The 72,089-nt window shown below is 43.3% G+C and overlaps 1 protein-coding gene across 1 annotated transcript; it reads left to right on the top strand.

The window, feature by feature from the left end:
- Window positions 1-60,400: 60,400 nt before the first annotated feature.
- LSM6 (LSM6 homolog, U6 small nuclear RNA and mRNA degradation associated) lies at window positions 60,401-66,208 on the top strand (the record flags this gene model as incomplete). The annotated part of the gene is made up of 3 exons (XM_084245234.1): window positions 60,401-60,494; window positions 63,630-63,743; window positions 66,114-66,208. 3 exons carry the CDS (start codon window positions 60,401-60,403, stop codon window positions 66,146-66,148), a joined length of 243 nt encoding a protein of 80 aa, XP_084101360.1. The 3' UTR covers window positions 66,149-66,208.
- Between the last annotated feature and the right edge of the window lie 5,881 nt (window positions 66,209-72,089).

Below are 72,089 nucleotides of genomic sequence, written 5' to 3'. Positions count from 1 at the left end.
CTTTGATGTAAGCAGTGCAGGGCAGTTGTTTAAAAATGTGATTTGGAGATCAATATGACCTAATACGGTCAATGTCTATTTTGAACTCTTTCATTTGAAAGTAGCAATAACAGATTAAGTAAAATTTATGCTGAAAGTAGAAATGTCTATTTGATCTAATTTAATTTCTTGATGTTTAAGATTCAAATCTGACAAGTATTTGGAGGTTGAGTGTTAAGATCGTATCAATATATCTACCTTGTGCAAAAAAATCACTTGTCTACATAATGGAATGATAAGCATTCGGGAAGGTCTACCACTTGTTTTCATGGTACATTGATGGCTACTGACTTATGACCCATTAGTAGGTCAAGTTCATTGTCAGTAACCATCATATTATCCTAACCTCTCCTGCTGACTACAGAGCAAATGAACCAGAAGATAAGGTTCTTTCCTGGATCATTAAATTTTTCCATTTGGGTAAATGTATATCTTTCCTGATGTAGCAAAGTAGCAATGAGCATTGTAATTTTGAGAGCTGAAGCAGAGGTGTATGGAATGAAGCCAGATAGCTGCCAACACAGTGCTGGTTATGGTGAAGCCCTTACTGTCCCAAGTCGGTACTCAGATTTTCAGGTTCTGTTTGCACATCCAGATCTGATGGGACCCAGGGGTAAAAGCGGATAACCAAACTCTCAAAGGACTGATGTAAAAACCAATCAACTTTTTTCTTAATTATAGTGGTAAATATTACTATATCATCAACAGATAGTATCTATTGTATATTCAGATCACTTTTATAAAAACATCTCAGTTTCTGGGAAGTTCAATTTCATGAAGACTCTTGCTCTATCAGCCAAAGTCCAATCATGAGAGAGAAAAAACACAGTAGTTCAAAAAGTTATGTTTAGTACAAATAATTGGAGATATAAGAGAAGTTAGCTGGTGAGAAATACAAATAACTCTTAAGACATATAGGAATAGCAACACAGGAATCATCCACCAACCCCAGGGTACCCAGGGAGGAAAGAGACCTTGCTGGGGTAGTGTAGTCATGACTCGCTGGATGTCCAACAAGTACTGAGATGCATTGCCAGTGGAACCTGCTCAAAACCCAGCCTTCAGGATATCAGGGAAGTCACCCATGGACATGTACCACATCTTGGAATTTACTGTGATGTTACTGGGGGAGGTGTTGAAGGAAGTTGTTAGCTCCTGGGTGCAGATGGTTGCTGCGTGCTGCAGGAGCCTGGCAGAGGAGAAGCCACACACAGCAAAGGAATGTGGACAAGACAGCCAACCAGAACCAGGAGACCAGCCCCTTTCTCCTCTGGTGTCCCTCTAGTACCCTCTAGTGACATGCATAATAACATCAAACATCATGCCAGATGGAAAAGGAAAATTATTTACAGGGCCCTGCTCCATTCTCATTGGGTAGGTAATGAAGGGTTGACTTGGAACCAAAAGGCAATAAAAATGATAACTGGTTCACTTGTTGAGTGAGTCAGCATGAAATTAATCCAAACAAAAGTAGACACTTTTTTAAAAACATGTCATTAGGCCAAAGAAAATCCAACAAACTCTCCTAGTCCCAAAACAGAAAAGGGAAATGTCTAGTCAAGGACGTGGTCTATGGCTCCAGATGGTAACTTGTAGGTAGTTCTGGATAAACAGAATCCAATTCTCATCCTGTTTCCTAAGTTTTATGATGGCCATTTGCTTGCTGTTTGAGCAGGATATCATAAATCAAATTGTCTTAAATTTTCTTAGATTTTTATCACTTTCAAGACCCATCTCATATTATAATTTTATCACTACTTATCACTTTTATTTCTCTTGGGTGTTTCCCCATGTCTTCAGTCATACAGTATAAACTTTGAGTGACAGTTACAGATGGTCAACTCTTCCCCCTGAGCCCCCCAGAGCTGATCTCTGTTCCAAATGACAAAGTATGTCTTCCCTGTAACCTCCTCAATGCCTGTGGGCGTAGCTCTGATTCTCTCCAATCTGACCTGAAAGAAGTAACATCTTTTGTCTTTTGAACCAACGGTACATGGAGTATAAGAAAATTTAGTACACTTTCTGATAATCTTTCTCATTCCCTAGAAATAAGGTTTGTGAGGGGAACTCAGAAACTGGCTAACACTTACTGTGTAACTTTAGGTACTTTTTTTTTTTTACAAAGCAAAATAATGCATACTAATTACAATCACTTTGTTAGGTTGTCATGTAAATCAGTTGAATTCATACATACCAAAGCACTTAGGTCAACATCTGATACATAGCAAATTTTCAAAATCATATATATGATCTGTTGTGAAAATTAAAAAATGACTGAGCGTAACTAGCTCTGTATGGAAAAAAAAGATCAGTAAAGATAAAGAATGACAATTTTTTTCAAAAAAAGAAGGTATTGCACCTGTTAGTACTAGACTAAGCCAAGTTTGACTGAGTACAGTAAGACATGCTGTATTCACTAAGCAAGTGGGAACTTAGGAAAATTTAGAAGATCTGCCATTCAGGACCTAAAACAGACAAAACCACCTTGAAGCCTCGTCCTCCAAAGTGTGTGCTGGATGGGGCTGCTTGGTGCCACACCCAGGTCACTAGATGGCGCTCTGGAGCAATTGAGTCTTGTGTTTGTTCGTCGTGATTTTAAACATTATTTCAAAATTAGATTATTTTTACAAAAACATTTTGCACAGGCGCGAGTAGTTATGTAAACAGAAAATAGTGTCAATGTGTCCACCAGGACTTACTTGCAAATAGCTGTTGTGGAAGTGCTGGGGTTTGCGAACACCGGATTCAGAGGAATAGTAGACATTTAGGAAGATAATCCCAACGCAAAAGAAGTTTGAAATTTAGGAGTTAGCTGGGATCCCTTGATGACAGAGCAACTATGGTTTCAGGTCTAATGGTCAGAGCTGCAGGTGTAGCCAAAATGAAAATAAGAACTAAATAAACACTTAAAAAACAGACCATGGAAAGAGTATGTTTTGAAATCATTTTTGATGGTATACCTGAGCTTTGACTAACTACTTCACCTCAACATTGCTAAATGACGCCACGTTTTTTCCTAATCTTACTTTGGATTAGTATTTGCTCTTTATAAGGGCGTGTTTTAGAGGACATGAGAATGATATAAAAAATGTGGGGCCTCCTTGGTGGCTCAAGGGGTTAAGACGCAGCACTAAGAAGGTAACCAACCACAGCCCCTGCGGCCGAAGTTCGATCCCTGCCCAAGGAGTTGACCTGGCGTAGCAGACCTCTCCTGTCTACCCGCTGCTCCCCTCAGCAGTGTACCTCAGTCAGTCTGCCTGTTCTGTTCCCCACCCTATCTCAGGTGAATCCTCTCAACCCCACACCTCTGGCCTGTACCCCAGCTCTTGTATGCATAAATAAATAAATCTTTAAAAAAAATTGTATGTGCAGGAGGCAGTTGGACCATTTTTAAGGTAGCAGTGAGTGAAGCAGTGAGGCATGAAGTCTGCAAAAGAAGAGCTCGTCTACACAGATACCGGGCAGGTTAGAAAGAAAGAAGAGTAGCCAGGACCTGTTTAGACACTGGAGTCACTCTATCCGGCTGTAGAGCCAGTCGATTCAGCCTATTGCCTTAAATCTCTTCAATCAGCACAGCCTTGCCAATTTTTAAAACAGCCAGCAGAGAGGGAGAATGATGGGATGGTCTGCTGCAATTCCTTTATTGCACCACCCAGAGCTAAGCCAGATTCCTACGCTGTCATAACAGCATGGAGGAAAAGATTGCACTTAACCTATAGATTAATGGCTTTTGATGGGGACTTGGAAGATAAGAGAAATCAGCTGCTCTGACTCAAACATAAGGTATGGTGGGAAAAGGAAACAATCTAACAGCCTTGGAATACAGAAGACATGGAGATAAGCGATTTACAAGGTCAAGAAATGAAGAGGAAATATAAAAGGACTTAAAAGGAAATTATTCCCTGGCTTCAGGAAATTAACTGCTGATTCTTTCCTTGTAGGTTGGAGCCTTAAATAGTTGGAGATGCCTGTGGTGTGTGGAGACAAACATCTGTCTGATGCTGGTGTAACTCGGGCACTGGTTGGTGCCCCAAGTTGTGACACCTCAAGAATCTGGACCTTAGAACCCCAAGTGGTTTTATGTGATGTAAGTCTTTTTGTTTTTTTCAGTCTTTACAAGGTTGAACACCACTGAGAATTGATACTTCATTATCTTCAGGTTATTAGACTTTCAGTTTCAATGATAGAGTTTTCACTGTAGGTATTTTCTTAAAATCAATCAAAAGCAAATGAGTAACCCATGGGTATTGCTTTGACAGTCAAGGGTAGGTGATGACCTGTGTATGGACTTTGCTTAGCCTCTTCTCTACCATAATTTTTGAATCCCCGTCTGGAAATACCAATTTTGGTGAAAACCTTAATACTCTAACATGGGAAAAGACCCGGAAGTCTTAATGCTATAGAATCCACTTTCTAGTTGTGGGCACTGTGGCCAAATGCCAAGCATTAAAATATTCCAAAAAAGATGAAGTCTGGAGGCAAAGCAGAAAGAAATCAGAAGGGGGAAATAACCATTTTAATGATACCCAGTTACAGTTAAATAATACAGAACTAAAACTGAGATTTTTTGTTAACACTCTGTATGAGTAATGTTTGTACTTTGAAATGTTTAAAATATTTAAGGCAAGAAGAAATGAAACTCATGGCAACCAGTTAAGGTCCTACATTTAGGACAAAAATGATAAAATATTAAAATGAAAGAAATAAATGTTCTAACTGAAATTCCGAGAGTCTGTGGAGATGAATTATTCAGAGTAAGAAACACATCTGACCTGCAATCTATTATATAACAGGAGGGGATAGTAAAGATCAAGTATAGAGCAAAGCCAAGAAATGAGGAAATGACAGTGGGTACTGCTTAATCATATTCTAACTTTACACTCAGATTCAAATGAAGGAACTTCAAAGAAACAAGAGGTATATTTGGGTAGTGTGAAATGGAGTCGGGAGTATAGATACTGGGGCTTTGAAAGTGGTATTTTTAGCCAAGACATTTAAATGGTCAGGATAAAGCAAGTTATGTTGCAGTAACAAATGGCCCTAAGCCTCAAGGTCTATAACAACAGTTTCAAGCTTTACTTATTACTCAGAGTGGGTATCTATCATGAAGTGGTGAGATTTTCCATGGAACAGCCACCATTTTGAACTTTGTCCATCACTATTCAAGAGAGATATGAGAGCCTAGGATTTCAGGTCACATAAAATGCTAAGGTCCAGAAGGGACACATATCATACTTCAAAAGAATCAGAAAGGACAATCTTATCCTGTTCCCTAAAGTAAGGAAGGAACAAAGAGATTGCAAGAACAACCTAGTGATTCTTATGCAATTGCACATGGTACTCCTCGGAAGGAAAACGTTTTTGTTTGACTGGGGAGCTTCCTACTCTTCTTTGTTCCTAGAAAAATGGCTTCTGACCACCCCCACCCCCCACTTAACACAAGCAGAAAACATCACTGACCAAGATATACACTTAGAGTGACTTTACATAAAGGATGTTAGTTTTAATTTTAGCACCAAGTGCTATAATGTAATGGAAATCCAATAGACTGTGGGAACAGGCAAGGCCTTGTTGTCAAGCCTGATGGTCCTGAACTCAAATAGTTATGGGTCAAGGGAGGTGGCCTTCATGGGGGGGGACTGAGTCACACAAGAAGGAGTGGTGGGTACAAGGTGCCAGAGGGGACGCACTTGCCTAAAGGGAACAGCTGCTTCTCAGTAGCAGCAAATTGTCATGAGGATGGTAAAGTAAACGTTGCCAGATTTTCTGATGTTCAAACAGGAGTCAGAGACTTATTTAAAAAAAAAATTGAATGTAAAATTTTCTGATTTTTAACCATTGTTTTTAGACTGTCCTCCCAGCCATCAATGGGCCCTGAAGAGGTTTTCGTGGGGGACACACTCCATCCAGCTGTGAGGACCCGGGTGTGGGGCTGCCTTCTCCCTGGAGCCACCTTGGGAGGTGAGAGTTTCTGAGGGACAGCTCAGTGATGCTCCCCAGTGCTTGTGTCCCTAAGAGATTGCCTTGATCTAGTAGAGGGTGAGATGGGGGTAACATGAGTGTTGGGAGCTTAATGGAGGGGGAATTGTGAGGGTGCGAATGATGACTGATTTAATAATCCTCATGTGGGCCTCCCTGGTGGTGCAGGGGTTGTCTCAGCGCTATGAAGCTATTGCCAGCCACTGCAACATAAGTTTGATCCCCTGCCAGGGACATGGTACAACAGACCTCTCCTGTCTCGCCCACTGCTCCCCTCAGCAGTGTATTTTGGTCAGTCTGCCTGTTCAGTGCCCCACTCTGTCTCTGGTGAATCCTCTCACCCCCCACACCTCTGGCCTGTACCCCAGTTCTTGTATGCATAAATAAAAATAAATCTTAAAAAAATAATAATAATCCTCATGACTTTGCAAAGTACCTGCACTCTTCGGGGCTGCAGATGTCACACACACACACACACACACACACGCACACACATTATATATGTACACCTATGCATATCTGTATATATGCATAAATATACATGCATACTTACACATATATACTTATTTACACATATATACTCTTTACAATGAGTTTTACTTTAAAAGGTGAACACATTTCTTAAAATTAAAATTTTCTTAAAATTTCTTAAAATTCAGGTATGAATATGTGCATAGAAAAAAATCCCCTCATGTAATCTAGATGTCAGGAAGTAAAGGTCTATGTACCAAATTCTATCCACCTGCGTTTTGTTTCTTTGTTTTTGTGTTTTTAATTTGCACCAGAGTTTAGAATTTTCCATTGTTCCAGAGTTACTGAAGTCAAAATCATAAAACACTCTGCTTTCTTTTACACCCCCTCGAGTCAAAGCAAAAACAAAAAAATAGTCCAACCTGTTTGTAGGAAAACATGGCTTTGTATTTGGAAATAAACAATATAAATTCAAAACTTACAGGTAAGAGTTTGCTCCATCACTTATTTCTTTAAAAACATTTCATATCCCCTGAAATGTTAGGGACGCAGATTTCTGGGTAGACCACAGCACTGGATATTCTTGGAATGTCCTCAGCTAGTACAGGAAAGACTTGGGTGCTGGCTGATGTTTCCTTAGGAAATATTGGTCAACACTGTTCATAAACTAGAGAAATCGTAGTGGTTTCTTCAACTGGTAGAAACTACGTGGCATTTGCAAAAATGAGATTACATAATCTGTATGACGACCCTGTGGTGGCCACAGGGAACCTTCTGCTGCTCCGATCAAGGGTCAGCAGCTGAACAAGTGGTGTCGCTACTTGACCAACTTTCCAGCAGTTGCTGCAAACATCAGGCAAGTTTTGGAAATGGAGAGGAGCCGGCCATGGCGATCACATGAAAAGCAATCGCTAAGCAGTCGGTATTATAACATCCGGTTTAATTACTAACAGGAGAAAACTGACTGTTCCTTGTGGAGTCCAGAAAGTGAGTAAAAAGGTTACGTTTTCATGAAGATGTGTGCGGGTAAGGCGGGGAAACCAGTTCTTGCTTGCTTAAGGGGAGATAGAAATCCTGGGTGTGGATTCACTTTCAAGTTCAAGCATGGAGGCCAGAGATGACCTGGCCAATACTCAGCCACTCGACAAAGCTCAGAGGTGCTGGCCATCAGCCTTCGGGAAGATTCTTTTGCTGTCTTTACTTACTATACCCCCCCCCCATTTCCCTAATATACTTCCCAGTGAAACAATTCGTTTATGCATTCACACATGAAACTAATTATCATGGAATTAAAACTTTGTCCGCTCCTTTCTGCAAATTGAATTACTGAGACTCGGATTGAATGATAAAACATCTCTTCTTGAGTCATTCCAGGGAGGAAAATGAATCACACGTGTCGTGGACCTTGAGTGTCAAGGTCTCCTGTTGCCACCAGAGCAGGGAGCTAGATGCTCAGGAAGAGAGAGTGAACCTGCGTGATGGAGATCAGAAAATGGGAGCGAGACCCCCGAGCCAGGCCTTTTGAACAGCCCCCGGCTGCACAGAACTCCAGATATCGGCACCGTTGTTTTCTTAGCCCTGAGTCTCAGCACGGGCTGACCGCTCACAAGGGCTGTAGTTAGAACTCTGTTGAGAAATTGTGCTTTTGGGCATGTCTCAGACATCCTGCAGTTTCCAAACCATGATATAAGATGTCCAGAATATTTTAGATGGCTGCATTTTCATCATCTATTTTAACTGGCATGTCAACATTCACGTTGTTGGAGAAGTAGCTTGGCGAACTCTTGCTCTGGATACAAAACAAGCAGAGGAATGCACAGACCCAATAGCATGGTGTGGTGCAAAACTCAAACCTTGTTTTCAAAGGCTCCAGGAGCCCTCTGTGCATGTGCTGCTGTGTCAGTAAGCATTCGTAAACTGGTATTGGGTAACACAATTAAAAATCACTTCCTCGGGAGAACACACAACATGAGGATTTCTCAACCAGTGGGGTTTGAGGGCAGGATGCTTTTTATCCAAAATACATGGACATGGGCAACAGTGAAGTTCTACATCCCTGACACGCCTTCCTCATGCCTAGTAGTTTAGAAACTCGGCGGTAGACACAAACTAATGAAGCCCAGATCCCACCTTAGAGTATTTATAGCCTGTTAAGATAAACTATTTTTTCCCTGTAACAGTGACCGTTAAAATATAGCCAGTTCCCCCATTGTTGTCAGAAATAGAAAGAAAACCATATTCCTCTGGAACACCATGTTATTAGCTTACCAAATATATAAACAGATGTCAGCAAAATAAACTCAACATACCATGTAATTGGAAGCCTCTTGTTTATAGCAACCAATAAACTTGACTCAAAGAAAGTTGGAGTGACCTGCCCAGGGTCCCACAATATTCCACCGTCCAGATGGCACAAGAAACCAACTTTGTGAATCAAATGGAGACGCGCCTCGTCACTGAAAGTACCAGCCTGGGTTCTGGTGGGTCCTTTCTGGCGCTAAAGATCTGAGTGTGGCATGGCTCCGCGGCCACGCTGCCACACCTCTGTCGTCCTTTCTAGTTAATAAAATCACCCAGTTGAACAAAAAGTATTGTTTTATTAAAATGGAGAAGTGCCACGTTTCATCACCAAAAATGGCATAATGCTGCACGCACTTTAAGGGAATATTTATATTAAAAAATTTAATATAGAGAGGTGTTAGAGAACTGCCCCATGAGGAGAGGCAGGAGTCTGTTAAGGTGTCGTAGCTGGTTACTTAGTAACTCTGACCTGGCAGATGCTGGAGGCACTCTGGGCTGCTGTTTGCTTGCACCAAAGCAGGCATGGAAACTGCCCTGTCTTGAATCTGACGTTCTAGTTATTTTTCCAGGACGTTATTTCTTTTGATTTGGAAAGATTACTTATTTATTTAGTCTCATGCTAACATTGGTTTACAACACTGTATGATTTCAGAGGACCAGGCCTCACACCACAAAGACACCTGTAACTGTCCTCCATAGTCCACGGGGCCCTCCACAAGTCTGCTTCTCATTTATGTATTTTTTCTTCTTATTTATATATTTTTATGTCATTGTTCATTTTATTTTTTTAAAGATTTATTTATTTATTTATTTATTCATTCATTCATGCAAGCACTGGGTACAGCCAGAAGTGCGGGAGGGTGAGAGAATTCACCAGAGCCAGAGCGGGGAACAGACTGACAAAGTGCACTGCTGAGGGGAGCAGCGGGTGGCAGGAGAGGTCTGTGCGCCATGTGGGACCCTCCTCCGGTGGCCAGGGAGCAGCCGGGGATCGAACTGGCGCTGCAGAGGCTGCGGGCAGCTTCGCAACCCAGCGCTCAACCCTTGCGCCACCTGGGAGGACCTCATTGTTCATTTTAAAGCAACATTTGCTTCCCCCCTCCCCCAGGTGTAGTCCCCATTGAATTTCTTTCACCAATGCACCCGCACACCATCATTTTAACGGAGCACCCTCACCCGCTGGAAAAGCACTCTCTGTGTCTCTGTGATTTCTGGAGAAGGCAGAGGGACCCTCTCAAGTCGGTGCAGGAGGCACCTGCTCTGTGTCCAGCCCTGAGGTGGGCTTATGAGGGGAAAAAAGAAAGTTTATGCCTGATTTTCTCTCATGTGGCCAGTTGCCTTTGAGGGTTCTGCCTCCCAGTGCTGCTGGCTGGGCTCTGGTAAGTCTTGCTTGTATTAAGAGGCAGTGGTAGTGATAAAATGTGACATTTGTATTGGTAGTCCTCTGAAACTTTGTTTCAATGCACTTCCCCTCACTGCCTTTCATCTCAAAATCCCCAGGTAGGTGGGAAAAGATATGAGAAAACCAGGGCTCAGATAATGTGAGTGAGCTCCTGATATTTGACAGAGGTGGGCCCAGCACTGAAATCCAGGTCCCTGGAAGCCTGGCGGAAGGGCAGCGCGCCAAGACAAGGACGGACCAGAGGCTGCTGGGTGTCCAGCCCCCTGAGGTGTGGGAGCAGTCCTGTGCTGTGCCCCTGGGACTCCAGAAGAGGACCTCTGGCTCTGATGTCCCCTCCCTGCCATGGCCGATCCCCCTGCAACCTTCATGCACTTGCTGTGCTCTGCTCTGTCTCACTGGCGCGTTGATCTGTCAAGCACAGCTGACCGTGCTCCCCCAATTTTTATTTTTGGGTAAATTGGAGGAAATTTTAGAAAGGCTTGGACCACAAAACTTTGAGGCTGACACCTTATCCTCAGTCTCAAGCTCTGCCTACACGTCTACAAAGATCTCATTGGAGTAGGAAATTAATAACATTGGCATTTATTGCCCACCGACAGTGGGGCTGCCCGCCACTGGACACGAGGCTAAGAGCTCAAATGTTCTCGACATCTTCACATGGTGGAAGTTTGGCAGGAGTTTGAATGCAGAATTGTGACTCCAGAACCCACATGCCCAGCTGTGACGCCAGCGCTGTCTCCCAACGGTTGGGTCACACTGGCATTTAGAAATCTCTTCAAAAATATGGGAATCTGGGTTTTTGTCCTCTACTGTGGCACAAACACAAACGAAGACCATACCTCACAACCAGCTGCAATTGATCTTTGTAATTTAATTGGGAATTAAATATCAAAGAAATGGTACTGTTTAACATGATTTATGATGTCCTAACTTTTCCAGTAGTTCATTTCAAACAGACTTTTTAAATAGTGGGAGAAAATAGTAACCGAGTAGCTTTTTAAAGTATGTGTGGGAAATTAACTGCAAATATTAAAAAGATCACTCACCCACAGTTAACATTTATTTTTAACTCCCAAACAACAACACATCAACTATTTTTTTTCTCTTCTCTTTGCTGTACTTTCTTCTCTGAAAATAAGCCATTAATAAGGAGGTATAAAAGGAAAATTTAGATGTCTCAAGACAAATTACACTAGAAGTTATTTTTAAAGAAATAACTTGTATTAAGACACGTTTGCATATAAAAAGATTGCTACCAAACGAACCCAGGGGAGGAGTAGAACAATTAGGTGTGTCTTTATTATGCAATAATTTATCTAGGAACAGTTTATATTTCACACCCGTAGCCCAGTCTCGCTTTCCTGTCACTGGGATCATTCAAGCCATGGTGAATGAGTACTCATCGATGTGGGAAAATTCTAGAAAGATTTTGCAGTAGATAAGGGAATTGAGTCAGCTTAGACCACAAGTTCCTTCTGATTTGAAGATTCTATAATTTCCAATGGAAACAACTGAAATAGGTCAAGATTCTCACAGACTTCATTCCATAAGGAAACAAGAGGCCCTGGGGGTGAGTCAGAAGTGGCTCTGGGGCCGGTGGCCTGGAGGTGCCTCTGAGGCCATTTCCCGGCAGTGTGTTTGGGCCAGTGTCTGTCCTGAATGTCTGCTGTCTGCCCACATATAAAGTGGGGACGACTAGAGGGCCCACCTCACAGAGTTGTGAGCAGTAAACGAGTGAAATGTGCTTGGAAGGACCCGGCACAGGGCAGACCTATCATCTCAGTGACGCTATTATTTTTGAAGAATAACCAGGCATCTAGAACGGACAATCTTCTCTGGTCCTCCTATTGTCACCAACATGAAACAAACGGCAGTCAACCCTGGGTTTAATCAAGGTGAGGTAAAGCTCCCATCTTGTCTGAAGTAAAGGAAATGAGGAAGGACAAGGAGAGCGGACATGAGCGATTTTATGTAAAGAACAGAGAGCAAGGGCTGGTGTTCAGGAAGGGAGATAAAAATTCCATGTCTCCAAACATACTGGTGCTGGGAATAGCGTCCAAAAACACTCTCACTGTACACGCGCACACACACATCCTCATCTCATACACACACAGACAAACATATGCTCACACTATACAGACACCCACACATACACACTTACACATACATATAAACACATATACACACTCACACACATAGACATACACTCTTACACACATACACATATACACACACAAACACACATTCATACCTACACACACTCACACTCCTCAGCAAACAAATTTGTGAATTCCTGGTCTCTCTGTCCCTCAAGTCTTCCACTTGAGCACAAGTGTTCAGTAAGCGCTGACTTACGGTGTTCGTCGGCAGCTCAAGCCCACAGGCTTGTTCTGAGGCCCTGCTGAGGCTCCAAGCCCTGTGTGAGCTTCTGGGAAGCAAAGGTGAGCCTATCACCCAGGCCCAGAGGCCCCTTGTTCCCCTCACCTTCTGTGTCGGACCCCGAGGACCACAGAGGAGGTCCACAGAGACTTCCAGGAGGAGGCTCCAGCTTGGTTAGACTCAATGCAGCTGCTGGCATGATGGAGAAAGGAAGTCAAGCCAACCAAACCAATAAGTCAAAACCCCAAGAAAAATCAGACTTTTGAAATGTCTTCATTTCCTTCATCAACTTTGAAAGCGGCCGACGTGGACTTGAGTCCTGGCTCTGCTGCTCATTAGTTAGTGAAGGTGACTTGGGGCAAATTCCTCAAACTCTTGGAACTTCAGCATAGTTTCCTCTGACGGGCTGGCCAGCTGAGTGGGAACTAGAAGGAAGAGGCGAGAACTCACATTCCCCTATGTGGCACGAGGGTTATGGCAGGTTTTGTTGCATATCAGTGGCATTAAATCACTCACACTAAAATACAATAAAAGAGAAAGTAATTAACAACCAAGTGTTGATGTTGGAGTATGAAATAGTGTCCAAAAGAGCCAAAAGTGGCACGATGCACTCAATATTTAGGCTCACGTGTCAATTCTTGCCAGAACCACTAAATTAGGCCTCAATTCCATCTAATGATTCACCTTTTGGAGGTGAGGGGAAGACTTTTGGCAACTCACCTGGTCTATCACCCTCCAGACATGCCACAAAACTCCAGCGCAAGCTAAACATTTACAAGTGTAATCAGGATCCGCCTTTCCAACCATCCACAGAAGCTAAACACACACTATTGATCTGCTTCATTAGCACTGTCCGTAATTTCACCTTAATATAAAGATGGAGCCAAACTGGGTTTGGAAATCAGTTTATAATAACAGCTGCCATTTATCACAGGCCTGCTATGAATCGGGCACTCACCGTCTGCTGTTTCTAATGCACATTGCAACTTATAAGAAGGTCTGTTCTCATTTACAATCAAGAACCCAAGGCACAACTAATGACTTAACAAAAGCCACATCACCCCTTCAGGGAAGCCACTAGAAGCAGAGTTGACCGGTCAGGCTGCCCTTTCCCAGACACTGCTGCACCTCGCACTCTGGGACCAGGGAAGGTTGGTGCCAGCTGTGGTCACCGAGCCCAGGTGCCCAGGAGTCCAGGAAACTCATCTCCCTGGTGCCGCTGTGACGTCGCTTCCGGTGCTTTGTAAAAATTCGGTCAACTCCCTGGTAAGTCAGGAACTTTCTTTCCAAAAAAAGAGAAAGGACCACCCAGTACAGGAAAGACTAATTGGACCAGTCCAGGAGATGAGTGGAGGTAAGAAGTTGATCCTGGATGAGCTGGCCCAGAGCACCATGAACTTAGCCGCTTCAGGCTGTGCTGTGTGGTAAGAACGGCTGCCCTGGAGCCAGAGGCAGCCTCTCAGAAAGAGGCATCCCGGCCTTGAGGAGGTGTATTGACTGCTTGGAGAGGGCAGAAACTTGTTTTTTTAAGTAGCTTTTAAAAAGCAGAGATTTGGTTCAAATCCTGTCTCTGGCACTTAATAACTGTGATTTACCTCTCTGAGCCTCATTACCTCATCTGCTAAGTAAAACCAATAATATTTAGTTCATCTTTCTTGTCTTTAAAATGGTAATAACACCTACATCCTAGGACAGTTGGAAGGATTAAATGAGAATGAAGCCTGGCATGTAGGAAATGTTCCCTAAAGTTATCTATTGTATTATTTCTATGCTATTTTCATTAGCTACATTATAGTTTTCTTATATAAAGTGCCTGGATGTGGTGGATGAGCAATTAATGGCAGCTATTCTTATTAAATGGCAAAATTTCTATACTGTTGCTGTCCAAATGGTGGAATTGGTGGGGTTGGGGTGCAGAGAAATCCTAAGTCATGTGCAAATATAAGAATGAAGGCAAGAAATAGCAGAGCTGGATGGAACAGAATCTTAGCCTGAGTAACTCAACTGGTTACTAGAATTCAATTATCAAAAATTTCTCTTGTACAGGTGTCATTGGAAAGTGGTGGATGGTGCCTAGGCATTTGGTGGTGGGCAAGGTGTGGCATACAATGCTGCCAAACTCCTGAAATGTAAACGTGGAACAATTTGAGCAACAAAAATAAAGTAGTACTGTTGGATTATAACTCAAAATATAAGGTAAATATACATGAGCCTTTCATGATACAAATACATGATTGAATACATTAATGACAGTGGAGAATCCAATCTTTCATGGAGAAGAATTCCAAACAAATATGTAGATACTGCATGTTACAGGAGGAACATAATTCCCTACTCATTAAGTGTGGGTTGTGCACAGTGATCTCTTTCCAAAGGGCACAGTAGAGAAAGGTGAAAAAAGTGCTTTACAATAGAGAAACTATTTCAGCAGGTGATTGAGGTCAATATCACAGCCATAAATTAGGTTGATACTATGTACCCTTGAAGTCATATAATGAAAACAGCACTTTATATCCTTGATCTTCTTCCTAAAAAGTCATAACCCAAGTCTAATCATGAGAAGATCATCGGGCAGTTTCCATTAGAGGAACATTCTACAATATACTGTAGAATATACCATATACAATATATTGTACAATATACAACATACTTAAAGCTGTCAAGGTCATCAACTAGAAAAAAAAGTTTATGAAACTGTCATTGCCATGGGCAACTTAAGGACACATGACAACAAATGCAAGTTAGCATTCTGGATGGCATCCTGGAACAGAAAAAGGACATTAAGTAAATAGTAAGAAAGTCTCAATGAACTGTGGGCTTTATTTAGTAACAGTGTGTCAACAGTGGCTCATTTGTTGTAACACATGTAAAATGTTCATGCAGTGTAAAATATTAATAATAGGATATGCCTGGGGAGAGAGGAGTTGTATGAAACCTCTCCATATTTCAGCTCCATTTTTCTGTAAATCTAAAACTGTCCTTAGAAACAAAATCTGTTAATAACACTTAAAAAAGGAAGCAAGTCATATTTTACCTTCCAAATCTACTTTGCTGAACTCTAATCTATACATTTGAACAGGAAAAACAATCTGTTATAGGACAGCCCCGATATTGAACGGGTTGCCTGGCTGTGGGTCCTCACCCGCGCGCTTCAAAGGGACTTACTAGTACTCCACTACAGGCACACACAAAAGGTTAATAAAAGGTTTATTTACAAGGGAAAAGGAAATAAGGAAAATGTAGAACTCAGGGAGAAAATAGGGAAATAAAGTCTTTAATGCGTCCTACCCAATCCGCCGACCTGGAAAACCCAAAGTCACTCTCAGAGCTGGCCGAACGCTGCGAGATGGTGGAGAGCCAAAATGGGGGACCCCCCCAAAGCCCACGTGTCTGCCTTTATACCAACTTGGCTGCTTAACCCCACCCTCAGGTCCCAGCCACCTTCCCTTTGGTGGTGATGGGATTTGGAGTTCCCAGTGTCTTTGGCTTTGGCCTGGGATGGGGGTGGAGTCCACAAAGCCTGCATGGAATTAGCTTTAGGACAGCCTTTTTCCCCTAACAAATCAAGTTTGCTTTCACCTGATAGGAACAGAACTAGAATGCCTTGGGTTATGTCAATGTGCAGGCTCTAGGCCACAGTACCGTATGTAAGTTCCTTGAACATCCCATCATGTCATAACACATCATAGTGGTCCGTTAGATTGCTGGCCAGAGTCGAAGAGCAGAGATTAAGAGGTATCCTAGATGCCTTTATAAGACGTATGTTTGCAAGGGGGTAGGAAATATATCCCACAAAATTAAAGGCAGGGGTCTACCATCTCAGTGAAGTTTCTGGGAGTCTTATAGTGCCCGTCATCTTAGAACACCATCTTTAAAGAAAATAACAGGAAACTCCTTAATAAAATAAATACAGCCTGGGGATCTTTGAATTTTATTGCACTTGGGTTACTCTGACCCATTTACAAAATGACCTGAGGCGCTTCTAGGATGCAAGGAACACAGGAAGGGCTATTATCTCAGTTAACAGAGCTTATTGTAAGATTACACAACAAAGGAGGAAAGTTCAGAAAAAGTCAAGATACAAGCTAAGCACCCCCAGAAAACTAAAACATGATTTCTATTTAGGATGCACCCAAAGCTCAAACTATGTGTGGCTTAGCTGTTATCTCCAGCTGTCAGCCTTGCCCACAAGCCACACCTTCCCCTCTGCTTATCTCCACCCCAGCCCCCCAGAACTCCCTCTTGGCTTCTGTTTCTACTGCCCTTACTGCTACAATTGAATAACTATTTTCCATCTCCTCTCTTTATCTTGAGATTTCTGTTTACTCAGAGCTTCTGCAAATACCCAGTTTCTCCTGCTGCCCTCTCTGTGAGCCCGTGTCAGGGGTCTGTCCTGTCTGCTGACTCTCCAGATGCTCTGCACTCAGTCTCTCGAAAAACTTCCGGTTGGACCCTTAACTTCTGTCCAATGGCCCCTCTCCTTGTTTTTTTTGATTACAAATGCTAACTTTATTAGATTTAAAACCAAAATTGTTTTGCAAATAATCCTGCAAAAACTCCAAAAAGATTACATTCTGCTTTTGTCACCTTGATAGGACAGGGAATGCTTAAGTGTCTCAGAGGACAGGATACTGCTGACAAATAGGGAATGGCTACAAACTGTGGGTTGTCCCTTGGAGCTTGCTGAAACTTGCCGCAAGGAGAACCAGGCTCAGTGGGGTACAGAATTCAGCTGGTCCCTCCGGGTTTGGGGCCCTGGTAGAGCGGTGGTCTTTGTGCTACTCTATTTCCCTCCCTCATTTTCTTAAAAAAAAAAAAAAAAAAAAAAAAAAGACCTGAACTCAGCAAATATGTTTTTGCTTATGGAACCTGCTCACTGAAGTTCTTGATATGGTTGGTTTAATTTTTGAGCCCAGCACTCCATCTGCCTGGCCCCTCAGCCTCTTGCTGCCACACACCACAGAGCTCTGAGAGGTGTGAGTGACCGCATGCGTCATTTGGGGTTTCTCTCTGGCTGCTGTCCATCTCGGGGGTCATCCCGCTTGAATTCAGTGAAATTCCTTAGTCATTCAATGTGAGAAGAGAAAATATTCTTTTTTTCCCGATCTATCAATAATTGTTTTTTGGAGAGTGGTTTTATGGATTGTCCTTTTAATAACAAATGCTTTCGCTGGAGTTCCCATCCTACCCACCAACACTCTTTACCTGGTGTGCTCTTCTTGCTCCCATTTCATATTAATGTTATGAGAACATTGAACAGAATCTTCTCACAATCACCACTCACATTATTTTGCTTGCCATTTGGAAATTAAACATCTATGGAATTTAAAGCACAAACTCCCGGGCAAGAGGTTCTCAAACCATCATGAGCCACTGTATTTAGTGCTAAACTTTTAATTCAAGGAAAGAAGCCTAGGTGAAGTAAAGAATACCTCAGGGACTCAGAAATCATGTCTCCAAAGAAAAGTCATATATATATATATATATATATATATATATATATATACACACACACATACACATACACACACACACATATCAAAATAGCATCATAACAGGACCAATTCAATGAACACATCAGAAAATATCCACCTATGCACTGTATATGGCTTCAACATCCAGTTTTATTTGCTGCAAAGAACTGTATATTTTATTGGACAAGCACACAAAAAACCTGTCATATTATTCATCACCCCTGGAAGCAGGTCATAGAACAGTAAAGTAATGTTACTAACAAGGAGGAGTTTTCTGTAGTAGACAGCAATTCTACTATTTACCCTGTCATGGATCTATCTTTCATTGACAGGAAATTTGACTGGCATTGATCAGCACCATACAAAAACGTGTACTGGGATGGGCAGATGCCACACTCGATGTCAGCTGCACATTAATTTCTTCCACTCAAGGTCGCATTTCTCTTCTGGTCTGTATGATTAAGGAGATGTTTAGCCCATAGACATCTCTATGCTCTGTATCAAGTGGTCAGTAGGAACTATTTTGCAAGACTAACTCTTGAATGAAGAGACAGAAGAAACTACTTTAACATGATTAAAGGTAGCAGCAATCACGCTAACAAAGAGTTCTACCATTAGCCACTAGATGTTTCTTTGCAGCTGACTCTTTCCTTACTTTGTGTGTGGAAAATGCCAGCAATTTGTTGGACTTACAAATAACCCTGTAAGAAGCTGATATTTCATTTTCTAGTTCTTTCTGTTGTCTTTTTCCAATATATTGTGTCATAAACCTAATGTGACTCTTGTTTCTTTGATGTTACTTTAGGATGAGACTGAGACAAGTATAGAGAGGCAGGAACCATAAGGTTGCATGAGTAGATGGACTCACGAGATGGGGCAAATGAACAGAGAAAGACACACCTTCAACTGAGCAACAGCTCAGTTGAAAGCTGTTGAGATGGGAACCCGCTCGGGGTCAGTGGAAAGACTTGAGAAGCAGAGACAGCTGCAGAAAATTGATGCCTGCCACTGAGATCATTTAGATGTTGTCATTAGACAAGGAGACATTTTATAACAAAATGGGGTCTTTGAAAAGAAAAGGCTACCTTTCTAGTTGGTCACCAAATAGGATTTAGGAAAAAAAGGTATATAAGGAGATCAGTGAGGAGCAACCTCCAGGACAGTGGGTGGTGCTCACAGCCAACTCTGGGGTAGAAGGTGGTGCTTCCAGACTCCACCCCTGAGCAGGGCTTAATGGGAAAAAAGGGACAGAACTGGGGCTTTGGCACTTAAGCTGCTGGGTTTCAGTGGTTAAAACACTGGTGAGGAGGGATGTCTGCAAGGAAGCATGTGCCATGTGCGGCTTCAGCGTGGACCTGGGTCTCTGCGGATGCTCTCTGGGGCAGGAAGGATAGCATCTGGCCCCATGCCAGTCTGTGAGTTCACTCTCTTTTTCTCCCCTCCCTTTTTTTTACTCCTAGTGTAAATAAATTCTGTCACTGTTTCTCTCCATGAGTCTGCTTTTGAATCATGTCCTGTGTTCTATAGTGTGGAGGTGAGGACCCACCAACTGGGTCAACCTATTGCATGGATTTGCTCTGTTTCAGGAACAGGACCGAGAAAAACGAGTCAATGTTTTTCCTGGATTATGCCATTTATCATCAACACTTTGTCCAGTTCATTCCTCCTTCTCCTCCTACTTTAAATGTCACTTCTTGTATCTTTGGTAATGTCCTTTTCCCTGATACTTTCCCTTTCCCTTGAGCTTTTTACAGTTTATAATTATATATTATCTGAATATTGATTGGATTGATAGTTTTCTCCTAACTAGATTGGGATTTACTTAATCAATAAGTATTCTTTGAACACTTACTATATATTGAGTATCCAAATAATTAGAGATATTTGATGAATAAGTGAGTGAATGCTGTGAGAATTGTATTTCCAGGCCCTCGAGGCTAATGATATCTCCAGAAGAAAAATGAAGATAACGGTATCATGTTTTGTTTTGTTTTGTTTTTTACAAGATGACCTGATATCCCTGGAGAGCAGTTTTGTTTATTAGCTAAAGAGACATTCTTCAAGTGCGTTTAAATGTAGGACCCAAGAAAATCTTAGAAATTGTAGAATAGAAAAAATCTAGATAGGAGTGTGTGGTCTGTAGGTCATATTTGGATGGAACCTATGAAAGAATTGAACAAATTCTTCAGGTCTAAGAGATATTAAGACAATTTAAGTTCTTATTAAGCCTGAAGTCACAGTATTTATAGTTAAAAAATTATTTTCTTATAACCTGGGCTAGACAAGCCAATCTTTACCTTCCATTATTGTGAAGAAATATGAAGGATTTGAGATCTTAGCTTATTTGCAAGATAATGAGTTGGGGCTGCCACAACTTCATGAATGTTGGCAGAATACATGAGATACTTAGGTCTGAGACAAAAAACTTTATTGCTCTCAGCACTGCAATAAACATGAACATCACCAAATTGGTGCCAATTATCCTTACTCCCAAGTCTTATGGGACTGCATCGTTCATTGCAATAGGCCCAGATAGACATCTACACATGCAGCAGGTTGCATTACGGGAGGGGGGGGGGTCCCTGGGCTTAGGGAACTTGAACCTTTTATATTAAGTAGTAAGCATGCGCAATCTTAGCTCAGGAGAGAAATACTGTATCATGCAAGGCTGTAAGAAAACCCACATTTGCTCTGGAAGGAGATACATCTTTATCTTCCTCGATTGTTGTAGAAACATCCTTGGAAAGACAGTCTGAAATAAAGGCAGTTCATACTTGTTTTCTCATTGCCTAAAGATAGGCAGAAATGCAACAGATCAATAGAGAATTGTCTTTCAACCATACCAACCTCTGGTTTTAGACTCTCTTGGCTTCTAGAGAATTTCCCCATCAGTATGCTACTCTGCTGGCTATTCTGAGTAATCTGACTGACAGATCCTGAGACCGATACACAGAATTTGTCTCATATACCATTTATGAGGCTACTATGGAGTTACCACAATTGAGGCTACTAATAACAGAATTCCAAGCATCAGTATGAGGTCAATCTACAGGAATGACTTCAGCCCTGCCCACAGAGTTTAGGGCCAATGAACTTAACAAATCTTATAACCCATCAGAGTCTACCTTAAAAAGCCAGGTGACTTTCTCTTTATGTTTTTATATTGGCCTTTCCACTTAGCTATGGCATTTCTCCAGATATGGCAGGATGTATTAGTGATTGCACTGACTCCTTCTTGGCCCACAAGAAGGAAGTCTAGGGTAATTCTATCATCCCTAACAAACCTGGCCAGTCACTTGAAGTTGACCTAAGTGCCTTCCAGGCTAGTATCATTGATCATTTCAGTCAAGGTCAAGGGCAAATTTTATATCTCCTTTTCTAATTGGATGTCTCTTATGTCCTAGCATAATGATAATGGCCTGCAAAAATGTGCATAAATAATGAGATATCTATCCGGGAAGCAACCTTGAGTAATCAAGGGTAGCCTCACTTTGGAAAGATTTCTGCCATCATCTGAAAGCTACATGGTCTACTCGTGATATTTGGGAGTGTTTAACTCCTAAATCTCTTGTAATCACTCCCTCCCTATCCCCCTTATATTTTTGAGAGGGGGAAAGCCTGGCCTCCGTACAGACAGTACAGTCTTGGGAATGTACATGGTGCTCCAGAAAGAAAATTTTGCTTACAATTGCCAGATACCCCAAGCGGCACTTCACTCAATGGGGAGGGACAGGTTGATGGTGCCTCTAATATGAACTCTTAGCCGTCTGGTAAGCCTTAGAATTCCCAGTTCAGTTAAAATAATTGAGTCCAGTGCTTGTTTTTGGATAAAAGACATCTATATGTTTATATCTGTAGATACACAAATAAATAATCATTGATAAATATGACCCAGCTAGGCTTGCTTTTTTAAAAATTTAATCTATCAAATACTCTTGAGCATCTTTGGAGATAATCATATGATTTTTAGCCTTCTTTGTAGTAATATGGGAAATCACACTCAAGTTTTCTAAATAATGAAAATTTTTTTCACATTCTTGAAACAAACCTCAGTTACCTATTGTATATTATTATTTCATCATGCTGCTGGATTCTGTTCAATAAAATTTTATTTAGGATATTTTATTGATATTCATAAATGAATTTTGTCTGTATTTTCTACACGAATCATTATTAGTCTTTGCTGTTATACACCCTTCATTTAAAGGAAACTTTTCTTCTAAATTCTGTGAACAGTCTCAATCTCATAGGAATTGACTCTCTTTAGAAAGTCACATAAATTGGGCCTCCCTGGTGGCACAGGCGGTTGAGCACCATGCTGTGAAGCCGTCTGCAGCCTCTGCAGTGCCGGTTCAATCCCGCGGCCTCCGAGCCACCCACATGGAGAGCAGACCTCTCCTGTCTCGCCCACTGCTCCCCTCAGCAGCATATTTTGTCAGTCTGCCTGTTCTGTTTCCCGCTCTGTCTCTGGTGAATCCTCTCACCTTCCCGCACATCTGGCCTGTACCCCAGTTCTTGTGTAAATGAATAAATAAATCTTTAAAAAAAAAAAGGTCACATAAATTGCTCTGTGAAATTATCTGACGACATTGTTTTAAGGGGGGATGAGTTGGTCTTTGACAGTTTTGTCTACATTTTTAATAATAAATTCATCTGGGTAGATATCGTTCCTAGAATTACTTTCAGAAAATATGCTTTTTCTGTGTAACTGTGTGTGTGAACACATATACATATTTTTATAATGCATTACACCACTTAGCCTCAAAAGTGCCCTTCTTTTTATTTGTTTAACCCTTTGTGCTCCTAATTCATCATGTCTAATAACAAGATTATGATCCTTACCTTTTTTTCCTTTGCATTTTCATGGCATAATTTTGGCCATCTTTTTATTTTTTAGCCTTTGAGTCTTAAAAGAGTTAGATTTTCATTGTGATCCAATTTGACAAAATTTTTCCTTTTACAGATGGATTTAAAATATTTATATGTGTGTCTGGGTTGTTATGATTCCTATTTTTATGACTTTAAACATTTTCCCATTATTTGGATTCTATGTTTTGTTCGCCTCTGAGTTTCTCTAGATGTTCTAATAATTTGGAAGACTTGTATTTTTATTCTAGTAGTTACCTTAATAAATAAAACTATAAAACACTCTATATCTTATATTTCTTTAGGTTGAAATAAAAATTAAAATAGTATAAAATAGCATTTTATACTTACTTTTATTTTATAAAATAGTATTTTATAAAATAGTATAAAAAAAGAATGTGGTCTGTTTATAGTATTTGGAATTTATTAAAGTTTTCTTCCCGGTCTGCTACATAATAAATTAAAAATACTCAATAGGGATTTGGAAAGAATGCATAATTTTGTATGTTGGATTGCTTGTTAATTGTGTGTGATTTAAATTCTCTATAATGTTACCCTTCCTGCCTCTGACTCATATCCCCTCTTTCTTAAGATAGCCAATGTCAACAGTTTCTTCTGCATTCTTCCAGAAAGGTTATATATGGATTTAAGATCATCTACATAAATATCCTTTTAAATATATAAAATTACATTATTTTATAAAACTTGTGTTATTTTAAATTTAATACAATTTTATGGAGAAGTATTCATAGCCACACATGTTGATGTACCTTGTGGTGAATAGTTCTTTATTTTTAAAAAAAAGAACTATTTAAACAGTCTTTCCCCTCTTTCTTTGTAGTTAGATTTATTTTGGATATATTTTGTCCTTAACAACTAGTTTTCTTGCATAATGATTAGAGAATGTGGCTGTATATAATATCTGGAGTTTATTGAGATTTTCCTCATGGCCTGGTACATAATAAGATGTTTAAATGTTCCAGAGGGAATTGGAAAGAATGTGTAGTTTTTGTATCTTGACTTACTCGTTAATGTTTGTGATTCAAATTCTCTCTATGTTACAGGTTCTGACTACTCCCCTTGCCCAGTGTTGAGAGATGTGAACCTCACAGTGACTGTGGTTTTGACACCTCTCCTTGCATTTTAAACTTTTTGGTCTTTACATATATTTTGATCACTGTTGTCTAGTAGAGGGTAATTCTTGGATTTTTTTAATCTTCTTTGTGTATTGTATTTTAATAATCAATATAAAAATCTCACACCAAACTAATGATTTGGCATTAAAATCTATATTTATGACAAAAATTTTGATGTGCCATTTAGTTTACATTTGATTATCTTTCCTGCTTTCTATTTTCAACCAGTGACAGTTTGCTGTAAATACGTTTCATAGAACTGACATGGAGCTGGAGCTAAACACCATGAGAATTCTATGGCATGTATAATGGAATTTTTGGGGGTCTCCAAGACTCAGACCTAAATCTTGGCTCCAACACCTAGTGGCAATGTGATTAATGATTGTGCAAATGATTAATTTCTCCAAGACTTGGTTTCCTCATCTGTAAAACAGAACAACTAAATAATATCAGCTAATACACTATATTGCAAAATATTGACCCTCAAATGAGAAGGAAAAGTTGTGTGACATCTCACAGGAGGCAATAAACTCAGACCAGGACGAGGGAGGGGCTTGTGTGCCTCATTGTTCTTGTGATGATCCAGCCTCCTCCACTGATGTGTCTCACCTTGAGTTGCTATTTCCAGAAAGACCTGCCTTGAATTGTTCTGTCCCTAAATCTAGAATCGCAGACCTTTTGGAGGGTTTCCGAACCACATCACTAAAGCCGGAGAAGCAGCACATCCTTCGGGAAGGGGGACGAGGTGCCAAGAGACAGCGCTGCACTTGCAAGAAGAAGTGAGGACCTGGGAGAAGCCCCGCAAAGCACCGCCCCCACAGGAGTGTTCCATAAATGCCAGCGTTCACTGCTTGAGAGTCTGTGCTTCATGTCATCACTCTTTCACTTAAGTAAGGTGTCTGCTCGACTAAGAGGACTGTCTTTCCCTAACCTAGTCATGAAGTGGGAAAGGCTGTAATTATAACATTTACTGTCATACTGGATGGCTATCATTTAGCAAGGAGATGATCCTTTAAGAAATAAATCTTTTGATACTTTTTTGAAAAGATATATGGATTTTTATGTTCACTGTAATACTATTCACGGTAGCAAAGCTATAGAAACAATCCAAGTGTCTGATGATGGATGATTGGATAAAGATTTCTCTCTCTCTCTCTCTCTCTCTCTCTCTCTCACACACACACACACACACACACACACACACGCACACACACGAATACTACTCAGCCATAAAAAGATGAAATCTTGCCATTTGTGATAACGTGGATGGATCTTAATGGGATTATGCTAGGCAAAATAAGCCAGGAGGAAGAAAACAAATACTGTATGATTTCACTCGTAATGTGCAATATAAAGATGAAAAAGGAGAAATGAATAAGCAAAACCAAACCACACTCTTAGATTCTGATAACAGAATGGTGGTTCCCAGAGGGGAAGGAAGGAGGAGGGAGTGATCAGGGGGACAGTTGGGGGCTGGATGTGGTGGTGGGCGTGGTGAGACGCATGCACTTGCTGAGGTGAGAAAATGTATCCTGGGAACCAATACAGCTCTCTAATACTGCATCGACAAAAAAAAAAAAAAAAAAACCTTTTGACTTCATTGAGCTTTAAAAACTGGACCCTCAAATCACTTCCCCGCATCCAGAAGGACAAAACCCCTGGACCAGTTTGCAAGATCTAAGCTATACCTGAGAGGTCCTGCTGTAAATCTCCCTCCCTCCAAGGACCCTCCTCCCCTTGGCAGAGGGCAGGGCTGATGCTGAGGTTGTGAGCTGGTGTGGGGAGGCTCCTCTATACACATGGCCTCCCATGAGGGTTGTGAGGCTCCTCTCAGCCCCATGTGGGTCTAGGTAGCAGTCCTAGGTGTCTTCTTAGAAAGGAGGGCCATCTGATATTTAGCATGTCCCATGAAACCCTTGAAAGTCAAGCCTCGTCATCTCCTTCTTTGGCGATGACCAGAGCTGTATACAAGTGCTTGGATAAGCTCCAAGTCACCAGAGTTTGGGGACCAGGAACAGTGGGTTGCAGGCATTAGCCTTTAAAAGTGTGAGCATGAAAGCAGAAGCAGCTGAGGCTAAATGTAGTGAGGGCTGAGGGTTCTATTTATATTAAGTAATGATAATTAGCAATAATATTACCTATGATACCACATTAAACCTTGGTATAAAAATTAGTAGCCAGTCTGCACACTCCCAGACCTACCTGGGACTTGACTCTTGCTAGCCTCAGGGGATGGCTCCTTATTGTTTGTTTTTTTTCTTTCCTTCTATTTATCAGCTTCTCATTCTCACAGAATTGGAGGTTGCATATCTGAGGACTCAGCATTGTGAAGGAAACGCCACTGAATGAGTACATGATGGGGGGCCACCCCCTGGCAGAAATGGGGAGCCTAAGAGGTAAGCAGGGCAGCACCCGATGTCTGAGCAACATTTGGGATGTCAGAAGAAGATGTGAATTAGAATGGAAAGGTTAGGAGGCAGGATCAATGAACAGATTACATGAGGAAAACAGATGCGCGAAATGACCTGCTTCCCCAAACGCTGACCTTTTTCATTAGCCATGAGGAGAAAATGCTTGAGAAATTCCCTGTGTCACTCCCACTCACCCACAACTTTACAAAGCTCCTGTGAATAGGACTGTTGTGTGTCGAGGTCCTCAGTGACCATTTAGAAAGTTGATTGGAAGGATCAAAATGTATGTGGTTTGAATCCATGATAAGGACCCATTCACAGGTATAAGTCATTCTAATGAGCACTACTGGGAATAAGGACACACGTTTTTATGCAAGAAGCTCAGAATACATCCAACACTAGAAGTAGAAGCATTAAACCCAAATGATTTTGCTTACTTTTCAATAGATGCAGCCCAATCAACACACGGCTTCCTGTTCTTTCAGGACCATCTCCAAGTAGGGTACAAAGGGTTTTCTTTGGGTTTTTGTTTCTGAATTCAATGCTTCCCGTTTGGTTTTAAGTGAATAATCAGAGCCTTTTGGTTGGAGGAAAATAATTATTTCCAATAATTTAAACTTAGCTGAGGCTAAGAAGCTTTTGGTTTGATTCTCATTATCTTATCCTGATTTTGTTCCTTTTAGGTTGACTTTTTTAAAATACTCTACAAAAAAAGAGGTAGGGAGAAGCTAAAAGTGACTGAGACATGATCCCATTTACTTTGACCATATATAACTCCTCATCTTGCCCTCCTGACTCAAATGTTAGAAAAACATGAAGCAGTTGACAATGAGCAAGGGAGAAGTGACATAAAATTGGGCTTCGAGCCGGGCTGCTTCCCTTCTATTCCTGTCTATTCCTGTTTCTGGTCTACTCTGCACAGAAGTTCAATTGTTAATAAAATGGAGTCGGTTCCAAAGCTGAGGGAGACTAAACTTCTACGTTCCGGTACAATGTCAATCAATTCAAATGATGAAACAATTCAAACGGTGTTTGAAGTTGTCAAGAAGTACTTTCTTGAAGTTCAACCAAAGGTACTTTATATTGACTTTGTATGTTGTGCTGGACTGATGGCTCCATTGGGTACTGAGTTCCTCTCCCCTGTGGGAGGTCTGTGAGTCTCCACTGAATTCCGCATCTTGAGCACCCAGCATCCCTGTCACTAGTGTATGATTTCTTCCTCTTCCTTTTCTCCTGGGCTGTTTCTCCCCAAGTCACGTGAAGAAAGTCACAGCCAACCGCACAGGGACACCTGGGTTGGCGCATGTGACATGCATCCAGCTCCCTCCTTGAAGACTTCTAATATGGTCAGGCTTCTTGCTGCTGAGCTAAAATCGGTTGTTAGCAAGCTGTCCTTTCAAGAGCGGATTCTTCTGTTCCAAATAAGGAATTGACAAAAGGCCAGGGGGTGATGCTCCGCTCCCCGTGTCTGGCCTGTGGGGCGAGCTCACCGTGCAGCTAGCTGACCCCACGGGGAGGCTGGACATCGGGGACGAGCAGGAAGAGTCGTCCTCCAGGCAGGGAGTAGTCACCTGCTCCCACCCTCAGCAGCTCCGCTGTGATTAACCTGGGGGCCCTACCACGCAGTGGCTCTGATTTCTGCATCTCCCTAAAGTCCTCAAGTAGAAATTGCTCTAATCAAGGAACTGCTTGGATGAACAAACTTCTTGTACCCCAGTTGGCAGATACTTGCTATTTCATTTGAAAGTCAATAAACTTGCCCCTTCCTGCTCCTTCTCAGACCCACACCTTCCTTGCTTTTTTTCAGTTCTTTGGGACATTTAAAAATAAATCCCACTCTGCACTGCAACGGTGACACTGACATCCTCTGCTCCTTCTCCCTGGCACAGGAACTCAGCACAAGGACTATTTTGATATTTCTGGGCTGAAATCCTTCTCCTACCCAGATCTGATGTGCACCCTGGTTCTCTAGCATGTCTGTACTTATACCCACCAATTAGTGTGGCGGGATGCCCACTTCAACAAGGTGCAGAGCCAATTTCAACAAGGCAACGTGCCAGCCCAATCCCGCTCAGACAGGGGCTGAAGCAGCGTGCCCACGAAGAGCCTTCCTGGTGCACAGTGCTGCCAAAGTCGAGCCTCTTGTTTCACCCCAGGGGACTGTCGCCGTGGCAATCTTTAATCACCAGCCATCATTTTCACTCTGCTTTTCTTGTAGGAAAGAAATTAGCGTTACAGCAGTCTGTGGAATCAGGATTCTTCTTCTCCATGGAAAAATTCCCCCGTACAAAGAGAAGGCACTAACATGGGGATTCGGAGCACGAGGCCCGGCGGGTACAGTGAGCCATGGAAAACGTCCTTTCTCCACAGACAGGGAAGAGGCCTGCGGAGCAGCCCGCCCTGTGTGCCGGTGTCAGGACCAAGGGGAGGTGACTCTGGAGGTGCTAGAGAAGAGAGGTTCACGACAGGCAAAGCTCACTTTATTGCGCTCTGCTTGACTTGCTTCTCAGGTACTGTGTCTGGACAAGCTGAAGGTGTGTGGCCACGGGCCTGCAGCAAGCCTGGGCGCCATTTTCCAACAGTGCACGCTCATTCTGTTTCCTCACTCATGGGCCCATTTTATGAAGGAATGTACCTTGTTTCTCTAGATATAATTTAGTGTACACTTAATGGACCATAGTACAGGACCATAGTACAGCATCACTTGTCTGTGCCCTGGGAATCGAAGCATTGACGTGGCTCATTCCCTTCATGGTGGCATGTGGAGCTGAGCTCCCACGAAGCCGGGGGTGTGCCTGTGTTGCAAGAATACCATAGTGTCACCCTTTGCCAAGAACCTTCCCTGTTTAGTTCATGGATAAAGGTCTTTTGTGAATTAAGGAAGGAAGGTGTGAATGATAGGAGCAAAGGGAGAAGTAAAATACAGGAATGGGATGAGGAAGACGACCTCTCCTTAGCTTAAATCCCATATAAATGAAAGAAACTGCGAAGCTTTGCTCTGGATTAAATAAAAATAAATTAAATTAAGCTGCCTATTTGGTGCTCTTTGGTGGCAGGTGTGCTGTGTTGGTTACAGCTGATGGGCTGCGCCACTTTTCCTAAATCATAGTGTTATAAACCAATGTTACCTCAATACCAAAGAGTATCTTGTTTTCTTCTATATCTTTAGGACCTATCACAGTGCCTGATGCTCAATAAATGTTTATTGAATTAATAAATAAATGTTACTGGCCAGAAACTAAAGGGAAAAAAAAAAAACAAAACAGACTGTCCTCAAGGTGAAACGAACTTTTTCAGCAGTGAAACCAATTCAGGGAAGCCTCCTGGGTCCATCTAGATGCAGATAAACAAGGGTAACAATATTCATAGTGTTTTCTTTTAATGGGTAGGTTTGATTTCTGGATATTTTTAAGTTTAATTCTATTTTCCTATTTGTTCCCTAATAAAAGCACCATAGCTCTGTTTTAATAAGAAAAAATGCAAAAATAAAAACTTCAGTTATAGAAAAATCAGATAGCAAAGTATGAAAACAAAACAAGTCCTAGCCAAAGGTGTCTGGGAGATGTGAGCAAGTTCACTAGGTGTTTTAGCAAAGATAGGCAGTCCAGTAAAAGGACGAGGGGCAAGAAGGAGGAATGGCTGGCGAAATTTTAGAAGACGCTTTGGAGCTTGGCCTGCTGTCCGGTCCTGTCGTCAAGCAGAGATAACGAGCCTCATTCTCAGAGATGAAAGAAAATTGTAGACTTGGGGGAGCTGACCTACCTCAATGGTATTTTTGGATGAACTCAGTAAGTGTCAGCTACGGCTACCCTGGTGCCCTAGGAACTGCCAGAGCCACAGTTGTGGGTGTGGCTGGTGCCCCAGGGCCCTGATGGCCTGTGCTCACTCCTGAGTCAAGGGCACTGCCCTGCAAGCAGGCTGTCCAAGGCCGGAGGACGTAGCAGGGATTTTGTCCCTGGTTGTTAAACACAGGCATTATCGAAAAACTGAGCTCATCAACTTGCAATTCAAGAAATGATATAAAAAGCAAAAGCAATAAATACTCAAACCTTATTAGTTCCTAATGATTTCACTGAAGACTTCTTTGCCTCCACTGTGTCTGTCTGGTGAAGCCGTGAGGTGAGAATGTGCTGTCAGCTGTCCCTTCAAGCCTCTGTGTTCAGTGACATCATGTTGCAGCTTGAAATTAGCCATCATGAAAATGTTCACCACAAAAATCAGCACATTCTAGAAATTTTGGGCTTTTATTTCTTTTTTCCCAAAATGCCAGTGGTGAAGAAGCATCAGCACACCACTGTGTGAAATGCCCAAAAGCCAAGTTTCCGTGTTCTGTAATAAAGGGGACAGCAGCCTCTGCATTGTTCTGCTTTTGACATTTTTCTGCTGTGTTTTCCCAAAGGTGAGCTCTACTTTGGAGGTCCAGAGTCTCAGGAAATTTCTAGAGGTGGTGAGAAAGGGCCTTATGGGTCTTTCCCTCTCTCCCAAGGACCAGGGTACAAGTGTGATGTTGGAGGTAGTAATGACAGCAAACATACTAAGAACTCCCTCCCTCTGGGCCTGGGGGGTCTCCGGACCCAGCTCAGGTGCCAGTCTCCTGTCTCAGCACATTTTCCCCATGAGGACCCTCAGTCCCTCAGGTTCAGGGACAGCCTGCAAGAACAGTCTTTTGGGAAACACTTTTTAAATATGTACTCTGAGGGCAGCCCTCATGCTTCAGGATGGTGTTTCTAACTTTGGGATATTCCTTCAGCTTCCCTAGTAATTCAAACTTAGCGCCATCATAACTGACATCATTTGACCCAAAGCTTCTCCTAAAGCTCTATGTCCCTTCTCTCCTTAATCCCTGCCTCCTGCCATAGCTGTTCCTACAATTGTCCAAGAAAAAGACCCCGAAACCACATAGACTCTCTCCCCAAATTGTTCCACCTAGGTCTGTCGAATCTGCAGTCTCAGAAAATGTCTCTGTGTTCCCTCCTCCAGGTCTGCAGGCCCTGCCTCAGCTCCTCCCACCATTTTTCTCTTAACCAGGGGTTTTTGTTGTCTCCAAAATGGCCTCAGAACACAGAATGATGGTGTTATGCTCACGCTCAACACCCATCGAGTTGGCTTCTTGTTGCATTCAGGTAAGCTCACCACTCTCATTTTGGATGTGTCGCATTAATTTGAGGTGAATTTAACTTCCCCCTGAGTGATTTAAAGAAAAAGTTCTTATAAGTAATGAATGTGTCTCTTTTGGATTTGAAAAAGCATTTATACTATGAAAGTGAGATTTGGGCAGCAGAAAAGTAGGGGGCCTTGCTGATGTCTTGTTTTTGTGGTTATTTCTTTCTGACCACAGCAAACAGAGTGCTGGGTCTTCAGGGAATCGCTAGATCACATAGCCTGAATCAAGCTCTTGATTGACTAGAGAAGATAGACTCCTTCATGCTGTAACTACAATGAACTCGCCCCCAACTCAGAAAAATTCTGGCTGCTTTTTAAAAAAATTTTAACGTCAAGATGCTGCCATATGCAAAAAAAGCAGGTTTCAACGTAAAAGTTTCACCCTTAATTGGTGTAACAAATATATTTTTCTATGTAAGTGAACAAATATTCTCGATCCACCCCAAACTATTAATAGAGTGTCTCTAGGTAGCGAAAATTGGTCATTTTTATATCCTTCTATCTGCTTCATTGTGTTTTCTAACATGTCTGCAATGAATATGAAACATTTTTGCAAAAAGAAAAAAAAAATGAGGTTTTTAAAAAATTTGGGCAGCTTTTAGACTGACCACTCTCAGTTTACTTATGTCCAGGATGACCTTGATTTACCTCTTTTCCATGTCCCTCAGTTTCATTTTTCCTCTAGAAAAACAGCATGTCCATGCACAAGAGCCCACAGTGTGCCCTGGTGCCCACCCATGTGGTCTGGCATTTAGCATATTTTCCGGGAGATGGCCGTGCCGCCCAGCCAGGTCAGCCCGTCTAAGAAAACCCTCGCTCCTCTGACAGTTTAAAAGTACAAAATTGCAAGCTGGTTTAATCTCAAAATGCGTGAGATGCATCGTGAGATGTGTAAAAGTAATTTAAGGATCTCTTATTTAAGCTAAGCTTACTACTTATTTGGATTTTTATTCCTATACCAACCCATTCTAATGGCTTAGGTGTTTTATCAATTCTGCATGGATTCCTCACTCCCCCCTTATTTTTTTTTTCAATAAACGTTCTCATGGCTGGAGGGCTTAATGATTCACTTCCCTATTGTATTCAACTAGATGTCAAGTTTAAATATCTAATATGTTAGTTTTGCTTGACCTTACGTGGAGTAAATAGGTTGTGTGCTTTTAGTTATTTATGTCCATGCCTTTAGTTAAGAAGTACTTTTCCTTTGAAGATGTTAAAACTAAAGGGATTCTGAATATTTTACACAAGGCTTGTAAGAGTTTACATTCACCCCAGAATTAATTTCAAAATGAATTCAATTGCTTTAATGTTAATTCTAGTATCTACGGGGAAAACATGCATATTTAATTCAACTAAGGTTACTATGTTCTTTTTTAAAAAAAAATAAAATTTCATTGATTTTTTTTCATTGGTTTACAATATTACGTAAGCTTTGGGAGCACAGCTTCACCTCTTGATGTGTCATTTACCACCCTGCACCCATCACCGAATTTCCAGTGCCACCAAACTATAAAATGGGCCCCCTGTACCCAATCCTCCCAGCCCCCGACCCCTTCCCTTCTGGTTAATATGATGGTTAATATATTTCTCAGAGTCCACAGTTATTTTGCTGTTTCATTTGCTCTGTTTGTTTATATTCCACATCTCAATGAAAACATCCAGTCATTGTCTTTTACTGTCGACTTATTTTACTTAGCATAATCCCTCTAGTTCCACCCATAATGTTGCAAAAAAACTAGATTTCATCTTTTTTAATAACTGTGTGATATTCTGTTGAGTATACAGACCGCAAGTTCTTTATCCAGCCATCTTTTGACTTGTGTTCCCATCAAAATGAGTAATGCTGTAATGAACATAGGGGTGCATATATCTTTTCACATTAGTGTTTTCCTACTCTTTAAATAAGTACTTAGGGGTAAAATTGCTGGATCATATGGCATTCCCATTTTTAGTTACTTAAGGAACCTCCATACCAATTTCTATAAAAGCTGTACCAATTTACATTCCCATCAACAGTACACTGGGGTTCCCTTTTCTCCACACCCTTGTCAACACTTGTTTTTATTCTTTTTTATATAAGCCAGTCTTGCAGGTGTGGAGCGATAACTCATCGTGGTTTTGATTTGCATTTCCTTAACAATAAATGATGTTGAGTATTTTCCCACGTACCTGCTGCTGCCATCGGTATGTCTTCACTTGAGAACTGAGGGTGATTATCTTCTTATTTTGTTTAATAAATTTAACGAATTTTAAATGCCTATCAGAAAAATTTCTAAAATATATCATAAAATCTTTTCGGAAGGATCACAATATAGACCTCTTTTCACTTCTCTACATAACATAACATACTCACACTTAATATAGTTCTCTGGCATGTGATAATTTAAAGTTCCAAAGTCTCATAAACTTGGTAGTTTGGCAAAATGCAATAAAAAATGGTGGGGTTGGTTCTTAGGAGCAGTGTGGTCCAATACAAGGCTCTTCAATAATGATGGAAACTTCTGTATCTGTGTTGTCCAGTGCTGTAGCCACTAGTCTCCCATGACTACTGAGCTCTTCCAGTGTGGCTAGCAAGAAGCTGAAATTTTAATTTTATTTAATTCTAATTAATTCAAGTTTAAATAGCCACATATGGCTAAGTCGCTACTGTAAAATACTTGGTGGAATCATATTCAGATAAAAGCATTCATAGATATTTACCACTTGGTAATGTTCCTTTTGCCTAATAAAATCAATATTGAAACTTGCCTACTTTCCCAGAAAGAGTAAATTAGCCATTTTCATTACCTCTTTACTTCCAATTCTTCCATGGCAGATGGTAGGAAATGAGAACTCCATCTATTTCCCCAGAGAACACATTGGCATTTCACTCCATCCCAGTAATTGTCTACTTGAGCCCTGGAGACTCTCCTGATGAGCATCAGATTGATTAAAAAATGAAGTCCTTTATTTTCTACTTATAGGAGAACAATGAGCCAATAATACAACTTTTATTTTTACATATGACTGAAGAGTATTTACTAGTCATCTATTAACAACTATTAAGGCTTGTTTTTGTGGATCTAGAAGTGATCGCTAATTACGGTCCTGTCCCCAACTCTATTAGTGAGGACCGCAGCAAACAGAGGCACACTCGTAATTAAAGCGTCTTTAAGAAAGGAGACTTTACAAAAGCGTGGACTGTGTTAAAGGAAACCTCTGAGAGCTGGTGTAGTACCCAGGGTTAGCGACACGGGGGAGCAGTCTGGACCCTTCTAGACCAGATCAGCAAGGGATGGAGGCAGCTTCTGGAACCGTTTGAGAGTTGTAGAGACCTGCTGGGGGGGAGCTGAGGACTCTGTTAAGGGGACACAGACGACCCTGGCAACCAGGCCCTGACCTTGTTCTCTGAGCTCTGGGTGTATCTCATTGGCTGAGTCAACTGGTAGCTAGAAAATAGCAAGCCTGTATGGATTCAGGCCATAAAAGCAGCCTTCCAGAGCTCAGACAGCAGATCGGGACTTCTCTCCCAAGCTGGGAACCATCTCAGCACAGATGGCTCTAAATAAACCGTGAGAGATCACAGATGAATATAAAAGCAGCTGCTTTACTGCTCATCAAAGCTGGGCTGAATTGCAACTGTCAGATGCACACCTTGGACTGAACTGATGCCTCTCCTCAGGTTGACTGCCCACTGACCCTGTCCCCTAAGCTCACCAGCTTCAGTTTTTAACACCACCAGCTACTTTGATCTTCTCCAGGTTCGGGGCTGGCTCGAGAATGATTCAGCAGGCCTACCAGTGCAAGAGTCCTTGGGCTTTACCACCCAGGCCCGGAGGCTCTGGACCCCCTCACCTGCTTCTTGACGCAGAGGAGGGGCCATGCCATGTGTCATGGACTCTAGCTTCCCAGCAGCTGTGCAGGAAAAGGGGGGCTATGAGAAATAACCCAGAAATGGGGGGGTTGTGACTCTGGTCACAAATTTGATCAATGCCACCACAAGTCAATACGCTAAATATTCTTCTAATCCTTTCCCAGGGTGAGTGGGAACATGAGAAAGCATAAAACCCAGTGTTCGCAGCAACTATTACCTAGAGCACATGGGATGATGGTGATTGGTGGTATCAGGAGGCCAGAAATACCAGCAGAGTCCTCTGGCTAGAGGCATATGGAGACCTGGTCCATCTGCTGGTCAGCTCAGTGACTTTGGATACCTTTGCCATTATTTCCCTGGTCCCTGAATATAAGAGCGAGACAGATATACTTAGCTTTTGGCAGCACCTACTGATCGATTATGTGTCCCGGGGAGCAGCGCCGTTGTGGTGGGAGGGTTAAGAGCAGGGTTTCTCAGCCTCAGCACTATTGACATTTTGAGCCAGACGAGTCTTTGCTGTGTGGGGGTCCTGAGGATTGTAGGATGTTTAATAGGATCCCTGGCCCTCCCCCAGCTGGGTGCCTTCAGATTGTACCTTGGCGTTATCACAACCCAAACATTTCCACCACTTGTCAGATGTCTGCTAATCAAGAAGCTCTGGCCCTGAGGTGAGCAGTCTATGCCTTGCCAACTTCCGGAGTCACATCACAATCCTGGATGAATTACAGAAATTAGCAACATCATCAGTGATGGAGGGCTTCCCATCACACTCCCTTTGGATTCAACTTTCCAGCTTCTGTAAAAAATCAGAGGGATCCTAGAGCAAGACCGAATCACTGCAAACTTAACAAGTGCGGGAGAGACCCAAGCACGGTTACTGTGCCAGATGTTGGTCGCACAGTTACTGTGCCAGATGTGGGTCTGCTCTCACCACCCAGGCTTTAACAGTGAGGATGGGACCGTTGGTTTGGCCATGACTTTCTTTTCAGTTGCTATGGCTGCGGGCAGGAGGAGGGGCGCAGCTTGACTTTATGCAGCCGTCAAGCACTATGTAGGTCTGAGGTTTTGCCCTATTTGCAAGTGAACAGATTGACCTGCCACAGTTTCTCGGATGTTGGCAAAGGACTTGAGATTCCTGGGTCAGACACAGAGGGCTTTATCGTGGAAAAGCGGTAAGGGGAATTTCATATTCATTTGCATCCATACCCCATGACCCCCAAGTCCCACCGGGAGGGAGGGTGATAGCAGAGAGTGTTGAGAAGGATGCCTGTTCTCTCGGGGGCTGCCATCCAGGAGAGGATCTCTGCTTCTATTGCAGGTTCCTCTTCACCTGGGAGGAGATGTTGCCTCATCCCTCAAGGCTGCTCATGGTAAGCATAACCCTGAGAAGTGGCTTGGGGGCGGTGGTTTGTGTCCGGTGTTCTGGTCAACAACAAGGAGCAGAGACACTGGGGACCACCGTGGGTTACCTCTCCCAACAGTGGCAGGTACAGTTCCACACTCTGGGCTAAGACCCCTGCCGGCTCTTGTCTGCTCTGACATAATCACGAGCGCGTTACATTACATAGAACAGGGAGCGCGTCCAGTGCCAGCCAGGCCATGCTAATTAGACATCATCAATAGATGGCGAACATAGAGGTACCCGGTATGTCACATGCGTGAGGGGGCTGGGAGATTAATTCTGCAGAAATTCGGGGTCTCCACATTGGGTTTTGGGGGTCAAGTGGCTTAAAGCAAGCAGAACAACCCCTCCAAAGTAAAGGAAAAACCGTTGCTCCGTGCACCTCTTGCTGCATTGAAGGAGGTGCCATGCTCTCCGCCTCTTTGCGTTCTGGAGACAGCTGTTGCTCTAGACAGTAACTCTGATAAGTTCAGTTTGACCAGATTCATGAGTCATAAAATTGAGCAGAATCATTCTTGGATGGAAATGGTCATATAGGACCAGGCAACAAAAAAGTGCCAATAGGTGGCCCAGAACGTATGCCCTCACCTGTGTTTCACAAGATACTCTCCTGAACTCTCATTTATGACCTGCTGGGAGGGAGACACAGCAGCCGATGAAGGAAGCAGGGAACTGGGCTGGACAAGACCGCGTCTCCGGGAGCACCTGGGCCTTCCCTCTGCTCCAGGGCACCATCTCTGTGCGGTCCTCGGGGAGTCCCATCCTGCGCCAGGTATCATGGGTTCAGCCATACCCTACAGTGGGAATCCATTCTCTGCAGCAGGGTGAGAGGAGGCAGAAATAACAAGATTGACCCCCATACTCTTCAGATTTACATTTTATTGGATGAGAGGTGCGGGGTGCAGGGAAGTTGGGTCCTGGCTCACAGAAAACAGTGAGGCCTCCACTAAACCCTGAGCTGCGACTGCCTCTGGTCATGTTGAGCTGCTCATGCCAGGGGAGCAACAGGCAAAAGAGGAGGAAAAGGAGGGAGGAGGAGCAGGGCAACTCTGAGTTGACGATAGACTCCACCTTGAGTGTGTGAGAATCTGGGGCTGCTGCTGCACCTGGAAGCATCCTCCCACATGTCTGACATAGGCCCGCGGCTGCCTGTCTTAGGGGCAAACGTGGCTACTCTTCATCTGTCTTCCCCACATCTCCCCTGCCCAGCGCCATATGCCCCAACATGACCTCCATCCGTGTCACAGCGGAAGTCACCACGGTGTTCATGCCTGGAGCCAAACTGATGGGCCCCACCAAGGACCCAGGGATGGAATCTGCTTCCCTATCATCTGCCCGCAGGGGCAAGTGGAGGCCCAGAAGGTAAGGAGGAAATGCTAAGGGGCCTCCCGGCCAGGGAGCTGCAGTGTGCAGAATGTGGCTCTATGACTTGTTGATTTTCAGTTTGTTCAGCGTTTTTCTTGTGTTTTAGTGCCAGAGTGATGACTTCGAGCTCCTGGCTTGCTGGGTTCAAAATCGAAGGTTGAGACTTTCCTTTGCTTGTCATTTATCAATGAAAATTAATATGTTAATAGAGTTTAATGAAAGTTTTGACTCAATATGTCACTAATAAGGCTGCCTGCCATGTTTCTTGATTGAAATAATCACTGCTGTGAAGTGAATTCAAAGTTTAGTGAAAATGAAATTTATTAAAGAGGTTACTCAGAGGCAAACCGAGGACGCAGGCCCAGGAGTCCAATGTAAGCGACTGGTCCCTGCCCTCAGAGTTCTGGCCTCTGTTTATACAGGTGGGTGCACAGAAAGAACACATAATAGTTTTTTTTCTCCTTAACAAATGAGATACCAATTTAATTTCTAACATTTTCAATAAACTGAAGGAGGCTGATGTCTAACAAACTTATTTCACTGGCAAAGGAGAAGCTTGTTCATAACTTTGAATCCCTGGATCTTCCAGAGCTAATACAGGGGAGCCATCTGTGTTTGGGAAGCTGGAAGGACCCTCTGAGGCTCTAACCCTAAAAGCAACCACAAAGAAAAATAATCTCCATTAAAACTGTACACATAAAGTAATTTGATATATTTCAAAGTATTGCAAATGAGATTTGAATGCATGACATAAGGCTAATGTGGTATTTATCCATTTTTAATAACAATGGTAGTGGTGAAAAGGCTAACAGGTATTGAGTGCTTAGCCATGCTGTAGACATGGTGTTAAGTGGTTGTCATTAATTCACTTAAATAGTTCTTCCAGAAAACCTGTGAGTTTGGTAAAATGAATATTTGTGTTCCCCTATGATGAAACCGAGAGCTAAGGAAATTAGGCAGCTTTTCTAAATTGTGTAACTTGCAAGTGGCAGAGAGAGAACACAGCCCAGGATGGTCTACCCAAGCTCATAACTGCTGTTTCACTGCAGTAAAATTAATTAGATAATAACATATTTTAAAAAATCATAGTCCTTTGTGATATTGGTCAATTCTGCCCCCTCCCTTTGCTGTTTGGCTCCTTTGCATGATAAATCTTTGATAATTTTGAGTGTCTAGATGGCTGAATGTGCTTACCTTTGATTAAAGAGAAGTACATTTAATTGCACTGGCAAATTTTAAATGCTTGGCTATGTTCTGAGCTGGCAAAACCTCCCCAAGTTCTTCAGTTAACCCTCCTACTTCCAGAAATTTTGATTAAGGCGTGAGCATTTAAACAGCGAGGCCTCCTAGTTTTTCAGTATTAGGGTTCCCTTCACCAGCCTCCTTCCCCGATGGAGCAGAGGGTGCTTTGGGCATTTCACAGGCTATGTCATCCAGAAAGTGCTTTCTCACCTTCCCAGGTACAGGGGCTTTAGCAATGATCAGTTCCCAGATTGTCTGATAAAATTCCTTCCTGCTTGCTAAAGACTGGGTAGCAGTTTTAATTAGGGGCTCAGCACAAGGACATTTGAATATCAACCTCTGAGAATTTAAAGCTCTTTTCAAAACCAGAACCAATATTTTCTACACAAAATGCTAAACTTGAAGGCCTCATTTGCAAATTAAAGCCTGCAAGTCGCTGGCATTTGCCTCCTGTCATTTCTCGGGAACAATCACTGCACCCACTCACGCAGACCCCTCCATATCACTTTCAAGTGCTGAGACCTATTCAGGGTAGGATAAAGGGGAGAGATGGTCACCTGGCAATCCAGCTTTCACTTTTAACACTCCCGGGAGGATTTTCATTACCTTTTCAGTACCCAGCCTTACGTGTTCCCTCCTCAAGGTCAGCTCTGTCTAGACAGCTCCTGGTTTCAACTTCCTGCCACTAATGCACACCCACCACAGCCTGTGCCCGTGACCGCACACGGTGGCCTTCCACCTGCGTCGGGAGAGGCCCTTCTCGTCTGTCTTCCTGGTGACCTTTCCCTGGGTTAGAAGGTCCCTCTGCAGCCGCCAGGTCGCCTGGCTACGGTGATTGCATTGCGGCAGGCGGCTTCTCCCTTGTTAGAAGTGACATCACTGTACATTAAAGACATCATATCTCCTTTCATATTAAAATGCCTGTCAGCTCTCCTGCTCAAAGGTCGTAAATCTGCCAGGGTAGCCTGAGCTTGGGGAGTTTTCATTATGAAAATATGAAGATAAGCACTCTGTTTTACTGTCAAAGGGAAAGAGGTAGGCTTCTAGTAATGACATTACTTTACAAAATAAATATACATTTTTCTTAGCCGAGTGTTATATAAGCAAAATTTGAAGAGATAGCTGCCCCCACCCTTAAAATTTTTTTTTTTTTAAATTCAGGCTTAAAAAACAGGCTGGCATAGCTCAGAGAGGAAATAGAGTTGCAGTGAGATTTATTAATATGTGTGTTTCCTGCCTGCTCTTCTTGTAAATCATGAGACATTTTCAGTGATTTTAGCCCTTCGAATTTAGTTGTCCAGTCTAGGAAGGAGCAGGAGAATACTTAACCCACGATTCACCTTTAATTCCCGAATGAAGTCGCCTTTGTGTTGGGTTTAAGCCTTTTCTTAACGTTTTAAAAGACTACTATCACCAAATCATCACTTGCTGGTAGAACTCGTCTGACCGGCCTGTCTAGTTCATGGGCACCACTGAGGTGAATTTAAGGAGCCCTGTTTGTGGAAGGTAAGGGCTCCTTTCTATTGAATCACATAAAAATATAGGAAAATTATTGAGGACCCTTTAACTTTTTCCAAAACCAATTGCCTTTGTGAGTCTTCAGTCTTTCAAATGAACCCTTTCTGGGCACAGGGACATGCAGATTTTCTGGCAGGTCTTATGAGCAAAGAGATCTGCATTAAATGCTCAAACACCGCTGGATTCAGGGCCACGCGTGTGAGCCAGTGGACAACTGTGAAGCAAACTGGTGATTCTCAATTCAGTCTTTGGCTCACCTTGCAACTTTATTCTTATTTGGTGGTTTGTGAAGAGGAGCTTAGATTTCAGACACTGATACTCTGCTCTCTGCAGAGGTGACCACCAAGATCAGTGTGGGGCTGTTCAGGACACCCCATTAAGTGAAAAGAGCAGCCCAGCTGCCTTTGTAGTCTGCTTGCTTTGTGGATTCACCGAGTCTCCAGAGAAGTCAGCTTCTGCAGGCTGACAAACCAAGAACTTCTCATAGGCTGGAACCAACTCCCTCTTTACCGATATACACTAAAATAGAAGCATTTCTGTATTCCTCTGTACTCCTCCCACTGATGAGTTTGGACACATCAAAACTTTCCAAGGTAAGCCGGGGGATAATTTTATGTGTGGGGTTTAGCTGTGATTCACTAAGTCTAGGCTATGTGGCTTGTGGCTTTCTATGGATCAATTCAAATGAGAAAGCTCCACTCACAAAAGACCAGGGAAGACTTGGCTGCGTGACGAACGCTCCAATTATTAGGAGCAAAGAAGGCAAGCCTCTAGGGAGGCGGCTGGAGCCCAGACATCCGGCCGTGACCCTACTTGATGTTTTTTGTGCCTGACGTCCCAACTCCAGCCTGGCTTGCTGGGGCCTGCTCTCTGGCTCTGTCAGTCGGGGGGAGGCTCTGAGGTTAGTCAGCACTCTGTAAATGCCTGGGAATAAATTAAGCCCAAGGACAGGCTCTATTGTCCTTTGTGGCTGTGAATCCACTTGGGCCATGTTGTAAGGGAAGGAATTTGGGGCACTTCATTTTCTGGGGAGATGAAGCCATATTTTAAGTTTTCAAGAGAATTCTCAAGGGGCTCTAGGGCCCTCTCCTATCCCCACCCCAAGACAATGTCGACCATGTTACAAAAGCTAACAACTTAAAACTAGTGGCACTGTGTCCAAGCTCCGGTGAGGGCCGCAGGAACAAACCAGCTGCTCAGAAAACATCACCCAAGGGGGGGTCTGGGCTCTGGGGAATGGCAGTTACAAAGAAACCAGGCTTTTCATGCTAAGAACCAAACCCCAAGGGCATTTAAGGGAATCCCCAACTTAAAGATCCACGCGTTGAAGAAGGAGGGAAGGACTCTTAGAGGGTCAGGACACCCTCCTGCTGGGCACTGTACCACCCAAGGGAGCCCAAGCGGTTGCCAGTCACCCCCTGTGAAATGAGGCAGGCCTGCTCTTCTGGCCATAGTCGGGCCCTGGCATCCTCCAGTCCCAGGGCCCCTGGGAGCTCACAAGGCCGTGGCGACTTCTCAGTCAGAGTCACTAATTTGTCCTGAAACTCCGTGTTCTCAGCCTGCTGGAGCTCGAAACCAATGACCAGTTCTATAAAACAAACAGGAAGAATCCTAGCATGCCCGAGGCCATGAAGGAGTGACTTAATCACTCTGTGGTGGTTTCCGTTCTGGGGACCTTCTTTTTTTTTTTTTTAAATAGATGATTTTTTTTTTTAAAGATTTATTTTATTTATGCATACAAGAGCTGAAGTGTAGGCCAGAGGTGTGGGGGTGAGGGGGTTGAGAGCATTCACCAAAGACAGAGTGGGGAGCAGAACAGGATGGGTATTTACTGAAATACACTGCTGAGGGGAGCAGCAGGAGAGACAGGAGGGGTCTGCTGCATCATGTTGTTACAGGGCAGGGAGAGGAGCAGCCCAAACCCCGCAAACCTGCCTATTCTATATAGGGGTCTGCCATCCGCCGCATTAACACAAAACATATGAGACTTTAATGGGAAGGAACTTTAATACAATTAGGAAACAATACAGGAAAGGCAAAGAGTCTAGTTTCTAAATCAAGCACCCAAAGTCACCCATCCCCTCGTGGGTAAAAGTCCATCCAAATGGGATTGGCCCAGAGCAAGGCCCCAAAGCCTGACACAAGTCTAAAGCATCTTCCAGTGGGGACCCACAGCAAAGGGTCAGAAACAACCAGACAAGCCCGGAAGGAAAAGAGCAAAATCAACATCAAGATAAAGGCTGCCACTGTCACCTCCCCACGGGTCTCACCCACATCTGTGTCACCCAGTCCACGACCAAAAGGCAAGCGCAGTTTCTGCCCATGTCTCTAGGCTCCATGCTCTAGTCTCCTCCAGGTCTCCTTCTGGCTCTCCATCCTGCTTCCTTCCTTCCTCAGTCTCCTCTGCAGCTTCTCTCCCTGCTCAGCTCCACCCTCCCTTGGGTGGGGCAGGAAACCTGGAACCTCCCCCTTTCCTGGAGACCACCCCTTTACGATGTGGATTAACTCCCTGCCTGGGATAGAACTCAAGCTGCAGTACCCGCTGATAGCTTTGTAATGCTGAGACTTAACCCCTTGTGCCGCCAGGGATGCACTCTGGGGATCTTCTTTACCCACAACCAAGATGTAAATAGGATTAAAACCTCCCACAGTCACTGCCTGGCCCCACAAACATCTTCCCAAATCAGCCAAGATTAGCAAGTGGAATCATAGCTGAGAGGGTACAGGCCACTGCAGTGGACATTCCTGCAGGGAAGGAGTCAGCTCGCCTTTGCCCCTCTGCCCTGGTCCTTTGTTGCTGGCCTCCTGCCAGACACAAACCCCACTGGGTGTCAGTGCCCCCACACATATTCCCCTTACTGGTATAGCAACATTGGATCTAACCGATGTATAAAATTAAAACTATTTTGCAAAAAAGATGATTTTTTTTTCAGAAGCAGGAAAGGTATATCTCTCTCATTTAATTAAAATTCTGCAGAGTTCTAAAATCCTGGCTATCAAGACCCAGATCCCAGGCTCAATTTATATCAAGGCTCTTCAGTTCACTTTGTTCTGGAGCCATAAACTGAACCTCCAACCTACAAATATCCTCTGCCGATGTGCCATTTTATAAGCATCTTTTATCAATCAGAAGACTCCGTGGCTGACAAACAAGAATGAATCAACCCACACATTATTGCCTCTCTATGAAATATAAGTTTTAAAACATGTTTTATGGTGTTAGCCAAAGTTAACAAGTGGGTACCCCTTCCTGGGCTCCCAATGAAGGGGTGCAAGTCAAAAGCCAGGAAGCAGCTGGTCCTGTGAAAAGGCTGCCCCCAAGAAAAATGCTGTCTCCGTGAAAAAGCAAACAGCATTTGGAAGCTGCTGCCTCCAGATAAATTAGTGGCTTCAAAGAATGTCAACTTTAAGATTCTCAGTTCCCTGAGATGGCTCAGTTCCCTGTAGACTCTCAAAAGATGGAAATAGAGTAAATTTTAATAACTCTCCTTGTTTTCTTCAATGCTGGACAACATCAGATAGTATAGTAGTAGGACCCTTCTCCAGGTGTTCTTTGCAGAAATCGTTGTACTGTCTTATGTAACCTCCTTGTCAGGTGTGCATGGGCTCCTTCAGAAGCTCAGAAATTGGGACGCTTTCCCAGAGCTCTCTGGAGGCTATTCCTGGGCTCAAGTTCTCAGTCTTGAGTCTTCAATAAATTCACCTAGTTTTGCTTGCCTCAATGTTATTGCACTGACAATGGGCCGAAAAATACTTTAGTTATGTGAGAGACTATATTTTCCAAAGAGGGCAGCAACAAGGTGCCCCATCCCACCTCTTCTTACTGTGTGATGTCAACACTCCACCTGTTGATAAAGGGGGTTTTATGGTCCCCTGCAAAGTGGAGGTGTTTTTGATAGTTTTGACCACAGAATATGGTATAAGTAACTTATGTGACTTCTGAGGCTGGGTCTTAATAATCTTCTGCCTTGTTTGTTGGTACATTCACTCAGAATATCTTCAACCATGCTGTGAATTGTCTGACTGCTAAGGCTGCCATGCTTGGGGAAAGAACAACCAGCTCACACGGAGGCCAGGAGTAGTGGGCCCACGGCCACAGAAACAGAGAGCTGCTTTGCCACTGCAATTGTGACTCTGCCCGTCCTCTGACTGCATCCTTGGGAGAAAGACCAAATTCTCACCCACACACACCATGAGAGGTAAGAGGGTTGTTATTTCAATAACTAAGTTTACAATGATTGTTTTTAAGCAATAAATAACTGGGTAAACATTAGGTCTTTTGCCTGGGACTACTGCAATGTACATTGGTGTCTGTGCAATTTAAAGGAAATCAAAGTGGGGTCTTCCTGATGGTGCAGGGTTAAGTCTCAGCACTATCAAGCTATCGCCAGCCACTGCAGCATGAGTTTGATCCCAGCCAGGGAGATGACCCACATGGCGCAGCAGATCTCTCCTGACTCACCCGCTGCTCCCCTCAGCAGTGTATTTCAGTAGATCTGCCTATTCTGCTCCCCATTCTGTATCTGGTGAATCCTCTCACCCCCCCGCCTCTGGCTTACAATCCAGTTCTTGTATGCATAAATAAATGAAATAAATCTTAAAAAAAAAAAGTAATCAAAGTGGTAAAGACCAGCTGATTTCATTCAAGTCCAAGTACACAACATACTAATCACATGACCTCAGGCAAATTCTTCTTCTGAGCCCCACCAACTCATTTACAGATTGGAGATGACAACAGCAGTAACTTTGTAGTATTGAATGAGGATTAAATTAATCCATATTTGTAAAATGCATGGCATAGTATGTGGCAAATAGAAAGTGTTAGCAGGAGAATGGCTTGTGATGTAGACTGGAAGAATACACGAGTTGGTGTCTCAAACACAAGTATGTAAAATTGGAAGTACTAGGACTACTTGGGGTTAGGTGTGTGCTAAAGGTTAGAGACACATAGTAACCCCTGTCTTCCAGGAGCTCATTATCTCCACAAGTGACAAAAAAAATAAGCAGATATTTACAAATCAGTGCCATTATTTTTTAAAACAGCAGGACACTCTCATTCACCCTGAAAGGGGTATACATTGGTCTGCCTGGGGAGAAACATGGCAATAAATATAGCACAATATCCTGAACATGTGGAAATCACTGGAAATGTGCTTCTCCATTGGAAGATTTATCTAAGGGAATACTCAGATAAGCATCCACCCAACCCCCTAAAACACACACACACACACACACAAATATACATTTTGGCCGTGGCAAAGAATTCAAAATAAATACTGATCTGATATAAGGGGATTGACTAGATAATGGCTGAGTATCATGCAGCTATTAAAATGATTTTATATTCAATGACATGTAAAGATCTTCACTTAGTATAAGTGAGAAAAAAGGATAATACAATAGTGAGTATCACACTGAGCAGGAGAGAGTGACTGCAATGGAAATGATCTGGAAAGTTCTGTACTCACATGCTATTTTGCTTTGAGTGGTGAGCTAGATATATTTGAGGGTTCCCCCTTCTTTTATCTGCAATTTATCTACAGAAAATATCATATTATTATGGTAAAAAATGTTTAAAATGACTACATATCACTCAGTGCTTGTGTTTTTCTTTAAGAGGAATGGAACCTGTCTCATTAAATGTCCATATTTGCCCTATTGGGCAAATCTTGGTCCATCTTCAATAAAAACACGTTTAATAAACCATCATTTTTTCCAGACTTGGAATAAGGCTCTGGCTTGGATTTAGACGTGCTGGAGTAGGAGGCGAAACGCCGGTTGGTCAGCCAGGACAGGACATGAGCTCAGAGGACACACACCCTTCCTGAGAGACCTGCCACCCTCCAGACCCAGCCCACGGGCGCAGCATCACTCTGCTCTGACCTGCCTTGAGAACCCTCACGGTATTGATAGAAAACAGCACGTCATCTCTGCGCCTTAATTGGATCAGTTTTCCTGGAAACAATCAGGCACATTCACCCGGCCCATTTCTGGTACCCTGGCTTTGGTGACACCTGCCACTGTTGGGGATGGAGACCCTGTATTTTTCAGGGATGGGAGTAAGAGGCTTGCATCTTGGGGCTTGCACACTTTCAGAGTGTTCAGGTTGACCAAAATCTATGCACGGCCTCCTCATGTCGGCTTCCTCTCCCCTCCTTTTAGCAGATGGTTGCTGTTTTATTTCTTGATTTAAATGACATGGAGCCCACTCAGTGCCATGTGGTAGGAAGGCTGGTCGGTACAAACCCTAAAAATCTGACTATAGAACTGAGGATACTAGAAGATGGTGTGGGGGAGTAGGGAGCTGAGGTGGAAGGGGGCTCAGTGGACTATGGTGGAGGATTATGGGTGCCTTGGTGCTGGGTGTGGAATAATAACATACATCTGAAGAGGTGTGAACTTGTATACCTAAATCCCATACAAGACTGTTACGTCAATGAAAAATAATACAACGAACAAACAAATAATTGATACATTAAATAAATAAAGACAGCTGTCAGTTTCCCAGATTCTTTTTGGGATGGATGCCAAAAAGAAAACAGTCCTATATTTTTGAGATAGCCGATCATCCTCCCTGTGTGGGTGACTGTCCCAAAATGTGTCCAGACTTTGTTGCAGGTTTTGTCACAACAGAAACTGCTCCAGCCTTTGCTTCTGAGGACTTCAGGAAACAGCAGATGTGTTTCTTATTGCAATGACTTCCGTGAGGCAGAGAGAGCCACGTCTCCTGACATTAGAAAGAGAAGTAGACAAATGCTTCAGAAAAATAAAATTGAGATGGAGGAGCTGATACTTACATACTGGTAATTTCCAGATACCTTATATTCCCCATCCCAAATTGGGGAAAATCCCTCTCCTGTTAAAGAGAAGTAGTATTTGGTCTTAAATTTTTGCATTCTTTTTGAAAAAAGGCCTGAGATTCTGGAGCTGCTCATGAACCTGACCCTGCTAGTTTAAAAAATACTACATTTTAACTACACCACAGATCTGGCGAAAGAAACCTTTACACCAAAAAAGCATGTGGGTTTGATAACCACCCTGGAAAATCAAAGACATCTGTTGGTTTTGTTTCTTCTTTTTTTTTGCTCTAAACATTTTTCCTAAGTTTAAATGTAAAACACTGGTCCAATTCAATAAAATATTTTGGAATGAATTTAGTCATGATATGTCATAAGAGAAATGGATTGTGAGTCTTTTGTAGTTTAAAAAAATCAAAAATTTCACATTATTCATTAAAGCCACACCAGAAATAAACATTTTGAAGGTTGAATTCATTTAAATTAATTTGGTAGCAGGTATTCTAACAGAGAAAATACCTCAAACTTGTAGCAATGCATTTTTAAGAGTTAAGAGACCAGGGAAATCATTGGTTGATATTGAAACAATTCCTAAATTTTTTCCATACTGTACTTTATTGATTTGGACTGGCTATACAATTTTAATTCATCTCACTGTGGTAAAATTAACTTCATTGAAGCCTGTGCTCTCAATGAACAGTACAGCCTTATAGCCTACAAATTTTCAACATCAACTATAATTCATAGAGGCCAACACAACTCTTTTCTTTGGAGCTGGGTAACCATTTATGTTTGAGGTGAAGATGTTAATATGGAAATTTTGTGAGCTAGGAAAGAAGATGAACGCTATCATTCTAATTTATGACCTTTCAGATGAGGCCAAATGTAAAGGCAACTTCAGTTGTTTTATATCTCAGGGCCAGCACATAGCAGATGTATGAAATTTGGAGTGTTAGACATAAACTTTTATTGCCAAATTATAAATAATTTCTCCCACTTATAATGTTCACCTTTCAAGTTCATCTTGATTAAAATACAAGGGCAGCGGCATGGACTTCACGGAATTTTACAGCAGAGGCAGGTTTTCTCGAGTTCACAGTGGAACATTAAGCATCACAGCATTTGAAAGACCCTCCTCACTGGGGTGCAAACCCTGAACCCGTCTCTGTCAAAAGTCAAGTAATACCAAAATGATGGCCAACAGAATCTGAATATCTACCTCAATATCTCAAACATTGTATTTGCAGCCCAGGGCCAAGATGCAGAATTTGGTTTTAAATTTTGTCCTTCTGGGTAAAAACATTATTTTTTGCTAAAAAAAAAAAAAAGGAAAGCCATCTGCCTTTCTTGAGAACTGTGTCCACTGGTCAGTCAGCTTATCTTACTTCTCAGAAGATATTCAGCCACTACAGAGCCTTTCTTCTCATTTTCTTTAATGAAATATTTTCACATCCCATCAGAAAAGGTAGAGAGTAGATACCTAAAACTAAGATGTGAAGGATTTGGTATTTTTATTGTCTAGTCTGTAAGCCCAGGAAGGTCCAGCGTCAGTGAATGCATTGCTGGAATAAGACCAGTTCTGAGAAGCACAACACTGGTTTTGGTATTAAAATCTGTTTTGGGGGCCTCACTGGTGGCACAAGGGGTTAAGTGTCAGCATTATGAAACTATCTGCAACTATTGCAGCATGAGTTAGAACCCCAGCCAAAGAGCTGACCCACATGGCACAGTAGACCTCTCTTGTCTTCCTGGCTGCTCCCTTCAGCAGTGTATTTCAGTCAGCCCGCCTGTTCTGCTCCCCACTTTGTCTCTGGTGAATTCTTAACCCCCCTACCTCTGGCCTGTACCCCAGTTTTTGTATGCATAAATAAATAAATCTTCAAAAAAAATAAAATCTGCTTTGGACACCATTGGCCTGTCCAGCTCCATGCTTGCATCCACCAGCAGCATCAACATAATACAGTCACCCATGTGTTCACAGGGTTGTTGGGTATTTTATAAAAGAAGCTGGACATGATACCTTCTCTTAGGAACAGGAACTACTGAAGGACATAGTTTTTAAAAGATGTAAGTACAGAGAACTGAAAAAGTTTGGAGCAAATCATGAAATGCAAGAGTTCACATTAGTATTCTTTTTTTTTTTAAGATTTATTTATTTATGCATACAAGAGCTGGGGTACAGGCAGAGAAGCAAGGGTGAGAGGATTCACCAGAGACAGAGTGGGGAACAGAACAGGCAGATCCACTGAAATATACTGCTGAGTAGAGCAGCAGGTGAGACAGGAGAGGTCTGCTGTGCCATGTGGCTTGCTCCCTGCTGAGCTGGGCATGAAACTCCTGCTATGGAGGCTGCAGATTGCTTCATAGTGCGGCTTAACCCCTTGCGCCACCCACCAGGGAGGTTCCCCCACCCCCCAACCCCCCACCCTCCCACCCTCCCACCCCGCACATTAGTATTCTTATACCAGCATTTGCCTGTTTTAAGAGTCAGGTTCAACAGTATGAGAAGATAAGCCACTGACAGGGAGGAAAAATATGCATACCTGATAAAGGACTATTATCCAAAATATGCAAAAGATCCTTAAGACTCAACAATAAGAAAACCTGAGCAATCTGATTTAAAAATGAGCAAAAGATCAGAAAAAACCCTCACTGAAGAAGACAGATGGATAACAAATAAGTATATGAAAACACGCTCCACATCATACGTCACCAGAGAATTGCAAATTAAAACAGTGATGTGATTCCACTACACACTTACTAGAATAGTCAAAATTCAAAATACTGGAAACACCAAATACTGGTGAGGATGTGCAGTGACAGACCCTCCTGGAGGAGATGCAGGATGATGTAGTCATTTTGGAAGCTTGAAAATTCTTATAAAACTAAATATATTCTCATCATATAATTCAGCAACTGCACTCCTTGGTATTTAACTAAGTGAGGTAAAAAATATGTCCACACAAAAATCTACACACAGATGTTTATAGCAGTTTTGTTCATAATTGCCCTAAATTGGAAGCAACCAAAAAGTCCTTTAGTAAACAAAATTGTGGAATATCCTGACAATGGAACATCATCCATGCTAAAAAGAAATGAGTTATGAAGCCATGGAAGGAACTTAATTGCACATTACTAAGTGAAATAAGCCAATTTGAAAAGGCTCTACACTGTATGATTCCAACTTTATGATATTCTGGAAAAGCAAAATGATGGAGACAGTAAAAAGAGCAGTAGTTGTCAAGGGTTAGTGGAGAGAGAAGAATGAGTAGGCAGAGCACAGAAGATTTTTACAGCAGTGGAAATACTCTGTATGACACTGTAATGGTGGATCCTGTCATTATGTCTGCTAAAATCCGTAGAATGTATAGCACCCGGGGTGAACCCTAACACAAACTGTGGACACTGGGTGATAAGGATATGTTCATGTGGTTTCATTGAGGGAAAAACTAAGCCAATGTGTGTATGTTCAATTAAATTCTGTCTAATTATTTTTATGACTTTAGGGCTTCTTTAATAAATTAATAAATTATTGTTTGTGTTCAGAGTTTTGAAGACTAGTTCTTCGGGGACCAGTGTTTGGAAAGTCTTGCACATGTTTTATCTCTATAACAAAAGATGCTTTTAAAAACCCTGTGAAATAGAAAATTGTTTTGTGAGTTGGTACAAGTTAATTTTAAGCTGCTGAGGCAGTTCAGGGCACAACCACATTTTGATAAAATTGTTGGCTTATGAAGTAATTCACGGTGCCTACACCATTTGTCTTGGTGGGCCCTTGCAGAGATGTATGCTTCTTAGAAAATAATCGCAACTGCCGGGCAGACGAACCAAGCCCTTAACATTCCTCAGTGCCCTCTGGCTGCCACACCATCAGGACTCTGAGGTACAGGGAAGAGGCTATGAGTAAAAACTAATATAAGTAATTGTTTAAAATCATTGAATCAACGAATGAGGAATGTGGTACAATTTGATGTATTTTATGAAGAAGGTTTTTAGGGACCAGGTTTTGTAACTCATTATATTTGCTCTTTGAAGCTAATTATTTTGTTTAAATGATGCTTGCTTAAATTTTTCTTGTTTACATCGTATTTTACACTGCAAAAACTTCAAGTACAGTCTTTTCAATAACTCTATAATGCTTTTTTTGTTTTTAACCAACATGAGTTTTTACGGAAGGTTGTGAGGAGGGCTCTCTTTTCTACCAAATCACACCCAGTTGTTCTTTCCACCATTCCAATCCACTGTTCTTTCTTTAAGTGAGGTTTAGAGAGAAGAGAGGTTATAGGGGGAGGACACAATGCAGGACACTGGTGGAGAGGTTTGGTGCTGGGAGAGCTAGGTGACCACATCTGGGGGGGGGGAATACTGTCAAAAAATTAATGAGGAGATAAAACAATGGCACTTCATTAAAAAATAATAATACATATATTTTTTAAAAGGGTGGTAACTTTTTTGTTTAAGGATTCTGTGAATTTTAGATTCTGTAATACTTAACAGGGTTGAGGATCCCTTGAGAGATACTATCTATCGCTTTATTTACTGAATTAAATATCACAAATAGAATAAAACAATAAGTTTTAAATTGAGGAAAGTATGTGTGCAGGGAGAAGAAGGAATCAAGTCTTGATATGCCAGTTTGCTTCTTTTTCCTCTCCCTTTCCATTAATAGCCAGAATATTGAGAATTCGTGCAAAATTCCAAAGCAAGTTCCCATAGCAGCACTTACAATAATGTCTGCAACCATTTCCAATTAGAACTAGTTGGTTCGAGTTTGCAACGCAACGCAATTTATGCCATTTCATAATACCAAGTTACTTTAGTGATGATTTTAATTCTTTTTGTGTCAATTAACGTTGCCATGGAAACACTCTTGCGAACAACGACTTCGCCTTCACGTTTTTAATCAAAATCCAAAGGTGGGTTTGAGGATTTGAGCCTGCTCACTTTATTCATTTATTTGCATTAAATTATTCAAGGGCCGGCCAGGGTCCGCACAGGGTTTCCTGCAGCAGTGAATTCCAGTTTCCTTGGCTTCAAGCTGTGTCTTCTACTTCTGACCGAAAGAAATCCCGCGTAACGTCCAGGTTTGGGGCTGGGTGGGAGTGGGGGGACTGTTCAGTTTCCGTTAAAAGCCAGAACTCCGGCGCTTTGCACTTTAAACCCCCCTCACCACCCCGCTCCCTGCACCCACATCGCCTCCAGGCAAACCTGCAGCCAGGCGGGCGCGTTCCGGCGAGGCCGCGCAGTTTTGGCCCCCGCGGCCGCCGTAGCCAGGTCGGCGGGGATTGGCTGGGACGGGAGGCCCCGCCCCCGGCGCTTTCGGTTTCGGTTTCCCGGGTGTCGCGGAGGCCGCGTTCGCGGGGCGCCGGCGGCGGGGGACCTGGAGCCCCGGGGCGAGGTGAGGCGGGGCCCCCGCGGGCGGGGTGTGGGGCGGCCGCGCGCAGGCCCCGGGGGAGCGCGGAGGCGGCGCGGGTGGGTGGCGGGTCCCCGCCGAGCCGCGCGCGCTCTCGGGGCGCTGAGCCCTGGGGTCCCCCTGGGCCCCGGATTAGGGGGCGCGCCCCTGGAACCATCCCCGAGGGGCGCCCTGGCCGCGCGGTGGGGAACGGCACCGGCCTGGGCACCCCCCGTGGACTTTCGAGGCCGCTTCTGGTTGTCGGGGTTCTGCGGGGAACCCCAACTTTAGCCCGGGGGTGCGGCCGGGAAGCGGCCCCCGAATACGGGCCAGACTTCCCCGGCTCTACAGCTGCGGGGATTGCTGGGCTTTCATGACGTGGGGGGCGCGCCTGCCCCCCAGGAAGCTAGAGCTGGGCAGCCCGGCTGACAGCGGTCGGGTTGGGGGTGCCCGCGTTGGCGGTGCGGGGGCGCCCCGAGCGGGGCCCTTTGTTTAGGGTGTCTGGAATCGGGGTGTTGCAGATGAGCTCTGTGGCGGGGCAGTGTGGCCCCCGCTCGCTGAGCTGCGGTAGGTGGGGTGAGGTGCAGGGTGGGCTGGCGAAGAGGAGGTGCCCCGGGCCCTGCGCCCCGCGCGCTGCTGTGGGTGACCCTGGACCCTGCTGGTTCCCCCCCGGGGCCGGGTCATCACTCAGCCGTGCGTTTAGTTTCTCTCTCTCTCTCGCTTAAAAATTCTTCCTAATGACTTTTTTTAATATTTTATTGCATAGAATTCTTACATCATTTTTCATTTTTGCACGATGTATGCATTTTCATCTTGGTTGTATTCCCCACACAGTTGCACCCCCCTTATTTTGACCCTAATCCCTCCACCCCTCCCCCTCCCCAGTGTGTCTCTGGTTTACAGTTGCTGGTTGATTTTTTTTCTTTATTATAATTAGTGTTTTTCCTGGTCTCTTATTTGGATTTTCTAAACTCCTGCTATGAGTGAGACCATCCGGTATTTTTTTTTTTTTTCCTTTTTCTTTCTGGCTTCTTTCGCTGAGCATGATCACTTCCAGCGCCATCCATGTTGCTGCAAATTGCATGTGTTAATCTTTTTTGATTGCTGAGTAATATTCCATTTTATATATGCATCACATTTTCTTGATCCAGTCATCTATTTTCCGGCATTTGGGTTGTTTCCATAGCTCAGCTATTGTAAATAGTGCTGCTATAAACATAGGGGTGCAGGTGCCCTTTGGAATTAATGTTTCTGTGTCATTTATGTCTTTTCTTGCCGTTGTATCTTGTAGTGATTGGCTGCCTGTGGTTGTGCTGATTCTATAAGCTGGTCAACCATCTCCCCAACCTTGAGACATTTAGGGTGTTGATGAGTTTTTGCTTCGTTTTGGCATCCCAGGTAATGCTTTGATAAACCTTTTTCTTAAAAAGCTGTATTTCAGATTATTTACTTGAATTGGACTCCAAGAAGGGAAATGATGAGAATAAATGCTGTGATCTGGGACGGTTCTTTTCGGGCTTCATATACCTTGCCAAATAGTTTTGCAAAAAAGTTGTAGTTGGATGACTTTCCTGTTTCACCAAAACTATGGCTCATAATACATGCCTAGACATCAGTAAGTAGGCCTGAGCCTTTCTTATGGTAAATTTTTTTTATTTCTATGATATGTTCTGGCAATTCCATTTGCTTGAATTTGGAGATGGACTCTGCAGAGGAGTGTGTGTGCGCGTGCGTGTGTGTATTGGACCTCCCGCGGCTGACTGAAAATTAAAGGGAGTTGATGAGGTCATCTCCACATAACCCGCTTATTTTGCAGATGAGGAACCTGGGACCTTAAGAGCTGAAATGAGGAGGTCCCCAAGGCACATGGATAATTAAGAAGCAGAGCTGGGATTAGAACTCAGGTTACTGCCCCCCACGTGAGGCATGGGGCAGTCTCTTACCTCAACTGTGAGGTACTCCACTCTGCAACTTAAAAAGTTTACATCCCTGGGATTATTCTATCCTTTTAGATTTGTACCAAGTAATTGGGATTTTCATCCCCTGAGGGTTCTACAGAAAAATGAGGAAGTGACCATTTTCATTTTCAGCCGGCATTAGAATTTGTTATTTAGAAGGACAACTCCTTCAAGATTTTGTGACAGTTGTTTATTAAATATCTAATAAGTTATCATTTATAGCCAACCATCTGGTTAGAATTCAGCTGTTAAGTTCTCATTTGTTGTACCCTCGAAGACTTTTTAAAACTTCTTGTTGCTTTGAGACCAGAGAACATTGGTTTTTTGATTTCAGGCTTATAAGGAGAGTTTCTCACCCTCAGTTGACATTTGCACCTTAGTTGTGGTGAGCTGTCCTTGCTTTGTAAAATGTTAAGCAACATCCCTGGCCTCTGCCTGCCAGAGACCAGTGGCACCACCGTCAGTCAAGATACACAGAATGTCTCCAGACATTTCCGGATGTCCTCAAGGTGGTGGAATTATTTGGAGGACTTTATAAAATTTAAATCACAGTATCCTTGGCTAGAGAGTCTGCTTAGGATTCAGGAGTCTGCATTTTAACAAGCATCTCTTGGTTCAGATGCAGCCGCTTGGACACCCGTGCTTTCTCTTCTGCATCTCTCTTCCATCTGGTGACAGTAATGGAGGTAGCGGACGTAGCTGCTGAAGTGCTGGGATTATACTGTGCTTGCCACTGTGTCCATTGTCTGGGGGAGGGCAAGGGACAGTGGTTTTCCCTGGCACTGCCCACCGAGGGGTCTCCATAGGTTTGGACAGTGTGCTCGGGCCAGGGACAGTGAAGGGATGCAGCGATCCCCTGTCCCTGAGGATCACTGACAACAAACAGAAAACTAGACACCAGCCTGACTGGTTGGGGGAGCAGGGGTGCCCTGCAGGAGAGCTGGGAGGAAAGTAGCCCCTGCAGCGGGAGGGTGAGGGACTGGCAGCCTTGGGAAGCAGACCAGCTAGCCCACTGCTCAGCGGGAGAGGGAGAGACTTGGCTGCTGCCTCAACACTGACTGTCCAGAGCCGCACGTGGTTGTAATGTACATTTCATAGCAGTTTTTTGCTTTTTAAATTTTTTTCACTCTAAATCATAAGTACTCTTGATAGTTTAGGGGGAAAAACTGTAAAAACTATAAAACTGAAAAAACCTGCTTTTACAGAAACAAGATTTGAGGTCTTTTGCTCAGTGGCACAGCAGAGTCCCATTAGACAGCTTCTCGTGTGAGCGCCGTGTTTCTTCACAGGCTTGTTCACAGGGATTTGCACCCCAGGTGTGCCCTCCAGTGCTGCTGCCCACTGGCCGGGTATCTCGTGGTCTCTGGCTGTTCCCAACTTGAACAGGAGAAGCTTGGCATATTCAGAAGAGCAGCTGGGCCTTTGACAGGTCTTGCGCTTTGGGGTCAAGTTCTGCTCAGCAAGCCAGGGAATTACTGTGTGAATTGCTCATGAATCAGCAGGGCCCTGCACATTGTTGAATAGATAAAATTTGGGTTTCCCCCCATTCTTTTACTAAAAAATCTCTGCAGGACCGTCCATAGATGGTCTCTCACTAGTGCTTTCAGTAGCTTCTGACAGAAGACATACTGCCTTTGACTAAATAGCCATTTATGAAAATGGGTCATTTAATCCAAGCCTGAGTAGCAGTTAGGGATAGAACAGAGGCACAGATGATTGTGGCTTTAATTTTGAAGAGAAGTTTCATCAAGGTGATCCTGTGGTAAGGAAACTTCTTTCCTCTTAAATGTGTTTATGGTTCAAGAGGCTTTTCTCTTGCTTCAGAAATGGTCAGAACTGTTCCTTTTGCTTTATCCAGTTTAAAAGATGAAGACTCAAAATTGTGTGAGCCAAGTGACGGGGAAAATTGGGTTGTGTAGAGCAGTTTACTCATAGAAAATGGACTACGGGCAAGTTATTAAGTAACAGGAAGAACCAGAGAGCCTGATGAAGACCAACAGGAAGGATTCGGTCTCTAAGGTGATGGACAAGATGGGTTGGGAGCAGCCACCCCTTCCCAAATCCAAAAGATTTAACAGACTGTAGATCTTCTAAGAGAGTAAATGAGAATGCTGGCGTCAGTGCCTCCCTTCATGGTCGTGAGGGAGAAAAGAAGCTTGACGCTTCAGGATGCCAGAGCCCAGTGAGGTGCCCCCTCTGCTCTTCCACCTCAAATGGGAACCCCAGTAAGTCCCAGCTTAAACCTTCCCCCGGCCCCCGACACATTCTGTCCCAGACTTGCCAGTCTTTAAGAATCTCCTAGGCTTGTGCAAGCAGATTCCTGGCCCCCAGCCCGGAGCTACTGAATCTGTCTCCGAGTGACCCATGTTTGGGGACCTGCCCTAGAGGCTCAAGTCCAAGTTCTGTGAGTTTTGCTTGCTGCCCCACCTGCTCCAGCTGTGGCTCCTGGCCCTTGCCTGCGGAGCACCCCCTCACACCTACGCTTCTGCCAGGGCCCCCGCCGAGATGCTCTGCTTCCGGCCCGGGGACTCCTTGTCCTCCACCCTCAGGTCAGCTGTCCCCTCCAGAAACCATCGTTGGCCCTGCCAGCCCCGGTTAGGTGAGGGCGTGCTGCTCTTTCATAGTTCTCTCCAGAGGCATACAACTTTCAAGGAATTTTCCTTTGAAGTGATTTTGGCCCCTTTGGAGCTTGAGCTCTGAGGACTCGAGGCTTTGCCTCACTGGTGTCACCTCCCCCTGTGGGACAGTCTGGAGTGTTCGGCACCTTCAGGAAGAGATGAACATTCTTTCCTGGAAGAAAGATGAGGCTTAATGAGGACTTGTGATCTTTGATGAACTTAGAAGCCTAGAGCTGCTTTTTTTTTTTTTAAAGTGGGGAAAGTGTAAGTAGAACCTTTAAAATAACTGTCAGTCCAACAGCCGATTGTCTGGGTCTGTATACTTTCTTCTGACTATCATTAATTTGACTTCGGACAAGATAGTTAATACCCATGAGAACCAGATTTTCACACCACCGTGCATCTTAGGTTTGTTTTTTCTAAACACAAAATGGCTAGTCTTATCAGAATTTTGTACTGGAGGCTGGCGTGAGGGCACTTCAACCTAAGGATATCATCAGCCTAAGACTCAAAAATCAAGTCTCTATCAGGCCTTTGGAGTTAATAGTCTCTGGAGGCCTGTTTAACCACAAAACAGCACATGTTCAAGACATAAATAAAGCAGTTTATAGATGAATGGGAAGATTTGTTTGTTTTTATTAAACTCATTAAAGGTGCTGAATCTGTTACAGTATTTACTTTGTAATTTTTTTCCCTTGGGCTCAAAATAGCATAAATAAAATTGCTGTGTGGTCTGAGCCTTGAATGAGTAGTGTTATTCTGAGTAGTAGTTGTAATTTCTGTTATCTGTTGAGACTGTAGAGCTAAAAAAATAAGCTCTCAGTTCACTGGAAAAGTTAAATTAAAATTTGCTGAGCAAAACAGTTGATCTCATTAAAAGTCTTTCTATGCTAGGGAGAGTTGGGAGGTTTGAATGGTTCAAATAACAGCCCCAAATTCAAGAAGAGTTTTTAAAATTTGTATTTACTTTTATTTAACTTAGGAAGTTGACTTTTCTTGGTTAAAGAAAATTTTTCACTTAAGTTATGATCGCTTTTGTTTACTCGGACCCTTTAAACATGAGTTTAAATTCTTCCGGATTCTCCAAGCTCTTCAGGGTCAGACTCTGTGTGTGACATGGTTCTGAATTTACTTGCACGTTGTGTACACACACATATTTGTTGAATAAATGGAAAACCAATAACCCTGCATCTATCTTCGTCAAACTGCTGAGTGCAGGTTGATCCACTCTTGAGAGTCTCCAAACAATGACCCCAGCCTGAATTCAGAGCACTGGCTGGCCTCACTGGGGTACAATAGGCAGTGTTACTTATTTTAATGAACATTTTAATTGGGACCCAAACACTCAAGTTCTTGACAAAAGTCCTTAAAATCTTGTATCCATCCTAATTTTTTTTTTACGTTTTAGGAAAAAGAGAAAGGAAAAGAACCGCACCTGCATAGTCACAGGCAGACAGGAGAGTCCATGCTAATTTTTAAGTGACAATGCTTTATGACTGCTACATAGTAGCAATACTGCATTCGACTGAAACAGAAAACTTCATTTCCAAAGTCTTTTTACTGTCAGTTTTTGCTTGAGTAACTACCATTCTGTGATTTTTGTTTGCCAAGATAGCTTGAGAGAGACAACTTACATAATAGGGTGAAAAAGATTGACGGCATCAACAGGTCTGATTCGATAGATCTGGGTGTTTAATGCTACCTCTCTGTGTTAGACTCCTATTATACTTGAATTTGAAGACTTTTTCTTACTTAGAGTGTATATCTACTAAAATTGCAATAGAGTTAAATCTTTATCTTTGGCTGCATGGTCGTCGGCGTTCAGACGAAGGTTGTGTGTGAGGTTGCGGTTGTGAGCGTGGCTGACCACCACAGTCGCTCTGTCACTTGAGCCGGATGTTTGACCCTTTCAGTGTCTGATTTATTCATCTGTAAAATGAGGGTGAAAACAATACCTGTCTCATTGGGTAGCAAGGTTTAAACGGATTGGCATGTGTGGAGTGCTTAGCTAAGTGCACTCAAATATTAGCTCTTAGTTACGATTATCTTCAGAGGTACCTTTTAGAGCAGATGTTTGTAAAATGTGTCTACTCTGAATGTTCTACCACATTCTGGGGTAAATTATGTACTCTTTCTATGCCTTTATTTTTATCAGCAAAATGGGGACATTAAAACCTTCTTTCCCGGGTTCTTGCATAGATTAAATTTGATAGTGTTGATAAGGATTTTAGCAGTGCTTGGTGTAAAATAGGCCTTCAGTAAACAGTGGAGGTGGATGGCGCTGTCCCCAGCGCACCCACTACATGCAAGGCGGGCATGACAAGGGGGTGAAACAGGACTCTAGAAACACAGGCCTCTGCTGTGAGGTAGCTCTGCTGGGGGTGGTTGTGGGACTGAGAGAAGAGGAGGTGTGTAAAACTCATCGCTTGGTGTCTGCCTGAGTAAGTACTGAGAATAAGCTACTGTCAAGTTGTAGTAATAATGATGGAGTAATATTGAAGCTTCATACGTGGGTCTTTTGATACTTGACTTCCTATAAATATGTTAAGGACTCCAAGGCTTTTCTGTTGAACAGTTAACTTTTGTCTTTACCTTTTATTGCTCCTTTTTAGATTCCTGATCAGGACAGGTAAAATGAGTCTGCGGAAGCAAACCCCCAGTGACTTCTTAAAGCAAATCATCGGCCGACCAGTCGTGGTAAAATTAAATTCTGGAGTGGATTATCGAGGTAATATTTTCATGTTTCCTCCTCAGTGCTAACTAAATAAGTGAATGTGAACTCACTTGTTTTTATTAACCCCTTAAACATACGCAGTAGACCGACATGCATTGGTTGTCGATAGTTTTTATGCGCATTTCTTTTTCTCCCTTTGAGCTGATTCCTTTCAGAGACAGCTCTGACTGCAGCCTGTGCGCCCCTGACTTCCGGTGAGAACCGTGTGGCTCCCATCTCTGAGATGGTGTGTGCCCGAGTTCCCAGGCCCTGGGCTGGGATCCATAGATACCTGGTGATAAGTGGATACAGCCACCTCCTCAGCCCAGCAGCACTGGCTCTTGCAGTAGTCGAGATGGGCAAGGCCCTGGAACTGCCCGCTCGCATAATATGTGGGGTACCCGGGCCCCTTTCTGTTCTGTGGAGGATGCTCTTTAAGAGACTGTGACACCCCTGAAACGAACGTAGTGAGAGGTATGGTATCAGATTACATTTTTAAAAGTTACCAACTCCCAGTTTTCCAAAATTAATGTGTTACAGCAGGAGTAAGATTTCGCAGGCACAGGCTCGCCAACAGTGCTTTGTAGCCTTTCCTGCTGTCTTTTCTGAGTAATCATCATGACCTCTTGAGCGTTTTCCTCTTTCCCCACTTGTAAACTTAGCGCTTCGGGAGCTTGCTCTGTGACCAGAGTGTGCTAATCACTTGGACTTTTACTTTTTCAGCTCACTGCCCCTTTGAGAGCTCTGCTGGGAGTAAGGGAGGAGCTGGGATTCAAACTCAAGTGTGACTCAGAAGTCTTGTTAAGAAGCCTGTCTTTACTGTGCTGCTTTAGTTTTCTCAGCAGTCATTTGATTTTTATCATGGAACAGGCAGATTCATATAGAATATTGAGGTATTCTCAAGTCTCTATGCTGCTTCTTGCCTGAAAGAACCAATGAGCCAAAGGAGGAAGCCTTCTAGGCTAGACATTTTGAGCATTCTTGACAATTGATTTGGGTGGGGATATTATTTTCTATATTTTCTCCGAACCCACTTGACTGAAGAGATCAGCTAGTCTGACCTTTTTTCTGTAATATATGTGTTTTTCTTTTTAGAAATTTCAAAACAAATAATGAAAAAAAGTATAAGGAAGAAAACAAAGTCCTCTCAAATTTTCCCATCCAGAGACAATCTGCCTTATTAATTTGGACCTGTCTCCATATAAGTGTGATTTTATATAAATGGGATCAGATCAGCTCTGCATGCGCCCTTTCAAAATATTTAATACTTGCCTTCAGTTCCCTGCAATACCGTGGCCGCATAGGAGCAGGTGTGGGGGATCAAAATTTTGGTTTTGTTTTTAATCAGTTTCCCATTAATGGACATTTAAGGTGTTTGCTGGGTTCTTGCCACTGTAAGCAGCTCTGACACTTGAGCACTTGTCCTAATAGTTCTTAAATTCCCTGGACTGGGATTTCTAAGCCCCAGAGCAGGCCAACTGGCCATCCACTGGGCACATGGCTTCATTCTTCTGTGCGTTCTCATCAGCCCCGGTTTTAGCCTTTGCTTTTACTTTTCCCATCCTAATTGGCAACAAGTATTATCTCATTTTCCTGACACTTTTGTTTACGAGGGCGATTGAACAGCCTTTCACATGGGTAGTGGCTGTAACTTCTCTGTGTGTATGGATGTCTGTTCATGGCCTCTGTACTATCAAAGCAGAATCTTGCACACTGTGGAGAGCCTGATTATAAAGAATTCTTAGTTTGTGGGTGGATAATTCACACACCAACTCTCTGTAGCAGTTTCTCTGGGCCGTTGAAGAAAATGTCTTATTTACCATTATTTATAGTCATTTACCCTTTGGGGAAGAGAAGAGCTACAATTCCATCTTGATTAGAAATGGGCATTGCATTTGGAAATGGTTTCGAGTGATTTTCGAGCAGATTTGCGTGCCACGTCTCCAAAGTTCCTTACTCGTTTATATTTGAAGTATATTTGAAGTAAAATAAGGCAGCAATAAACAAACTGTAAAGTCTGTCAGACTTTTCTTTTGATAGGAATTGACTGTTATTAATTGTTCGCACTCCATTCTGATTCTTTGAAAGTTTACAACTTCTCGCGGAATTCTGTTGGATTAATGTCTTGTGCTCTCATTACATGTTTTGAAAAGAAACTTTTTTGTGTGGAGGATAATGGGGCAGAAGGATGGAGTGAGGAGCATATTAATGAAGCTGAGACTTAAAATGAACTATTGACTTGGTTAATCGAATCAAATTTCTTGTATTGTTTTTACTGAATTACTTTTTTCTCCTAGAAGACACCGTTTTAAATTAGAGATTCAGTTGGAGGCGTATGTGTGTTTTCATCTTCTAAAGAAAGGTCAAATTTTGCAAAATGTTTATCTCAACACAATTAAAAAAGATTTGCTTGAACAGTTTCCTTGAAAGCTCCCTCGAATGTTTGGGCCATTTTTCTCCATTAGTTTGGGTTAGAAACTCTCCTGCCTGGAACAGAACAGAAAGGGGCCGTCACCACGCGTGTGTCGCCCGTATTCTCAAGCTGCTCTTCCCTGTGAGTCACAGCTCCAAGATGTTCTCTCAGGAGCACCTGCTGTCTCCTCGTCTATTATTTTAACAGATTGTGGAAGCTTCCTCTTAACCCTCGAGAACATTCATCTGCTGCAATAGATGTTGTGAGAGAGAGAGAGAGAGAGAGAGAGAGAGAGAGAGAGAGAGAGAGAGAGAGAGAATCTGCCAGCCCTGCACACCCCTCCGTGGCTAAGAACTGCCACCAGGGGTGAGGGCCTCAGCCAGTGGTCCCCTGCCCTGCCTGACTGCCCGCTGCTGTGGGAGCTTTCTGAGAATGGTATTTTACGGGCACTATCCTAATTATGTTACTTTTGTCAGTTCTTTATGAGTTGCTGCTGTTGTCACATGTCCTGTAAGGGAAGCGACAGTCGGTCTCTTTCCTGCTAGGGGTCGGTGCGTGGCCAGGCGCTGCTGTGTGCGTCCTTGTCTTTGCCGGCGTTGGCATGGAGCGAAGGCTTTGTTTCCGTCTGCTGGGTTTCGTTTACAGTAGGAATTTTACATTGCGCGTGGAAGAAGTGATGAGCGGAGAGACTGTAACTTTTGACCCTGGCGCGCTTTGCGCCTCTCCTTTGTCTCCAGGGGTCCTAGCCTGCCTGGACGGGTACATGAACATCGCCTTGGAGCAGACGGAGGAATATGTGAACGGACAGCTGAAGAACAAGTACGGGGATGCCTTCATCCGAGGAAACAACGGTAATGTCCCTGCACTGGCTTGGCGGACTCTGCCAGATGTGTGCTTTCCCTGGGTCCCTGCAGGGTTTACGCAAGAATTTAAAAGTTCAGTTTCAGTTTTGCTTTGTCTGTTTTGAAGTGCTTGCATTTCAGATCTTGGGTGTGATCAGTTCTTTTTCAGATGCTTCCAGGGGTTTTGGGGTTAGAAACTCTCCTTCCCTCCTAGGCCCTGAGAGACACTGGCATACTGACCCACAGCCCTCTCACCCGCTCTCTTGAATACGTTTATTATATTCCCCCCAACACTGTCTCTCAGGCCGGAGGTGGAGCTGGAGGAGCGGCCACTGTTTGCTGCCCTCTTTGGTTTGCATCGTTTGGCAGTTAGCTTGTCCTGTTTGGCCTGCGTCTCTTTAGCGTTCACATGCTTTTTGTGGAGATTTGTAGCCTTTCATTTGGCCAAAAAATGACAAAATAGGAAATATGACTCTGAAGTTAACTTAGCTGATGTATTGCTGTGACTAACTATGTTTTCTTTGGTGTCTTTCTAAAAAAAAAAAAAAAAACACAATTTCAATACAATAAAGTCATTCTTGAATTTTTTTCTGGGGAAGAGGAAAACATCGAAATGGTGGGATTTATTCTTGTTCCATCACCACTGTTTGGTTCCATCCCTCCAATGGAGTCTGGATTCTGGAGTTTTGGATTCTGGAGTTTGGAATTTTTTATCTATGTGTGTTCTTTACTTCTGGATAACTTTGTCTGTCTGACTTTACTGTGAGTTAAACATCCTGGCTTCTGTGATCTCTATTCTGTCGCCTGTTGTCATTACCATTATTTCTTCACATTACATCTGTGATTTACTTTTTTTGTCCCTCTGAAATGTAGAAAAATCTTCTGTTTTTCAAATTGTTACTTGACTCTCTGCTTTTACTGAGAGTTGTCCTGCTCTTGCCCTGTCTCGAGGCGGCTGGTCGCCCTAGTCAGCGGCAGGTTCTGAGTGGCGTCGGGGCAGATTGCTCACACGTGGCTGGCCCCTGGGCCTCGCCCACATTCCAGGGCTCCCTGTCGTGCTGATGCTCCCCGTCATGGAACATTCTGTGATATAATAAGTGGCAGTTTTCTTTAGACTTCAAAATTTGCATCCTTGCCTTTAAAGAGAATTCTGATTTACTTGATTAACCTGTACCGTGTCCTTTGATAAAGACGTCTTTCTGGGCTCACCTTGAACGAGCCTGTCAGGATCTCAGTAAGAGGGTCCACCTCTTGGCACAGTTTGACCAGTCGTCAGATTTCTGCTGGGTCTGTGCTGACATGTCCAAAGAGTTCAGTTGGGGGGTCACGATGGCCGGCTAGGCGGAACTTTGGATAGTAGCGAAGGCTGAGATTCTTAACAGAGGACTCAGAGTAAGGATGTTGGTCTGTTTCAAAAAAATTGCTTCTCAGCTCTTGTCTTATTCTGTTAAAATTAAAAGGAGTTTTAGGGTTTTTATTGGGGTGGTAGATGATGACATACTTTATTCTTAAACTGGACTATAAGCATAATTACAATTATAAAAGATTTTTTTAAAGATTTATTTATGCATACAAGAACTGGGATACAGGCCAGAGGTGCAGGGGGGTGAGAGGATTCACCAGAGACAGATTGGGGAACAGAACAGGCAGACTGACGAAATACACTGCTGAGGGAAGCAGCGGGTGTGGCAGGAGAGGTCTGCTGCACCATGTGGGTATCTCTCTGGTCGGGGATCAAACTCGTGCTGCAGCAGCTGCGGAAAGCCTCATAGGCTGCGTCTTAAACCCTTGTGCCACCAGGGAGGCCCCACAATTATAAAACATTTTTAGCTTTGGGGGACTTTTACATACATTATTTTATTCTCCTGGTTATGACTTGCGGACTCCATCAGATGGACAGCTAGATGTCAGAATGACGTTCCTATAAGACATCAAACCCATACCTAGATTCATAAAATTGGGCTCAAAGAGTAGTTCTAGAATACATTGTGCGGTATGATGATTCCTTTGAAATTTTCAGAGGTGGCAGGCCAAAATCTACTTTTAAATTTTGCTGCTTTGAGTTAAGTCTCAGCACTATGAAGCTATCTGCGGCCACTGCAGCATAAGTCTAGTCCTGGCCAGGGAGCAACCCAGAGAGCACAGCAGACCTCTCCTGTCTCACTCGCCGCTCCCCTCAGCAGTGGATGTCAGTAGATCCACCTGTTCTGCTCCCCACTCTGTCTCTGGTGAATCCTCTCACCCCTCGCACCACTGGCCTACACCCCAGCTCTTCTATGCAAAAGTAAATAAATCTTTTTTTAAAAAAATAAAATAAAACTTGCTACTATAATACTTCAGAGCAGTCTTTTTCAACTTAATGTATTTTTTTCTTTTCAGTGTTGTACATAAGTACACAGAAGAGGAGAATGTGAAGATGCCGTGAGAACAAAGCACACAATACTTTTCACACAGGAATATATTTTTTATGAAATTTTTTGGGGTTCTTTTGTGATATGATTTACCCTATTTTTTTAATGGTTGGTGATTTGTGACTGACATGTGAGTAAGATAAATGTATAAAATTGTTGATTTGATTTGTAAAGTGTCTTTTCATATTTAAGTTTCAGGCATTGTCATATGTCAGTGTGCAGAAAGCAAGAAGAATAAAGACTATTTCTCGCTACACAATTTTTAACCTCAGTTTCAAGCAGTGTCATTTGCTTTGCTGTGTTTATTTGGCCGACGGAGCTTGGCGTGTGATAATTAAACCATCTCGGGGATGTCCTTTTTTGGCCTGTCTTCTTCTATTGCAATCAAAACACTTGAGTGAAATTTCTACAAAGGCTTCCTTTGTAGAACAGTTTCAGCTACAAAGGGTCCTTGAGGCCAGTTCAGCTCTGATCCCATCACCTGGGTAGAAAATAGAATTAGGGACCTGGCGGCAGCTTGTCCTCAAGGGGTGGGAATCCAAGTCACCTAGTTGTTGGGGGACGGTCAGCAACATGCCCGGTGAGGCAGCCCTTCCCCGGGCGCCCACAGCTGACCGTGCGCTTGGTCCTCTGTAGCCTTGTCTGTCTCCTTCCCAGGCCTGGGTGGCGAGGTACTTCTTGAGGTTTATGAACCCATTAGGGGCGGGCTGCCCCCCACCACAGTCTGGCTGTCATTGAGCTGAAAGCAGCGCCTCAAGTTTTTAGATTTGCTGAGATTCCGGTGGCTAGACTGAGTACAGAAGAACTCCTCGCTCTTGCTCCTCGAGGGCCTTTCAGCCGGAGTCCTGCACCGAGCAGCCACGTCTCGGGACACAGGGCGGCCCCTCGGCGTTATTTGACTCCCGCTGAGAGGGTTTTCACGATTTATTAATGAGATTTCCACACCCCTGCTTTATTCTCTGGCTTACGCTGTCTCCAGGAACAACAAATATATTCGGGGCCTGTGGTTGAGTGAACACCAGACAATTGTGTGAACTCTGCCTTGGCCTTCCCTTCCCGCCCGCCCCCTCCAGCAGCATTCCTGCCCCCCAGCCCCGTGCACTGGAAACTACCGCCTGCCAGAAGGGCGTGGGGGCAGGACAGGGAAGCGGGGAGCTGGGTGGTGCCTAGAGAGGTGGCATTTTGTCTTGTTTTATTTTAAAGATCACAGAGTAATTGGAAACAATTATTTTTTAATTAATAACTTGGAAAAGGTGAGCAGAAACATTTCACAAGGTTTTACTATAGGCACACCAAAAATAAAACACTTTATGCTATGCTTCAATAATTTATCACTTCTTGACAGGGGCTCGAAAAGGGCCCAGTCTGTAAGTACAAATCACCAATTTGCTCTTTTATAAATGACTTCTTTTAAGGAGAAAATGGATGTCCCTCCAAGTGGAGCACACACGTTCTCATTTGTTTTGTAGAATATGTGGGGCCGCCAGGGGAGCCCGTCCCTCATTCACACACATCAGCCGCTGCTGAAAGCAATTTCATTGTTATCTGCCGCCAATCTGGAGCATCCTATTTTTGCTAGATTCTTCCCTGACCTCCCTTTCAGTATATAAGTCTTTATTTTCCCCTTGCCATCTTTCTATTTTAATAGCTCTCCGGTGGAGTCGTGTTTTCAAGCATGGAACTACTTTTAATCAAGATCGACTTTGGGAACCGCCATCATTTTTATGGTAATAAAGGCCTGCATTATGCACTGTGCCCACGCAGCTTGTCCCCGAGGTAGGCCTTCACGCAGCAGGGCCGTGAAACAAGGTGTACATGCTAAAATGGCTTTTTTCTTAGTCTCCTAGAGGTCAGGGAGTGATTTCCAATCGCATTGTGGCCGAGGCATTGTTCGAGTTCTGGAATTTCTCACTTGAGTAAATGCATTTTCTGTCTCTGTCCTCAAACCCTGGCTGCCATGTGCTTTCTCTGGGGCTGTGGCAAAACAGAATGTTGAGCGAGAAACAGAAAATTGTGCTTGTTATTTTAGACTATCTGACTTCATGTTCTGTTTTGGTCTTCTGAGCTCTTGCTGGCTAATCTTCCAACAAGTTGAATTGATTCTTACTTCAAAACTGTTTATCCCAAAACAGAGCTGTTGACAAGTACAAATACAGATGGCAGACATGTGGCACGGTTTTCATGTTCTCATCTCCACGCTCAGTAAGGGAGTGTTACTGAGAGATGGTTTACATCTTCAACTTTGTTATTTGGGGCAGTAGGGAGTGCAGGCTACAAGTGCTTAATTGTGTGGCAAACAGCAACAACTGTTAGGGGATTTCCTTAAGGTCTAAAGACTCAGCAGCCTTGACTTGGGGTATGTGGTGTATCACCCTGGAGGCTGTAATAATCCGCTTTGTAAGAACAGAAGTGACCTCTGGCGGGCAATTGTCTGATAATCACACTGGCTCAAAAGTGACCTCAGTACCACATTCCAGGCCGAGGGGCCACCCTGTCCCCTTACTGGGCACTGGCTGACCTCTGTCCTCTGAGCAAATGATCCTGCAGTATTGGCTAACTCTTCTATTCAGAGGCAAATCCCAGTCCATTCTGACCAGGGCTCTTCTCAGTAGCCAAATTGCATCAACCATTATTTTTCTCTCCATACGCAGTAGCTGTTGGTGAAAGGAAGACAAACTACAGTTTTTGTCTCCTGTGACGTTTCTGGAGTCCCTGTGCTCAACAGCATAGCTCTGCCCGCCTTTACTAAGATGGCTCCATCACTGTGGAGCCAAACTCCACCCCAGCCACAGGCCCTTCCTGACTTCTGGAGCCTGGGTCTCCAGCAGCTCCTTGCACTCCGGTAGCTTCCGCCTGTCTGGGCAGTGCGGCGCTGAGTGAGGTGGACTGGCCATCTCTGACTCTCCAGTGGAGTCCCGTCAGCCAAAGTGGGCTGAGGCCACAGAAGCGGACAGACGTGTGTGTCCATAGCCTGAGGGGCCACGGGAGCACTCTCATTGCTGCCCACTCTGCTTCTCTCTTCGCCTGCTCCCCTCGGTTCGGAGGGGTCGGGGCCAGGTGGAAGGAGAGTGAGAGAGTGTAGAGAAGTCATCTAGCATGTACTGGATGATAACTGTAGGCCGTCACTTGGTGGGGAATTGAAAAGTAAGTATGACCCAGCTGTGCTTTCTGAGTTTGTCTGCCTACTTAGGGGAGAAAATGGGGCTAGTCATGCTTTTTTCCCATTGGATCAAAATTCTGAGAATCCTTTTAAAAATCTGAATGCTTGTTGGATCTGATCATCTCAACTATATGCTCATATGTTGAAATTCCAGGTAACTTCAGGACTAATAATTTCAAAACCTGATTATCTCCACCAAACCTAGTCAGCTTCCAGTGGTCAGTCTCCACCTGTATTCTCCCCCACTCCCCCACATCTAGCAAAAGTCAGATTTTCTTATTAAAAGATTGGGAAGCTATATATAGAGAAAGGTGGACAGAGTCTAGGAACTCCATAAAATCATAAAACACTGGAACTTTTGAGGTCTTGTTTACAGAAATGTTTGAATCCATATGGACTGCATTTATTCCAAGTCTTGAAATGGGATGGAGGCTGGTGGGCTGGATAGAATATTGTGCCAATAACTTGGATTAAAAGAGAGGCCAGTGGAAAGTTTACATTAAATAATTTTAGAGAAATTTTTACTACCATCATGTGCATGCAGTATTCCAGATCACTTTTCAGTGTTTATATCAAATATCAAACTTGTAATAATGAAGAAAAAGTTAAAAACTGTAATAGGTACATGTACAGTTAGTTGAGTGGCTGTTCCTAGGACAGGACAAATCCTCACCTCTCCCCTGCACCCCAGTAATGTACCAGTCACAACCCTAAATCTCATTGGTTTGAAACAACAAATGATCCTCACCTGTACTCTGTGTCCACTGGGCCAGTAGGTGGGAGGGAAACTGCCCGTTACAGTCACCTGGGGGCCCAGAATGGGCTGGGGCCGGGCAGCATGAGTTAAAAATACTGAACATGCTTATATCTGTCACAGCACATATATTAGGGTTCGCGGGAGAAATAGAGCGGGCGAAGAAATATACCCTATTGTGTTATCAAGGCCCGGAGAGAGATTTGTGTTAAAGAACTGGCTCATGATCACGAAGGTGGGCATGCCCAGAACTCACAGGGTCAGCTGGTGGCCTGGAGACCCAGGAAGAGCTGCAGTTTGAGTCCAAAGGCAACTGGCTGGCAGGATTTCCCTTTCTGGGAAGGCCAAGCCTGTAAAGTCTTTACCTGGATGGATGAAGGCCACCCACACTAGGGAAGCTAGTCTACTTCAAGGCTGCTGATTAAATGTTAATCTCATCTAAACACATACCTTCAGAGAAACATCTAGAATGTTTGGCCAAATGTCTAGATACTGTGGCCTAGCCAAGTTGACACATAAAATTAACCACAGTATGTTGACCAGATCTTTTGCTTTAGGCATTTTTCTTACAGTGAGAAGTATACCAAATCCCAGACTGCCAAGTGTCAGATTTTTATTGCAGTGAAGAAAGAATTCTTTCTCTGTTCAGACTGGGTGGAGTTGAAAGACCTCTGTTCCTCGTTCACCTCTTCATTCGATTTTTAAAAAAATAGTTGTGGTTGGGCCTATCCTTTGTGATCACTGAACAGTAGTCACCCTTTTCCAAATGTGGGAGCTGAAGGCAAAGAGTGAAGTGACTCACCCAGGACCCCTGAGTTCTCACTGCTCTTTGATCAGGCTGTTGGGGGCTGAGCTCCAGGGATTCTTCCAGCTGCACTGAGTCAATAGATGAGTTTTCTCTTCTATTCATCCTCCCAGTCGTTGCATAGGAAGGTCTGTGCACAGAGCACTGTCCTGTCCATTCGGGGATGATGCCGCTGATGGTGATTTTGCCGTCACTGCTTAGCTGCGATGTGTGTGATGACAGGTGGCCAGCAGCCCTTTCCTGGGGCGCGGGGGTTCCTGCTCCACTTGTGTCTGTGGGTGCTGTGTGCAGACCTGTAGTTTTGAAGATGACTGTCTCTTAGCCTTGGTCCCGCTCCCCGCAGTCTCCCTGATCCTAATTACACCCCAGGCTGCTTCCCCGAGGCCGCTGGCTGCGCCCTCGCCTTGGAAGGGTTGTGAGGTCCCCCAGCACATGTGAGAGGCCAGGGACAGACTGCGTGGGTGCTTGACCCCTACCCCTGACCAAGACTGACGGGGGCCACTGTCGTTTGCCCCAGACTTGTTCACTAGGAGATTTGCCACCTGTCCACGCTCTTGCCGTGGGGACTTAGAGCACATTCCCCACCTCGAGACCCCTGTACCCCACCCCTGCTCATGGTTATGCTCTTTAATTCTAAATACAATTTTTGACTAAGTTTTCTTGTGACTTGTTTTCTTATCACTTTATATTTATAAAATATACATTGTAATAATATTACACAATATTTATATAATATCAGTTTATTATAAAACTTTTTAAAGATTTAATTAAAAACTTTTGAAACTGATCACTTTGAAAACTGGGGGGAGCAAGTCCTAGGTGCCGAGGGATTTCGTAGACCTTGACAAAATTTTGCTGGCATTTGGGGGGAGAAAAAAAGATTTAAAATAGATTGAGAGAGAATAGACTTTCTCCCCAACCCTGGTTTGAATGGAGTTTTGCATGTTCAGATAAAGTGTTGTTTTAGTGAAAAGAAAAACCAGATCAAAAAATCAGGCAGTGAATTTAAAAACCGTTCTTTTCATTAAAAACCAGTGCAGACTTTGCATGATTACTATCCCTGTTGTTGCTGTTGATTTCCCTTTAATGAAGTGACACTTGCGCCACACTAACCCACTGTCTTCCTCCCTCCACCTTCCCTGCTCTGTGCGGTGGAGAGACCAGCTCTCCACCCGAGCTGCTCCTCCACGCCCGCCATCCCCCCCAAATGCAACAGGCGTGTTTC

Source organism: Talpa europaea (assembly GCF_964194135.1).
Source record: "Talpa europaea genome assembly, chromosome: 10".
NCBI classification, from domain to species: domain Eukaryota; kingdom Metazoa; phylum Chordata; class Mammalia; order Eulipotyphla; family Talpidae; genus Talpa; species Talpa europaea.
The sequence above is the reverse complement of the archived record's forward strand: the minus strand, read 5'-3'. Positions and strand labels throughout refer to the sequence as shown.